This window comes from Podarcis raffonei, chromosome 5 (genome assembly GCF_027172205.1).
Source record: "Podarcis raffonei isolate rPodRaf1 chromosome 5, rPodRaf1.pri, whole genome shotgun sequence".
NCBI lineage: Eukaryota > Metazoa > Chordata > Lepidosauria > Squamata > Lacertidae > Podarcis > Podarcis raffonei.
The window spans coordinates 14,442,020-14,502,847 of NC_070606.1; the positions used below are offsets into that span (position 1 = coordinate 14,442,020).

The following is a 60,828-nucleotide window of genomic DNA, read 5'->3' on the forward strand; positions in this document are numbered from 1 at the left end:
CACCTCCTATAGTCATCCAATGCCTAAGCCAATACCTTTTCACTGCTGTAATCAATAAAGTTGTGGCCTTTTCTTGCCCATTAACCTTATATCACGTGTCCTTGTGTGTTTATTTCACATAGCGGGGGTCGGGCCCTCGATCCACAACACTGGTGTCAGGAAGGCGGCTGTGAGATTCGGCTGGCAAAGTTATTTAGAAAGGGGGGGGTGATCATTCCTAGGTGCTGGGTGGTTTGGGGTTGCCAGCTTGCAGAAATGTAACCCAGTACAACTGGAGCCATTAAGAATTTCCATTGTTCTGTGAAATTATAGTGGGTGCTAGCAATGCCGGATTTACGTATAAGCTAAACAAGCTATAACTTAGGGCTCCACTCTCTTGGGGGGGGGGGAATTTAAAGGAAAAAAACCTGGATGTACATTTCCAAAATATAAGATAAAAAACAAATAAAATAAAACCTACATTCAGCAACAGTGTTTTGTGTTGTGTAGGTAGTGGGCCCTGCCTGCTAGCCTGCTCCCTAAAATATCACTGGTTTGCTCATTTCTATATATAGGGTGCCTACATTCTGCATGTGCAAATGGCTTTAGATACCTATTAGGTCCATAAATTACCATATAGCATATATTCAACACACAAAACAGTGAAAATTTGTTGTTGACAAAGGACAGCTGGACATATAAAGGGCCCCATTACCTTCAGTAGTTTAGGGCCTCAAGTTTAGGGCCTCTGAGACAATATAGTCTCCAATTTATTCACTGAATGATACATTTCTTTTTTAAAAATAAAGTTTTATTTTTCACAATACAGTAAAAATAAAAAAACAATCTAAATAAAGAATAATTAAAAGAGAGAGTGAGAGAAAGAAAGAAAGAAAGAAAGAAAGAAAGAAAGAGAAAAGAACTACAGTGGTACCTTGGTTCTCAAACTTAATCTGTTCCAGAAGTCCATTCCAAAACCAAAGCGTTCCAAAACCAAGACACGTTTTCCCATAGAAAGTAATGCAAAACGGATTAATCTGTTCTAGACTTTTAAAAACAACCCCTAAAACAGCCATTTAACATTAATTTTACTATCTAACAAGACCATTGATCCATAAAATGAAAGCAATAAACAATGTACTGCAGTCCCACAATCAATCAATCGATCAGTAGCTGAACTGGGTTCCACACAGTCACCAAAACAAAATGAAAAAGCCACAAAAACGCAAAATAAATAGCAAAAACAGACAGACCTCTGCGTCACACTCAAATCAGAAGTGTAACACTCAAAACGGAGCATGTTCAGCTTCTAATAAAAGTTTGCAAACCTGAACACTTACTTCCGGTTTTGCAGCGTACTGGTTCCAAGTTGTTCAAGTACCAAGGCATTTGAGAACCAAGGTACCACTGTGGAAGAATCCTCTCTCAACGATATATCCTAACTTTTATCCCGTACGGAGAAGGATGCACCCTCCCATCTCTTTCTTTTGCAAGCCGACCTCCTTTCCCTGCCTAGCACACAGCGTCTTTCACCTACTCTTCAATATCTTCACCTGCCTCCAATCTTACCATAATACAGTAAGAGAGAATATTAAAGAGAGAGAGAGAATATTAAAGGAAATAATCATAGAATAAAAAGATAAAGAGAAGAAAAAGGGATAGCTCAAGATCAGATAAAAGTTACTTCCAGCTACCCACCTGCCAGTTGGACGTACAATAATTATTCGAACGATAAGTTTCTTTAGGTGGAATTCAGCACAGCGCTAAGGAGATCATTCTGTCAGCATGAGTGCCGTATTTTTTGCTCTATAAGACTCACTTTTTCCCTCCTAAAAAGTAAGGGGAAATGTGTGTGCGTCTTATGGAGCGAATGCAGGCTGCGCAGCTATCCCAGAAGCCAGAACAGCAAGAGGGATTGCTGCTTTCACTGCGCAGCGATCCCTCTTGCTGTTCTGGCTTCTGAGATTCAGAATATATTTTTTTTCTTGTTTTCCTCCTCCAAAAACTAGGTGTGTCTTGTGGTCTGGTGTGTCTTATAGAGCGAAAAATACAGGTATTTCTGCTGGAACCGTCTTCCCTTTGCTCCGTCTGTGTTCTGCTCGGGGGGGGTGTTCCTCATGACCCTCCTAAGCAGATTGATGGTGTGCATGAGGGGAGCGAGGAAGCCCCATTGCACAAGCAGGAGTCTTCCCACAAGCAGAACAGGGTGCTTGAATCTTGCCCTTCACCTTTTGGGAGATCACTTTCCACAGCGCTCCTGAGGAAGGCAGGTTACACTTGAAACACACTAGGACTTTCAACTGGGAGTGCTTTCTCAAATAAAAACAAACTTTTTCTTAAGCACCGTTTTAGGTTCACCTCCTTTATTGATTTTCCCTTGCCCTCTGTTTTCTTTAGATTTAACTGCTGCTGCCCCTTTTACCCAGGTGGAATCTAGACACATATTAAAAAAAAAAACGCTGCGAAAATGCTTTTTAAAAAACCACACATTTTGAAAAATATACAGATTTTGCCATAGCTCACGATCGCCATCTAGTGTCACCTTTGCATAATGCACTTTACAACACACTTAAAACGTTTTCATTGCAGCTGAGTCCCCAGACTCGGTTTACAAAGTGCTCTCCCTTCCCCAAAGAAAACTAATTACAGATCTAAACAAATTTCCTGAGAAATATACAAGGCTAATCTCAACGTCAAAGTGAATGACAGAATTCTATATAAAAAATGAATCAGTTAAAACAAATTGCTTCCTTTACAAAAAAGATTAAATATCAGCAATGTAAAAAAATGTGGTTGGTGCAGTATGGTCCTCCCAGTTAATTGAAACAATGACTTTTTCCGGTTGGACCCAGGAAGACTTAAATGTCCGTCTTGTAGGTCATCTTTTCTGCATTAGGTGAACTTCTTCATGAACCGCAGTTTGGCATATGCGATCAGGAGGAAGATGATTGTCATACAGCTAAGAGCCACAATGTTCTCCCACATTGCCCAGTTGGTAGCCTCTATTCCCTGTCCGCAGAGGTATTGTTCGCCATAGCACCTGTCAAAAAGGATAGTACAAACATTCAGAATGTTATTCATTAACTGAAGCAATGCTGCAGCGCTAGAAAGACAACCCTTTCACTATTCTCAAGCACGGAAAACAAAGGCTTGCTGACCCAAGGCTACCAAGGTTGGCCATTGTGAATACACACAATTTCCCCCAAAGGCCAACTCTTGCTGCATTCTTCATTTCATTTTTACTGGGTATTTTCCTACCCCTTTATGCAGCTCTGACAATGCCCTCTGCAAATAATTTGTGGGAAATGAGCACCGAGAGACGAGTTAGACCCTTTTTCATTGAATTCATAGAAACATAGTGTTATGTATTAAGATTAGCTGCAGTTCTGTATTGTTATGTATTAAGATTAACTGCTTCTGGCGAACCAGAGCAGCGCACAGAAACGCCATTTACCTTCCTGCCAGAGCAATACCTATTTATCTACTTGCACTCTGACGTGCTTTCGAACTGCTAGGTTGGCAGGAGCTGGGACCGAACAATGGGAGCTCACTCCGTCGCGGGGATTCGAACTGCCGACCTTCTGATCGGCAAGCCCTAGGCTCTGTGGTTTAGACCATAGCGCCACCCGCAGGTTGAATGTTGAGGAGCTTTCTGTAGCCAAAATGTAGTAATCGACACACAAGGATGTGGCTTAGGGGAACTGAGATATTTTTTACAAGCACACAATGGCTTTAGGAGGGAAATTCTTGAGTGGGGCACAGTCCAGGGGGTAGATATGGATGGGTATTTCCCAGAAACCCAAGGCTTTTGACTCAAACAGATGGCAACCTCCATCTTCCAAGGGGTTTAACTGATCCATTAATCCTATGAGTTTTAAACAATTTAATGTCTTCTCAAAAATAAGTCCAGTTCAACACAATAGATCTTACTCCCTGGTAAGTGATATAGGGCTGCGGCCTTAATCAAGTACTATTTCTTTAAATCAGCAGACAGTCTTTATCAATACTCTTTGTGAGTTTGGTTTCTGGGTTCTTTATATGGGACCTTGATGAGAGGGAGTGTTCTTCCATTACTGGAAATAAATGACTAGTTTTCAATAGAATTGTGAAGAACACACCATGACATGCATATCCTCAAACTGACGAGGATAGTAATTCTTCTGGAAGAGAATGTATGTGCTCCACCCACCTCCAGCTGGGATACTCACATTTCTCTGGTCTGAGGAGAACTTGGGGGACAGCTTTGCAATGGAAAGGGATCTGTGGTGTTTGCACAGAAACGCAGGTCTCTAAACTCATTGACTTCAAGGGCCTGTGTAGGAAGCCAGAGGGCAAAATAGAGTCACAATAATACCAAAAAGAGAATCTCCAAACCAGGCTGCTGTATCAACTGAATATTTGCTGATTTTAATGCAGCCATGGTCAATCTGTGCAACTTTGTCAACAGCAGATATGCCTACACAGAGTTTCATGACTTCACCAGCTTGCAAGTATCAATATTTTATTTATTGTTCCTGTTGCTCCATTGGAAACAGCTTTAAAAACAGCCGTGACCTTATTTTGTGGGGGGGGGGGGAATGTTTTAATCAAGGGCTGTAACAATCACGATTCTCTTCTGAAAATCCTGCTTAAGAAGGAGTGGCTTTCTCAACAACTGTTTATATTTAAGTGCACCTGATATTTAACTTGAGGCTCATCTGATGCATAGAAGCTGTCCAATGTAGCCACGCATCCCTAGAATCTAAGGCATCTCTCCCAGTGTGATGGCCTGGGATTTGGATTTGGATGCTGAACCTGAGGAATTCCAGCCTGCACAGGATTCCCCGCCTCCAGAACCAGCTGAGCTGGGGCTTGAGCCTGAAGGGTCCTCACCTGTGCTGGATCCTCAGGTGCAGGCACCAGCTGAGTCTGCTCTGGTTCCTGAGGGGGTGGAGAACCCATTCCCTGCAGGTGCTCCACTCTCAGCCCCGTCAGGGGAAGATGAGGTTGCCTTTGGGTCCGGTAATCCTCCAACCTCTCCTGAGCTGCAGAGGCTCAGGGCAGAGAGGCAGAGGGAACTAAGTTCCCGCAGGAGGAGTGCTCGCCTCCAGGGCAGGAGAGGTGAGTCACCTGTGGACCGGGGCCGCCCTATGCCTCGGGGCAGATAAAAGCCAGCCAGCCCCAGCCCCAGGTTGCGGGAGCAACATTGTTGGTTGTCAGTTCCTGCCTGAACCCTGTCCTGCTATCCTGCCAGAGCTCCTGACCTCACCCGACTACTTGCCCTGCATCCAGCTTCAACTTTTACGGACTGCCTCCATACTGCACCTTCGACCTTGGACTGGACTCGGACCTCGCCTCTTGGTTAGCCCATGGGACCAGCACACCCAGCCAGCCTTCAGCCAGCCTGCCCAAGATGGATCCCAGTCTTCCTTCTTCCTTCTTCTTCTTTCCAGAACCCCTTGCTAAAAACTCTCTCTTCCTGTCACTTCAAACACACACTCCATCACCTTGCCAACATCTGTCTCCCCATCAACCCCTTTTGTCATGTTAACAGAAGACAAGCCAGGCTGCTTTGTATAAGCCAGCCCAAGGATTCCTTGTCTGGCGCAGTCTTGCAGCTTGTACTTCCATCAATATCCCAACCAATCAAAATCTTACCATTTATTAATTTCTAGGGTTTAGAGGGGTCCTCCCCAATCTATGTTAACTGTAGCATACTCACCGTGAGGCCGTATCTGGGAATGCTGAAGTATTTCAGCCAGTTCAGCCAATCCATGACGGTGGGAAGGTTCACCAGTAAGCCAGAAAATATCTGGAATGTGGAGTGAGAGAAACGGTATGAATAAATTCACGTTTTAAAGAATTAGGCCCCGAGGCAACTACCCATCGTAACACCTCCGCCCATTCAGCAACAACTCCTTTTATTGCATGAACTGCGGCGGGATTGCGGGAGGTCAGGATTTGGGATTGAATTTTCCAAAATATGGAACTGCAGAAAAGGCAGCCATGGTTGTAGTAGAGCTGATCTAATTGGAGCAAGAGGTCACCAACTCCAGGAACACACTCTGGCACTGTTCCCGGACTAGGTCTGTGCGTGTTTGTGGTCAGGATATAAGATAAGGCACAGACGTGTCTTCCCTGTTCTACTGGTACAGTCAAGGCCATCCTTGCCGTCACAAACTGATAAAGGAGAGGGCTCTGAGCAGTTGTTTATACAGCTGGGTTTTGGCTCAAGAGCTCAAGTTAAAGCATTTTAGCTAAGGAAAAATAGGGATTTTGGTGCAGTTTCAAACTGCCTGCACAGTCAGTTTTGGGTTTGGGAAACCCATTCCTTCAGCGTGACACATGCAAGACTCACCAGCATGAAGACAAAGCAGATGGTGATAAGTAAGTTGGCAATAGCTACTACGTCCATCCCTGCGGAGATTGCGAGGGCCATTGAGGTGGATGTGTAGCACAACAGCACAAGAGTCAGCATGAAGAAGAAGAATCGGCCCGCATCAGCCTGGTAGCCTGAAGACAGGAAGAGGATAGGTGCAATGAACAATCAAATCACGAAGTAGAAGACTGGAAAGGACATTTCTAAAAACAAACAAACCCAGAAGCTTTCATTTTGGGAATTATAGGCACAGAACTACCCAAACTGTACAGAAACTTATTAATGTATGCTACTACAGCGGCCAGTGGGATGTGGGTGGCGCTGTGGGTTAAACCACAGAGCCTCGGACTTGCCGATCAGAAGATCGGCGGTTCGAATCCCGGCGACGGGGTGAGCACCCATTGCTCGGTCCCTGCTCCTGCCAACCTAGCAGTTCAAAAGCACGTCAAAGTGCAAGTAGATAAATAGGTACTGCTCTGGTGGGAAGGTAAAAAGCGTTTCCGTGTGCTGCTCTGGTTCGCCAGAAGTGGCTTAATCATGCTGGCCACATGACCTGGAAGCTGTACACCCGCTCCCTCGGCCAATAAAGTGAGATGAGTGCCGCAACCCCAGAGTCGGCCATGATTGGACCTAATGGTCAGGGGTCCCTTTACCTTTTTTACTACAGCGGCAAGAATGTAACTTGTCCAAAAATGGAAAGAAGAAGAAGAAGTCCCAGCAAAAGAAGAATGAATAAAAAAACTGATGGAATTTGGGGAAATGGCGAAAGTTACTGGAAAAATAAGAAATCAAGATAACAAACTTTTTATAAAAGAATGGAAATGGTTAACAGCGCAGGCCTGAGGTAAGGCCTCTGAGGCATATGAAGAGCCCCACCAAGGAAGGATGAGGTTGACATGTTTGTTGGTATGACAGCGTACAAAAATACAGATTATTACTTACCAATCATCCAGTAGCTTATACATGAAAATATGATTGCAGGCATGGTCCTCATGGGTAGCAAGTCTCCAAGCATCAGGGCAAGGAAATATGCAGAGACTCTGTAATAACCGCTGGTATACTGATGGCTGTGAGGACAGGAAAGAACATGGCTTACTGGAAAGGTACACACATGATAAGAGAAATTTAAGGACTTGCTAATTAGGAAAATACTTTGGCCACCTCATGAGAAGAGAAGACTCCCTGGAAAAGACTCTGATGTTGGGAAAGATTGAGGGCACAAGGAGAAGGGGACGACAGAGGACAAGATGGTTGGATAGTGTTCTTGAAGCTACGAACATGAGTTTGACCAAACTGCGGGAGGCAGTGGAAGACAGAAGTGCCTGGCTTGCTCTGGTCCATGGGGTCACGAAGAGTCGGACATGACTAAACCACTAAACAACAGCAAAATGAGAAGAGAAAGGAACCATTTCATAGAAGTTGGAACAGAGTTCCAACAGAGTTGGATCATTGAGTCCAAGCGCCTGCAATGCAGGAATCTCAACTAAAGCCTCAGCTAAAGATGGACGTCCAACATTTACTTAAAAACCTCCAATGAAGGGAGTCTGTTCCACTGTCAAAATTTTATCAGACTCAGAGTTTCACATCTGCCACTGATGCTCTCTCTTGCTTAACAACAACAACAACAATAATAATAAAAAATTTATTTATACCCCGCCCTCCCCAGCCAAGGCCGGGTTCAGGGTGGCTAACAAGCAATAATAAAAACATTATTAATGAAATATTAATGAAATATATCTCCGGCTCACTTCTAAGAAAAAAACGATTCTCTTCTCTTCAGCTGGAGTTGCAATCCCTCTAGCAATATTAATTACAAAATGTGCATGTTTATAAATACACGGTCAGGACTCGATCACTTCTAAGGTTTCATTCCTGACTTGGAGCTCAGGGAGACATTCTCAGCATTCCCAAGCAATCTCCCTCATTGAAACATCACCACTAGACCGGCTCAGCTTTGGTAAGTTTGTGTTCTGATCTTCCAGATAGTTTCCTCAAACTCACGCTAGTGTTGAAATACTGCCCAGAGCTACAGAAATTCCATTTTCATGAGCTAATGGGATTTGCTTCCAAGAAGTCAAGGACCAATTATCACATCAGGCTTTACCAGACTCGGCAAGGCTCTTTGACGGATTTCCATGCTTTATCAGTGAAGGGTATTCTACTTGCACTGTTCTCACACTGCAGTGGTCCACATGGGATGTGAACTGACAGTATGTAGTTCACATACTTAGAACTGTTCACTGCTCCCATATGTCTCCAGCTGCAATACAGTGGTACCTTGATTGTTGAACGGCTTGGCTCCTGAACAAATCTGTTCCTGAATGCCACAAACCCAAAAGTGAGTGTTCCGGTTTGCGAGCGTTCTTTTTGGAAGCCGAACATCTGACGCAGCTTCTGATTGAGTGCAGGAAGCTCCTGCAGCCAATCGGAAGCCGCGCCTTGGTTTTCAAACTGTTCTGGGAGTTGAACAACTCCTGGAATGCACTAAGTTTGACAACCAAGGTACCACTGTACAGTGGTACCTCGGGTTACAGACGCTTCAGGTTACAGACTCCGCTAACCCAGAAATAGCACCTCGGGTTAAGAACTTTGCTTCAGGATGACAACAGAAATTGCGTGGCGGCAGTGGGAGGCCCCATTAGCTAAAGTGGTACCTCAGGTTAAGAACAGTTTCAGGTTAAGAACAGACCTCCGGAATGAATTAAGTTCTTAACCCGAGGTACCACTATACTGTACTCCCAAAAGGTTGGTTTTTTTACACCCCCTTTTTTATATAAAAAAATGGTCATGCCTGCTTATAAACTTCAACCACACCCCATTTGATATGCAATTTCTGGAGGATTGGCCATGGGTGAGTGCAGCCCTCAGCCCAAATAAGGTTAGCCACTCCTGTGCTTTGAAACTTCCTACTAACGCATAGAATCATAGAGTATAGAGTTGGGAGGAAATGAATGAATGAACGAATGAATCTTTATTTGCGTCAGCCATCGGCCATAGCAAAAAAACAACAATACAATATACAAAGAATAGAAATAAAAAGTCAATTATATAAAATACATGTTAGGGTTTTGAATCAATAGTCAAATAGCGGATCGTACTCTGATTGCCCCAGCTAAAAACCTTGCAACCTTTGCTGTCACCTGCTCATCTTGATCTGCTAAGAGAAAGGACACTGTGGCAGTGGTTGGGCGACCCGGAATGGACAATAAAAGAAGGGTGATAATCTCATTCCTCAAGTCTTTATAAAGAGGGCAAGCCGGAAGGGCAAGCGCCACCGATTCGGTGCTGCCATCTCCACAGGGACATGAGTGTTTATTGGGTGGAATCGTCCCTCAAATACAGCCGAGGGCAATACAAAGTGGCTGGGGAAGCCCAGCGAGATGGGCGGGGTATAAATAATAAATTATTATTATTATATTATTACATTCAATCTTGTGAGAGTAAAAGAGAGTTGAAAGGGACCCTGAGAGTCATCTCATTCAAGCCCCTGCAAAGTCAGGCATCTCAACATAAAGCATTAGATGTCAGGGAAAGGGGTGAATCATCAGTTCTGTTGAATAGCACGGTGAATTGTCACTTCCGTTGCTACCCTCAACGGAAGCCTTGTTTCCTGTCCTGGTGTTTCCTGAGTCTCAGACGAAATGAGAGTACAGTCATACCTCGGGTTACAGCTGCTTCAGGTTGCGTTTTTTCGAGTTATGGGCCGCTGAAACCTCGAAATACCAGAATGGGTTACTTCCGGGTTTCGGGGGTCACGCATGCATCTGTGATAGATGGCTATCCAGCCTCTGCTTCTGAACCTCCAAGGAAGGAGAGTTCACAACCTCTCAAGGGAGACCGTTCCACTATTGAACAACTCTTATTGTCAGGAAGTTCTTCCTGATGTTTAGTTGGGATCTCCTTTCTTGTAACTTGAAGCCATGGGTTCTGGTCCCACTCTCCAGAGCAGGAGAAAACAAGCTTGTTCCCTCCTCCATGTGACAGCCCTTCAGATACTTGAAGATGTCTATCATATCTCTGCTCATTCTCCATCACCCTCATCTTCTCCCCTGCCCTCCAAAGGTGCCATCTCTAGGGGGCCCTGGGTGCTCAAGCACCCACCAAAGTTTTTTGGTGGCTGCCCAGCACCCACACCGCATGGTCCCCAACACAACTTCTGGTGCCTCGTGAAATACCAGAAGTCACGTCCGAGGCACATGGCAGAGCGGAAATACAGGGCAAACGACATGCTGTATTGAATGAATACAGAGTGTACTACAGTGGTACCTCGGGTTAAGTACTTAATTCGTTCCAGAGGTCCGTACTTAACCTGAAACTGTTCTTAACCTGAAGCACCACTTTAGCTAACGGGGCCTCCTCCTGCTGCCGCGCCGCCGGAGCACAATTTCTGTTCTCATCCTGAAGCAAAGTTCTTAACCTGAAGCACTATTTCTGGGTTAGCGGAGTCTGTAACCTGAAGCGTATGCAAGCTGAAGTGTATGTAACCTGAGGTACCACTGTACAGTCATACCTTGGGTTACAGCTGCTTCAGGTTGCGTTTTTTTGGGTTATGGACCGCCAAAACCTGGCGCAGAAGTGCTAAATCACGCTTTGCGCATGCGCAGAAGCGACGAATCGCAACCCACGCGTGCGCAAATGCGCCACGGGGAGTTAGAATCATAGAATCATAGAATCATAGAGTTGGAAGAGACCACAAGGGCCATCGAGTCCAACCCCCTGCCAAGCAGGAAACACCATCAGAGCACTCCTGACATATGGTTGTCAAGCCTCTGCTTAAAGACCTCCAAAGAAGGAGACTCCACCACACTCCTTGGCAGCAAATTCCACTGTCAAACAGCTCTTACTGTCAGGAAGTTCTTCCTAATGTTTAGGTGGAATCTTCTTTCTTGTAGTTTGGATCCATTGCTCCGTGTCCGCTTCTCTGGAGCAGCAGAAAACAACCTTTCTCCCTCCTCTATGTGACATCCTTTTATATATTTGAACATGGCTATCATATCACCCCTTAACCTCCTCTTCTCCAGGCTAAACATGCCCAGCTCCTTTAGCCGTTCCTCATAAGGCATCGTTTCCAGGCCTTTGACCATTTTGGTTGCCCTCCTCTGGACACGTTCCAGTTTGTCAATGTCCTTCTTGAACTGTGGTGCCCAGAACTGGACACAGTACTCCAGGTGAGGTCTGACCAGAGCAGAATACAGTGGCACTATTACTTCCCTTGATCTAGATGCTATACTCCTATTGATGCAGCCCAGAATTGCATTGGCTTTTTTAGCTGCCGCGTCACACTGTTGGCTCATGTCAAGTTTGTGGTCAACCAAGACTCCTAGATCCTTTTCACATGTAGTGCTCTCAAGCCAGGTGTCACCCATCTTGTATTTGTGCCTCTCATTTTTTTTGCCCAAGTGCAATACTTTACATTTTTCCCTGTTAAAATTCATCTTGTTTGTTTTGGCCCAGTTCTCTAATCTGTCAAGGTCGTTTTGAAGTGTGATCCTGTCCTCTGGGGTGTTAGCCACCCCTCCCAGTTTGGTGTCATCTGCAAATTTGATCAGGATGCCCTTGAGTCCATCATCCAAGTCGTTGATAAAGATGTTGAATAAGACCGGGCCCAAGACAGAACCCTGTGGCACCCCACTAGTCACTCTTCTCCAGGATGAAGAGGAACCATTGATGAGCACCCTTTGGGTTCGGTCAGTCAGCCAGTTACAAATCCACTGAGTGGTAGCATAGTCAAGACCGCATTTTACCAGCTTCTTTACAAGAATATCATGGGGCACCTTGTCAAATGCCTTGCTGAAATCAAGGTAGGCTACATCCACTGCGTTCCCTTCATCTACCAGGCTTGTAATTCTGTCAAAAAACGAGATCAGGTTAGTCTGACATGACTTATTTTTCAGAAATCCATGCTGACTATTGGTGATCACAGCATTCCTTTCCAGGTGCTCACAGACTGTTTGCTTAATGATCTGCTCCAGAATCTTCCCTGGTATTGATGTCAGACTGACTGGGCGGTAATTATTTGGGTCCTCTCTTTTCCCCTTTTTGAAAATAGGGACAACATTTGCCCTCCTCCAGTCTGCCGGGACTTCGCCTGTTCTCCAGGAATTCTCAAAGATGACTGCCAGTGGTTCTGAAATCACATCTGCCAGTTCTTTTAATACTCTTGGATGCAGTTCATCTGGCCCTGGAGACTTGAATACATCTAGACTAGCCAAGTATTCTTGTACTATCTCCTTAGTTATTCTGGGCTGTGTTTCCTCTGCTGAATCATTTGCTCCAAATTCTTCAGGTCAGGCATTGTTTTCTTTATCGGAGAAGACTGAGGCAAAGAAGGCATTGAGGAGCTCAGCCCTTTCTGTGTCCCCTGTTTGCATTTCACCATCTTCTCCTCTGAGTGACCCCACTGTTTCTTTGTTCTTCCTTTTGCTACGAACATACCCATAAAAGCCTTTTTTGTTGCTTTTAACCTCTCTAGCAAGCCTGAGTTCATTCTGTGCTTTAGCTTTTCTGACTTTGTGTCTACACGTGCTGGCTATTTGTTTGAATTCCTCTTTGGTGGTTTCCCCCCTTTTCCATTTTTTGTACACATCCTTTTTTAATCTTAACTCAGTTAAAAGTTCTTTAGATAGCCACCCTGGCTTCTTTAGGCACCTTCCATGTTTCCGTCTCATTGGTATTGCCTGAAGTTGTGCTTTTACTATCTCCCTCTTAACAAACTCCCAGCCATCATGAACTCCCTTTCCTTTTAGTATTACTGTCCATGGGATCTCACCCAGCACTTCCCTAAGTTTTATGAAGTCGGCTTTCTTAAAGTCGAGAAATTGAGTCCTAGTATGCTTGGCTGCTCCTTTCCGCTGTATAGTAAACTTCAGAAGAGCATGATCACTCGCGCCTAATGATCCTTCCACTTCTACCCCACTAACCAGGTCATCAACATTGGTTAGGACCAGATCTAAAATGGCTGTTCCTCTTGTAGCTTCTCCCACTTTCTGGACAATGAAGTTGTCTGCAAGGCCAGTGAGGAATCTGTTTGACCTTATGCTCTTGGCTGAGTTTGACATCCAACAAATATCCGGGTAATTGAAGTCCCCCATTACTACTATCTCCCTTCCTTTTGCATGCTTGGCCATCTGTTCCAGGAAGGCATCATCTATGTCCTCCGTTTGGCTTGGGGATCTATAGTAAACTCCCACAATGAGGTCACTGTTATTCTTCTCTCCCTTAATTTTGACCCAAATGCTCTCACTTTGGCTTTGAGGTTCTAAATCTTGGATCTCTTCACAGGTATACACATCCCTGACATATAACGCCACTCCTCCTCCTTTCTTGTCTGGTCTGTTTCTCTGAAATAGATTGTATCCCTCCATTATTACATTCCAATCGTGGGACTTATCCCACCAGGTTTCAGTGATGCCTATTATGTCATATTTAGTTTGCTGTACCAAGAGCTCAAGCTCATCTTGTTTATTTCCCATACTTTGCGCATTAGTGTACAGACATTGAAGTCCATTAATCATTCCCCCGTGTCTCTTATTTAAGGATTTTTTCCTCCCACCACTAGGTCTGCGTGCTGTTTGCTCCATTCGGTCTATGACATTTGGATGATCATCTTCATCAATTGATAGACTCCTACCTTCAGGAGCACTGTCTCCCTCCCCCACATTAGTCAGTTTAAAGCCCTCCTGATGAGGTTTCTGAGATTTTTTGCAAAAACATTCCTACCAACCGTTGTGAGGTGCAGCCCATCGCTTGCCAGAAGTCCATCTTCAAGAAACTGCATTCCGTGATCTAAGAATCCAAACCGTTCCTGTTTACACCATTTGCGAAGCCAGTTGTTCACTTCCACTATTTTTCCCTCTCTCCCTGGGCCACGTCGTTCAACTGGGAGGACAGATGAGATGACAATTTGTGCATTTAATTGCTTCAATTTCCTGCCCAGAGCCTCGTAATCTCTTTTGATCTTCTGGAGGCTATTGCTTGCAGTGTCATTGGTTCCCACATGAACCAAGAGGAAGGGGTATTTGTCAGTGGGTTTTATGATTCCTTGCAGTCGTTCAGTTACATCTTGGATCTTAGCCCCGGGGAGACAGCACACTTCCCGAGACATCTTGTCAGGCCCACAGATCACTGCTTCTGTTCCCCTCAGTAGGGAATCCCCTATCACCACTACACGCCTCCTCTTAGGTCTGGTCGGGGTTCTTCCGTGAGCTGTCCGTTCCAAGGTCGCCTGCACATTCCCTGAAGACTGCCTTTGCTGCTCGTCTTCATATACCTGATCGACTGTAATGAGGGAGAGATCCTCAAATGGAGTCTGCTCTTCGTCTTCCATGCTAGGGGAAAGGACCTCAAAGCGATTGCGTATTTCTAAACAATCAGAGCGAACCCTGGGCCTCCTACTTCTTTGAGTCACGTTTCTCCATATATCTGGCTCCTGTGTTGGTGAACTAGCCTCCTTCTCAGGGGAGTCCCCTGTCTCCTCCTTGGTGGAGACGGTGTGCTCTGTTGCTTCCAAGAAGAGCTCCAGCTCTCTAATTCTTTGGAGCGTAGCTACACGTTCCTCCAGTTGCTGGACTTTGTCTTTTAAGAGGGCAATCAACATGCAATTGCTGCAGGTAAAGCTGCCTGCAACCTTTGGCAAGATGGCAAACATTGCGCAGGAACCACAGGCGACTGCAGCTGTTCCCTCACCCTCCATCTTGAGAAGGTGTCGTTGGGGGTGACTACAGCGGTCCTCCATCATAAAAAGCGTGAAGACAGGACAAATAAATCCCCCCAAATAAACCTATATCTCCCCCAACAAACGTTTGAGACTAGCTCCCCTAAATCTAAAAAGCTCCCTCAGCCAATGGGAAGCTGCGCACGCCTCCTCTGTGCTGGAAGGAGCGCCAGAAATAGCGTTTGCGCACTCACACACACACTACTGCCCACAGCGGCATCTGCGGGACCATGAACAGCCCCAAGCCACAAAAACTTTGCCGAGCCCTGGCCTAGGGTTTTGCATTATCCCGGACGCCAGAAATAAAAAAAGGAACTTATTTCAAGGAAACGGGATAGCTCAGTTGGTTAGAGCACGGTGCTGATAGTGCCAAAGCTGCAGGTTTAATCCCCATATGGGACAGCTGGATTCAGGGGGTCAGACTAGAAGATCCTCAGAGTCCCTTCCAACGTTACAATTCTATCAAATCTAGGCTTCCAGGTGTCATAAGAAAGCTGCAGAAATAGTGCAGGATAGTAGGCACCCCAGAAATGATCTATTTCAGCTTCTGCCTTCTGGAAGAAGGTACAGGTTTATAAAGACTAGGACTAGCCGCCTGAGAAACAGTTTTTATCCAAATGTGATTTTGGTTTTAAGCGCAGTGTAAGGTAGTCTCTGTGGGAGTATATTGTATTTAATTATGGGGTATCAGAGTTTTTAGGGGGTTAACCAGGCTGGGATAGTTGGGATAGCAGGCTTGTGGGTTTTTGAATGTCTGATGTAGATTTTTTTCCATTTTGTTGTTCTGTATGGGACAACGACAATAAAGATTATCGTATCGTATCAACCAGCCCCTCTTTTCCACTAACAAATCCATCTGCCCTTCCGTACCTCCCCATTTCCTTAGAGGAGGTTTGATACTTACACAAACAACTTCTTATCCCTGATAAACAGCTCGATGGCAGACACACTGGAGAAGCACTGGTTTGTGGTTACGAAAAACAAAGATCCAACTCTGAAAGAAGGAACCAAAAGTCAGGCAACTACCTTCATTAACTGCTTCGGAAGCTTTCTGTAGGATCACTGAACCCTGTCTATGGTAGGAACACATATTGTTTCTTAGGCAGGCAAGTCACCGTGGTTTTTTGCTGTTAAACTGAGATGGCTCTTGACCTTAGAGTAGGGTACGTTAGAGCATCTTTTCAAGAACTGCTCATAGGTCATATGGCTGCGTTTGTTTCAACTCCAAAAATAATTTTAAAAAGGAAATTAATTTTGCAAACCATTAGCCGGGAGGGAGGGAACGACTTCCCTCTCTCCTGGCTAAAGGTTTACAAAATTAATTTTTGCATCTTTGCATTTAACTTCCTTTCATATTCTTGTTATGCCATTACCTAAATGGCTCAGTTGAGCCAAAGTGATTATATATGAGCCAATTATATATGAGCCAATTACCGTATTTTTCTCTCTATAAGACGCACCAGACCACAAGACGCACCTAGTTTTTGGAGGAGGAAAACAAGAAAAAAATATTCTGAATCTCAGAAGCCAGAACAGCAAGAGGGATCGCTGTGCATGAAAGCAGCAATCCCTCTTGATGTTCTGGCTTCTGGGATAGCTGCGCAGCCTGCATTCGCTCCATAAGACGCATGCACATTTCCCCTTACTTTTTAGGAGGGAAAAAAGTGAGTCTTACAGAGCAAAAAATACGGTATATATGAGCCAATGTGATTATATGTAAAACTAACAAAAGTTATTTAAAAAATAATGATGATATGATGGAAAATAAACCTCGAGAAAAGCATCAGGGATTACCGGTTTTGAATGCCGCTTTGATCAAGTTTTACACCAAAGAAAATGGCCCCCACGATCAGTGCCAGGACAACTGTCACAAGGACCTGGAATGTGGGAAAGGAAAAAGAAAGAGATTAATTCTGTACCCGTCCACTGGCACAGCAACAGAATGCAATGGTCAAAGGGTATCTGACCATCCTGAACAAAACAAACAAGGAAGGCAAAGATATCCACAGGCTCGGAATTAGTTCAGGGTGCTTTCAGATAACACATTTACAGGGGTGAACGAAGGTGTCGTGACACTGGGGGCGAGGCGTCGCTACGTAGGGATCATGTGAGGCGTCGCTACGTACGACACATGCATTATTATTATTATTATTATTATTATTATTATTATTATTATTTACCCTGCCTATCTGGCTGGCTTGCCCCAGCGACTCTGAGCAGCTTCCAACATACTGTATATAAAAACATAATAGTGTTTTTATATATGTGAAGAAGTGTGCATGCACACGAAAGCTCATACCAATAACAAACTTAGTTGGTCTCTTAAGGTGCTACTGGAAGGAATTTTTTATAATAAAACATTAAACATTAAAAAACTTCTCTCTACAGGGCTGCCTTCAGATGTCTTCTAACGGCTGTAGAGTTACTTATCTCATTGGCTCGGGGGTCGTATAACTCCATACCCTCCAATAAAAATAAGAACGTCCTACCATACCCTCCAACATTCCTCTGATGAAAATAGGGACGTCCTAAGGAAAAGCGGGACATTCTGGGATCAAATCAGAAACGGGGAGGGCTTCTGCAAATCCGGGACTGTCCCAGGAAGATAAGGACACTTGGAGGGACTGTGAAACCAGCTGACCCCAGTGAAGGTTTCTGGATGCACCAGACGTTCTCACTGGAGAGTCCACAATAGCAGACGGTTCTGCTCCTTACTTGTGCCACAGAAGCTTGGGGGTTTCGGATGAGGTTTTTGAGGGAGCGCTGGGACACCCAGTAGAGCTGAGTGAGGAAGCCGTTGGCATAGGTCACTTGATTCATGAGCCTCGGCTTCTTCTGAGGAATTCCGTGGAGATTTTCATATTTCTTCAGCTGCTCCATCATGCTCTCGTACTGGGAGGAGCTGAGGTATTTCTCGTGCAAGGAGTCCACCAGTGTCTTCTCCACGCCTTCCTCTTCCATGCCATTTTCATTACTGGTTTCTGGGGGAAAACAAAAAAGGGACCCCACGACCCGTTTTTTAAAGGTAAAGGTAAAGGGACCGCTGACCGTTAGGTCCAGTCACGGACGACTCTGGGGCTGTGCACTCATCTCTCTCTATAGGCCGAGGGAGCCGGTGTTTGTCCACAAACAGCTTCTGGGTCATATGGCCAGCATGACTAAGCCGCTTCTGGTGAAGCAGAGCAGTGCACAGAAACGCCGTTTACCTCCCCGCCAGAGTGGTACCTATTTATCTACTTGCACTTTGATGTGCTTTCGAACTGCTAGGTTGGCAAGAGCAGGGACTGAACAACGGGAGCTCACCCCGTCGCGGGGATTCGAACCTCTGACCTTCTGTTCGGCAAGCCCTAGGCTTTGTGGTTTAAACCACAGCGCCACCCGCGACTCCCTCGTTTTTTAGGACTACAGTGGTACCTCGGGTTAAGTACTTAATTCATTCTGGAGATCCGTTCTTAACCTGAAGCACCACTTTAGCTAATGGGGCCTCCTGCTGCTGCCGTGCCACCAGAGCACAATTTCTGTTCTTATCCTGAAGCAAAGTTCTTAACCTGAAGCACTATTTCTGGGGTTAGCAGAGTCTGTAACCTGAAGTGTATGTAACCTAAAGCTTATGTAACCTGAGGTACCACTGTATACTATTTGCTCATTGTTTTAAAACAGTTTTCTCTTGTTGCCGTTTTTAAACAAAATCTGTATGTGCTTTTACAAAATATATATATATATATATCCCCAGATATCCACTGGGACGTTGTCCTGAGCCCTTTCTCACCATTTATTACATTCCTTAACTTGTTCTGACTCTGTATCATATTTACAAATTAGTGCGTAGATTTTATTTTTCTTTATTTACGGCTAATACATGCCTTTTGCTCTTGGCTTTTGCCTCTCTTATCTCACACACAAAGAGAGATACCTTGATGACAACAGAGAGAGGTGCAGCTGATTCTCAAAGGGCTCTCACATTCCAGGAGAGCCCTTCCACAAAGAGGCATCTCCTTCAGAGACGCAAACTCCTTGGCCACTCAGCCAGAGCCATCAAGATAATCTCCAGATGCCCTGCTTCTTTCATTAACCTTCTCCTGGCCAAACCTCAGGCTTACAACCAAGAATTTTTAGCAATTCAGGAATTGCTAAAAATTGGAAAAAAGAAATTGCGCCAACAAAAAAGGAATGGCAAGACAAACTGATAGAGTATATTGAACTGGCTAGATTGACAGAGGCAGTTAGACAAGAGTTTCAAAAAGCATGGGGGAAATGCAGAGAATACATGTTCACGTTTAATGAGGGTGGATTTCTGTATTGGGGGGGGGTTATGTTATGTTGTAAATAAAATTTCCAATAAATAAAAAAATAAAAAAAATAAGAATTGCACGGCTGTAAGGGAACCATCTTAAAAAGTAGACAGCATCTTAAATAGTAGAGACATCACCTTGCCTTTCAGAAATATAGTACAGTGGACCCTCTGCTTACGTCAGCCTCAGGTAACGTAAACTTCGGCTTGCGAAAGTGGCAAACTCAGAAGTATTTTTCCGGGTTTCGCCGCTCGGGCATGCACAGAAGCGCTCTATGCGCCGCACGCATGCGCATGTCCTCCGGTTGCGAATTTCTCATGATGTGGCTGGACCTCTGGAACGGATCTCGTTCAGAACCGGAGGTACCACTGTACTAGATCACCAGTGGTGATCAAGAACCTTCCCCAATGTCAGCTTCTTACCCATGTGCTCCTGATCGTCGGTCTTCTTCAGTTTCTGACCACATTTGCTTGCAGCTACAGCCGTGGAGTCACCATTGATCACGTCCAGAAAGAAGTCAGCTGGGTTATTGAAAGGCTCGCACTCATACCCTGTAAAGAGAGAAAGAGAGTAAGCGTTGGCGATGTCATGAGACTGAAGGTACATTCTTTCATATGTGGTGGACCTGTAAAAGGGTAAAAGAGTACAGTCATACCTCGCAAGTCGAACGGAATCCGTTCCGGAAGTCCGTTCGACTTCCAAAACATTTGGAAACCAAAGCGCGGCTTCTGATTGGCTGTAGGAAGCTCCTGTAGCCAATCGGAAGCCACGGAAGGCCCGTCGGACGTTCGGCTTCCAAAAACAGTTTGCAAACCGGGACAGTGACTTCCGGGTTTGCGGCTATCGGGAGCCAGAACGTTCGAGAACTAAGCTGTTTGAAAACCAAGGTAAGACTATATTGGGAAATAATTCATAATGAATGGGGGGAAATGGTTTAAAGTACTTTAAAAAACAAACAAACCAGAGTTCTTTTTGTTGGGAATAACTCAGATGGAAAGAATAACTCAGATGGAAATTCCCATGTGTCAGAAAAGGTAGTTTATGTATGCCACTATCACGGCTCGTGTTTTGTTAGCCCTGAAATGGAAAACGAGCGAAGTCCCAGCTAAGGAAGATTGGCAACTTAAACTGATGGAATATGCGCAGCTTGCGGACCTAACATATAGAATAAGAGAACAAGAACAACTTACGTTTAAAGGAAAATGTTTAGTGAATAGAGGGAGGAAAATTGTGTTCATTTGCTAATTATTTTATATGATTTATCCTGCATTTGTGACCATGGAATCATAGAATGATAGAGTTGGAAGGGACTACAAGGATCATCTAGTCCATGGGTAGGCAAACTAAGGCCCGGGGGCTGGATCTGGCCCAATCGCCTTCTAAATCCGGCCCGCGGATGGTCTGGGAATCAGCGTGTTTTTACGAGAGTAGAATGTGTCCTTTTATTTAAAATGCGTCTCTGGGTTATTTGTGGGGCCTGCCTGGTGTTTTTCCATGAGTAGAAGGTGTGCTTTTATTTAAAATGCATCTCTGGGTTATTTGTGGGGCATAGGAATTTGTTCATTTTCTTCTTCTTCAAAATATAGTCCAGCCCCCCACATGGTCTGAGGGACAGCGAAGGTTTGCTGACCCCTGATCTAGTCCAACCCTCTGTAATGCAGGAATCCTTCACCCAACATGGGATTCGAACCCAGGATCCTGAGATTAAGAGTCTCATGCTCTACCTATTATATAGTTATTGTTGGTAAGCTGCTTTGAGATTCATTTGAAGGAAAAGCAGCAGTGAAAAACAAGAAATCAATCAATCAATCAATCAATCAATCAAGTAAGTTATGTCAAATAAAAACTTTTGTGGAAGTTGTACTTCCCCACTGCTAGCACCTACCGTATTTTTGCTCTATAAGACTCACTTTTCCCCTCCTAAAAAGTAAGGGGAAATGTGTGTGCGTCTTATGGAGCGAATGTAGGCTGCGCAGCTATCCCAGAAGCCAGAACAGCAAGAGGGATTTCTGCTTTCACTGTGCAGCGATCCCTCCTGCTGTTCTGGCTTCTGAGATTCAGAATATTTTTTTTCTTGTTTTCCTCCTCCAAAGACTAGGTGCGACTTGTGGTCTGGTGCGTCTTATAGAGCGAAAAAATACGGTATTTTACCTCAATGGGAGTGGTCTTTCCCCAACAACACAGGTGACGATGTCACCACAGCTGCGTTCCAGAGCACATTTATGTAACAAATGAGACGTCTAAGCAAATTGGTTTTAAACACAGGTATGAACGAGACTAACACCATATGTTTCCCTTGTTACCTGCCCCGGAACCTTGGAGTAAACAACAGGTAATAAATTGTAGTTCTAATAATGAATAAATAAATAAAAACTGTTACTCAGAGCTGAGAAACAATGCCACAACTCTTAAGCCCCAGACTTGTATCCTGGAAACCCAACTTCTTTACTTAAGAATGGAATAGGGAGTTGTCTTCAACCCATATAAACCACACCTTAACACACAAGTGAGGCTCAATATCTAAGTGTGCTATGGAAGCTGACGTGTGCGTGCCTCTTTTTCTATGATTATTTATCCTGTGATAGGAATTTTGAGGTCTTAGATATATGTTAAATGTTCATAAGTGCAGGGAGAAGAATTGATGGAAGAGGATTGGAGAAAGTTTAAGAACTATCTACAAAAATATTGTAAAATGTTTGAGTGTTAAAATGATGTGGGATGTGAAGGTAACATGGCATTTGGGATATGGTTAAAAGAGTTATGAAAAGAGGAATTTTAATAAGGAGGGGGTATGACTAGAATAATATTATGTCAAAGTATATAAGGTGGTGCAAGGGTTCAAGATAAGGGAAATTAGAGACATAATAACTGGAAATATATAATTATAAACGAGTTTGGAAAAAGGGTTAGAATTTGCTGAATTTGACGGAATAAAGAGGAATACAAAAAAGGGGGATGTGAGGAGGTCAGGAAAGAGGGATATGGATTTTTGAAATTTAAAAAGTGGAATTCTTCTTTTTTTTTCCCTTCTTTTCTTTTTCTTGTTAAGTGTGTATTTTTTGTTTGTTGTTGATGTTCTCGTTTGGTTATATGTGATATATGTTTTGTAAAATCTTAATAAATATTTTCAAAAATAAAAAAAAAATAAATGTTCATAAGTGTACCAACAAAGCAGGTACATAGATCAGCACAGGAAGACCGACCTGAAACCATTTTTGATTCCCAAACTGACCAGATGTTTTCTATGCAAAGTCAAAGGAAAATGGAAAAGCCTCCCCATTGTCTTTTCCTTCACAAATCCTGTCTCAAGGGCACATTTAAGATATGAATAGGGTGTGAACCTGTGACCTGGCTCAGGAACTAAGTATTTATCATTACAAAAGACTGGCCAGGCTCCCCAGGCAATCTAATCAAGTGACCATTAAACAGGTAACCTGTCAGACGAGATAAACAGATTTCTGCTGTAGATAAACAGCTTTCTTTCTGTGATGTAGGTATGATGTATGGAGCTCCAGGGCAGGGAATTAAAAATGTCTATATAAGGGTTGATGGAGGAGGCTCTTGAGAGTCCCATGGACTGCAAGAAGATCAAACCAATCCATTCTGAAGGAAATCAGCCCTGAGTGCTCACTGGAAGGACAGATCCTGAAGCTGAGACTCCAATACTTTGGCAGGAGCAGGGACCGAGCAACAGGAGCTCACCCCATCGCGGGGATTCAAACCGCCGACCTTCTGATCGGCAAGTCCTAGGCTCTGTGGTTTAGACCACAGCACCACCCGCGTCCCTCTAATTGTTGGGTTAAAAGGTAAAGGTACCCCTGCCCGTACGGGCCAGTCTTGACAGACTCTGGGGTTGTGCGCCCATCTCACTTAAGAGGCCAGGGGCCAGCGCTGTCCGGAGACACTTCCGGGTCACGTGGCCAGCGTGACAAAGCTGCATCTGGCGAGCCAGAGCCGCACACAGAAACGCCGTTTACCTTCCCGCCAGTAAGCGGTCCCTATTTATCTACTTGCACCCGGGGGTGCTTTCGAACTGCTAGGTTGGCAGGCGCTGGGACCGAGCAACGGGAGCGCACCCTGCCGTGGGGATTCGAACCGCCGACCTTTCGATTGGCAAGCCCTAGGCGCTGAGGCTTTTACCCACAGCGCCACCCGCGTCCCAGAATTGTTGGGTTAATGAACGGCAAAAAGATCTATATGCATCTTCTCTTTCAATGCAGAGAGCTTGCCTAGACTTCACACAAATTCCCCAGATACAATGCAATATGTTAACCAGGTCCTTCTTTCTTAGGGGCTAAATAGGAGCCAGAGAAGTGGAAGCTACTGCAGATTATGCCCCAATTCAGGTGAAATTGGCACTTTGCAATAAATAAGTGGGTTTTGGGTTGCAACTTGGGCACTCAGTCTCTAAAAGGTTCGCCATCACTGCCCTAGGGGTCCCTTCCAACGCTACAACTCTATGATTCTATGCTTAATTTTGACACCAGAGGAACAAAAGCAAGGTGAAACAATCCTGTACATTTGGATTCAAATTTTGTGTGTGTGTGTTCAGCGCTAAAGTGGATGCTTGGGTTGTGAACGTGATCCGTGTGGGATGCATGTTCGCAACCCACAGTGTTCACAACCCACAGCCGCACGTCTGCGCACATGTGGGTTGTGATTCGGCATGTCTGCGCATGCACAAAGCGCGATTTAGCGCTTCTGCACATGCGCAGCCACAGTAAACCATTCCAGTACTTCCGGTTTTCGGCGGTCCGTAACTCAAAAAAGCGCAACCTGAAGCATCTGTAACCCGAGGTATGACTGTACAGTGGTACCTCAGGTCACATACGCTTCAGGTTACAGACTCCGCTAACCCAGAAATAGTGCTTCAGGTTAAGAACTTTGCTTCAGGATAAGAACAGAAATTGTGCTCTGGCGGCACGGCGGCAGCAGCAGGAGGCCCCATTAGCTAAAGTGGTGCTTCAGGTTAAGAACAGTTTCATGTTAAGAACAGACCTCCGGAACGAATTAAGTACTTAACCTGAGGTACCACTGTACTAACAACAGAGAGGGCAATCCCCAACACGACAGCCTCCTTCCCTGGGGGCAACTCTCACTATGCCTTCATCATAATTTATCCTGTTCACACCTGCAAAGAGATGGAACTGCTATCATGCTCTTTCCCTCCTTCAGGGTTTTTTCGTGGCAAGAAGAAAGACGGAGGAAGCAGTGGCGGGAAGGGAGAGAATGGAAGAATTCCAATTGGCTCGTGCTATTTCCTGGAATCCCCATACAATTATGTAAAGGAGACATGGCAATTGGCCATTAAAAGGCTTGTCTGGAAGCGTCCACTGTCAGCCCAAGCAGCTGAGACAGAGACAGTCCCTGATATATAATGAGATGGAAAAAAATGTTGAAATATACCTTTATAAAGAAACCAGAAGCATTTTTACTGGGCATTGTGGGGAGTGATATAAATAGAAAGGAATGTAAGCTCTTTTTATATGCAATAACAGCAGCAAGAATATTACTGGCCCAAAAATGGAAGCAAGAAGAATTACCGTTGATTGAAGAATGGAGGATGAAGTTAATGGACTATGCAGAACTAGATAAACTAACAGGAAGGATTTGAAACCGTCGGAACCAGAAATTCACGGAAGACTGGAGTAAATTGACGGACTATTTGAAAAGTATTTGCGAAGATCAGACGACGTTTGTAGGTTTGCAAGAAGTTTTGTTTGGAGTATTATTGGGAGTATTGCAAAAATGGAGAAGGGGGAGGATGATTTGTTAAGAGATGTAAAGGCAATATAAAGCTAAGAAATGCATAAGAAGTGGTTAAAACGGTGGATCATCAGAGGTGCTGATGGAAGTCTAAAAAGATTGTATTAGTGATAAGTTTTGTGGTACATTTTATAATTTATATGTTAAAATCAATAAAAATTATTTAAAATAAAAAAGAGAGACAGAGACAGTCCCAGAAGTCTCTCTGCTAGGGTCTCTGAGGCGAATCTTGATCTTGACATGAAATCTGTGTGCCATTGGCATCTCTCAGTTGTCTACAAAAGCTTCAGGGAACCCTTTGAGTTTTGTAATCCCTGCTCTGGTGAGTTTTGCTGACATTCCCGCGCCTACAAACTCCTATAATAACTGTCGGAATCTCCACTCGGCCAAGCCGATAAGGCCTCATCTTCCTCCGAGCTGAGCCTTTGAAATCGCCTCCGACATGTTTAATGGCCTGAGCCTTTGATAAGGCCTCAAATCCCCAAATTTCACGTGGGGTGGCAATCTTTATAGTGCAGGCTTTGAAACTCAGGGCTACACTGACTGGGTAGTGTGTCCCAGACCTGGACCTGTTTTAATTCTTTGTACTACCTTTTTAACCTAATGTGCCGAGCCTATTTTGGGGCCATTATATGTTTTATATACATACGCATTTTAGATTCCCGGCGCTGGCAACTAAATTTTTACATTATTGTTTTAGGGTAATTTAAATGTCACAATGCCAGTAATATCGTTTTGAATTTTGTTAGGTTGCTTCTCTCTAGCATTTTTGTCTTATCCTGCTATGGCTGTATGCTAATGCAATAAAGGTTTGATGATGATGATGATGATGATGATGATAAGGCCTCAAGCACATTCTATCCAGCAGGGTTCCCAGCACAGGGAAGAGGCGAGAGGTTTGGCTACATTGTATAGAGTTTTATTTCTTACTATGCAGACAGCTAAGAAATATACATCCTCTCTCTTTGAAAGCAGAGAGCAACTGAACAAAGGAACAAAGGAAACAGGAAGCCACTAACGTCACATCCCGTCTCCCTTTCCCGTGAGACTGCAAGGTCTCTGGAATGTAAACAGAGTCCTGTGACTCCCATCAGTTGCCCAGTGAGAAACAGAAACTAACAATAATAAGAGTTAACTTACCAATAGACTGGAAATACCCCAGGGCTTCCTTTGCGGGTCCATGATAGAGTACCTTCCCCAAAGCCAGTAACGTCAAGCTATCGAACAGCTTGAAGATGGAATAGCGAGGTTGGTGGATGGAGAAAATGATGGTTCTACCTCTTCTGGAGAGCCTAGGATGAAAAGCCGCACCTTTTAAGTTTTAGCTCTCTTGATGAGGTAGGACGATGGCAAAAATGCAAAAACCGCGCAAGTCTGCCCCCAGGCCTTAAATTTACAAACAGGATGCTGCCGCCTTTCTAAAGCTAAGCAAGGTTGGGTTTCTCAATGCCTGGATGGCCGACCACCTAGGGCAACATCCCCAAACTCGGCCCTCCAGATGTTTTGGGACTACAACTCCCATCATCCCTAGATACCCAGCTCTACCTCTCTTTTAAATCAGAACCAGTGAAGGCGGTGAAGGTCCTGTGTGAGTGCCTGGAGGCGGTTGGTGGATGGATGGCGGCTAACAGATTGAGGTTGAATCCTGACAAGACTGAAGTACTATTTTGGGGGGACAGGGGGCGGGCGGATGTGGGGGATTCCCTGGTCCTGAATGAGGTAACTGTGCCCCTGAAGGACCAGGTGCGCAGCCTGGGAGTCGTTTTGGACTCACAGCTGTCCATGGAGGCGCAGGTAAATTCTGTGTCCAGGGCGGCTGTCCACCAGCTCCACCTGGTACGCAGGCTGAGACCCTACCTGCCTGTGGACTGTCCCACCAGAGTGGTGCATGCTCTAGTTATCTCCCGCTTGGACTACTGCAATGCGCTCTACGTGGGGCTACCTTTGAAGGTGACCCGGAAACTGCAATTAATCCAGAATGCGGCAGCTAGACTGGTGACTGGGAGTGGCCGCCGAGACCACATAACACCGGTCCTGAGAGATCTGCATTGGCTCCCAGTACGTTTCCGAGCACAATTCAAAGTGTTGGTGCTGACCTTTAAAGTCGTAAACGGCCTCAGCCCTCTATACCTGAAGGAGCGTCTCCACCCCCATCGTTCAGCCTGGACACTGAGATCCGGCACCGAGGGGCCTTCTGGCGGTTCCCTCATTGCGAGAAGTGAGGTTACAGGGAACCAGACAGAGGGCCTTCTCGGTGGTGGTGCCCGCCCTGTGGAACGCCCTCCCTTCAGATGTGAAGGAAATAAGCAGCTATCTTTTTTTAAAAAGACACCTGAAGGCAGCCCTGTTTAGGGAAGTTTTTAATATTTGGTGCTGTATTGTTTTTAACACTTGATTGGAAGCCGCCCAGAGTGGCTGGGGAAACTCAGCCAGATAGGCAGGGTATAAATTATAAATTATTATTATTATTATTATAACAGGGCCAGTGGTCAGGGATGGTGGGAATTGTAGTCACAAAACATTTTGAAGGCTGAGTTTGGGGGTGCCTAACCTAGAGGACCCGATGTACAGCCCCTTAAGATCACAAGGAAATCACTGCTGCATGAGACCAGACACCCATTCGGTTCAGAATCATGTTCTTACAGTGGCCAACCAGGTGTCTATGGGGAGTCCATGACCAGGACCTGAGCACAATCTCTTTCTCCTCTCCAGCAGCTGGTATTCTGACAGTGGAGGGTAGAAAATATGCATCATGCTTGGTGCCACAGATGGCCTTTATCCTCTGTGAATCTGAGGACAATGATGGCAGAAAGGCAGGGTAGAAATAAATATATTGGTCCATCACTGCAGACCCTGCAGGTGTCCCTATTTCCCTATTTCCCAGGGACAGTCACAGATTTGCAGAAGCCGTCCCGGTGTCCGATTTGATCCTGGAATTTGATCCTGGAATAGGATGTTCCTATTTTCATTGGAGAAATGATTTCCCGAGGGATTTTTTTCCCAGTCGGGACTCGCCGGAACACAGTTCCGGCACCTCTCAGGTGAGCGCCATTGCCACTCTAAGAGAACAAAAGAGGCGTTCATAGTGAGTTCTGGCACCTCTTTGTCTAGAAAAACAGCACTGGGAGTCCCTATTTTCATTGGAGAAATTTTGGAGGGTATGGTAGGATATATATATATATATATATATATATATATATATATATATGTGGCATTGCTATTATTATTATTATTATTATTATTATTATTATTATTATTATTACACACACATTATTATGGCCCAAAGACCCGCAAAAACAATTCTGAAAAATTGTTTCATAATCAAAACTACGGTGGACGCTCAGGTTGCAAATGTGATCTGTGCGGGAGGCACGTTTGCAACCTGCAGCACCACATCTGTGCACGCGCAGGTTGCACTTCTGCGCAAGTGTGACTGCCAAAACCCGGAAGTAACCCGTTTCGGTACTTCTGGGTTTCGGCGGGTCTGTAACCCGAAAAAACACAACCTGAAGCATCTGTAACCTGAGGTATGACTGTATTATTATTACAGTGGTACCTCGGGTTACATACGCTTCAGGTTACAGACTCTGCTAACCCAGAATAGTGCTTCAGGTTAAGAACTTTGCTTCAGGATGAGAACAGAAATCGTGCTCTGGCGGCACGGCGGCAGCAGCAGGAGGCCCCATTAGCTAAAGTGGTGCTTCAGGTTAAGAACAGTTTCAGGTTAAGAACGGACCTCCAGAACGAATTAAGTACTTAACCCGAGGTACCACTGTATTCACACATTATTTATTATGGCCCAAAGACCTGAAAAAACAATTTTGAAAAATTGTTTCATAATGAAAACTATTATTATTATTATTATTATTATTATTATTATTATTATTATTATCCTCAAGCACTTTCAAGGGTTTCCAGAAGGGATAGCGCTTCTTACCTCTTTAGCAGGAGGAGAACAGCATTGGCAGTGCTGGCATCGAGGCCTGTAGTGGGTTCATCAAGGAACAGCACTGGTGGTTCGGTGATCAGTTCCATTGCTATATTAGTCCTTTTCCGTTCTCCCCCAGACACGCCTCGAATCAATTCAGTTCCTACCTGCAAAAAAATTAATTTAGGCATACCAAGCGTGCATCAGACACCGGAAAAACACCTCTCAGCTTGGTATTCAAGCTGAGAAGTTAGAAAGCTATACAGTTACTGACTGACACCTGTGTGCATGAAAGCAGCTTCTGTCCCAACCCCTTTTTCTTTGTGCTTCCTGGAACAAGCAAGAAGCCCTGTGGAATGGTTCCCAGCTCAAGTGTATAAAATCTCTCTAAAAGGGAGATTTTACAGCCTGCATCTTTTCCAACCCAAAGATTGCACGATCCTTTTTGTAAGGAAACCAAATCATTTTCTTTTTAAGTTATTTGTTCATCTTTGTTTCGCTACCAGCAGATAGAGACTTGTTTGCTGTAACTTCTGCAAAAACTCTGTGAATAGATAGCTTCACTTATATGGAAAGCTAAGTGTCTGTGATTTATTCTAACCTAAGTATTTTGTGGGTAACAGTTGTTTAAAGGTGGATGAAGGCATAAGTAAATCTAACCAAGTTTTAAGGTGCATTGAGCAATCACCACTGTGCTAACTCTGCTACAAGGGAGTAAAGATATTTCTTCCAAACCTCTCTCTCTAACATGGGGTGGGTAAAGGTAAAGGGACCCCTGACCATTAGGTCCAGTCGTGACCGACTCTGGGGTTGCAGCGCTCATCTTGCTTTATTGGCCGTGGGAGCCGGCGTACAGCTTCCGGGTCATGTGGCCGGCATGACTAAGCCGCTTCTGGCGAACCAGAGCAGCGCACGGAAACACCGTTTACCTTTCCTTCGGAGCGGTACCTATTTATCTACTTGCACTTTGACGTGCTTTCGAACTGCTAGGTTGGCAGGAGCAGGGACCGAGCGACGGGAGCTCACCCCATTGCGCGGATTCGAACTGCCAACCTTCTGATCGGCAAGTCCTAGGCTCTGTGGTTTAACCCGCAGTGCCACCCGTGTCCCAGGGGGTGGCCACACTATTAACACTAGGTTTGTGCTAACAGCTATGGGAATATCAGCAAAACCTTTTAAATTACCCCCAAGATGTGCTCACCTTAGTATCAGCCACTTTGCTCAGCCCCAGCTCATTGATAATCTGGACCACACGCTCTTCCTTCTCCTGAAAGCTGATAGTGTTCGGAAGCCGCAAGGCTGCTGAAAAGAGCAGATTCTCCCTCACTGTCATTGTTCCCATGACAACATCATCCTGAAAGCAGAATATTTTGACTGTAAGAAAGCACATGCAAAGGAATATCCTTCCCTCCGCCCTGCCATTCCAGGTGCAGAAACTGAATGGACTAGCAGCTGACTCTTACTTCAAGAAAGCCCCTTAATTTTAATGGGTCTACTCTCTGTTTAGGCCCCATCTGCCCTATAAATTCAAAGCAGCACCATACCATGTTAAACAGCCATGGCTTCCCCCTCAGAATCCTGGGAGCTGTTGTTTGTTAAGGTTGCTATTGACGGACAGAGTCTTGCAGTAAATAAAAAAAGACCACGCAGAGTCAAAGGTCCAAAAGAAAAAACTTTTACAGTGGTACCTTGGCTCTCAAATGCCTTGGTACTCAAACAACTTGGAACCCAAACACTGCAAACCCGGAAGTAAGTGTTCCGGTTTGCAAACTTTTTCCGAAAGCTGAACATGCTCTGTTTTGAGTGCCACACTTCCGTTTTCAGTGTTACGCTGAGGTCTGTCTGTTTTTGCTATTTATTTTGTGTTTTTGCGACTCGTTTTGTTTTGTTTTGTTTTGGTGACTGTGTGGGACCCAGTTCAGCTACTGATTGATTGATTGTGTGACTGCAGTACATTGTTTATTGCTTTCATTTTATGGATCAATGGTCTCGTTAGATAGTAAAATCCATCTTAAATTGCTGTTTTAGGGGTGGTTTTTAAAAGTCTGGAACAGATTAATCCATTTTGCATTACTTTCTATGGGAAAGCATGCCTTGGTTTTGGAACGCTTTGGTTTTGGAACAGACTTCCGGAACGGATAAAGCTTGAGAACCAAGGTACCACTGCCCTAAAAGGCAAAAGCTTGTTACAAAAAACTTCAGACACACAAGGTACAAATGAAAGTTAGAGAGAGTGATAGAGAGCAGTTCGCTGAGTGCAGGAATTTCTCTCTCCTGGCTCAGTGTGACCTTGAGATAGTCAAAACAATATTTGCATCAGAAATGAACCTTCTAGAATCTTCCAGAATTTTCTAGCACTTTCCAGTTTCTGCCCACAAAAACTTTAGTCATAACAGTTAGGAGGCCCTTATTCCCCTCACAGACCTACAGTTCTCAAAGTGGTTTAACAGTCAGTCCTTCTTCCAAGGGAACTCTGGGAATTGTAGTTCTGTGAGTAGGAAGAAGAGTCTCAAAACTCTCAGCAACTCTAGTTCCCAGGATTCTTTGGGGGGAAGCCACGGCTATCTGAAGTGGTATGATAGTGCTTTGACTGTGTCGTGCGGATGCGTGCTTATCACCCCAAGAACTGGGGTGGCGGGGGAAACAGATATAGCAGAATCAAAATTCAAAAGGCTGAGACACTCACCTGAACTACATATCCTGAGATGCACTTGAAATTGGGAGGTTGTGGGACACCATCTATGAGAACATCCCCTGACAAGCCGGCAGGATCTTTTCGGGCAGCCAAAACATCTAGGAGGCTAAAAGTAAAGGATGCAACAGTTGTTCAGTTGCAGACGACTCTGGGGTTGCGACGCTCACCTCACTTTACAGGCCAAGGGAGCCGGCGTTTGTCTACAGACAGTTTTTCCAGGTCATGTGGCCAGTATGACTAAGCCGCTTCTGGCGAACCAGAGCAATGCACGGAAACGCCATTTACCTTCCCGCCACAGTGGTACCTATTTATCTACTTGCACTGGCGTGCTTTTGAACTGCTAGGTTGGCAGGAGCTGGGACTGAGCAACGGGAGCTCACCCCGTTGCGGGGATTCGAACCGCCAACCTTCTGATCGGGAAGCCCAAGAGGCTCAGTGGTTTAGACCACAGCGCCACCCGTGTCTCTAGGTGGCTAGAGATGGTAAAATGTTCTGTCAAGTCCTCCTGCTTTTGAGACTACGATTTCCAACAGGGATAATACAGTGGTGCCTCGCAAGACGAAATTAATCCATTCCACGAGTCTCTTCGTCTTGCGGTTTTTTCGTCTTGCGAAGCACGGCTATTAGCGGCTTAGCGGCTATTAGCGGCTTAGCAGCTATTAACGGCTTAGCGGCTTTAAGAAAAAGGAAACAAACTCGCAAGAACTCGCAAGATGTTTCGTCTTACGAAGCAAGCCCATAGGGAAATTCGTCTTGCGGAACGACTCAAAAAACGGAAAACTCTTTCGTCTTGCACGTTTTTCGTCTTGCGAGGCATTCGTCTTGCGAGGTACCACTGTAATGAACAACACAGCGAGGTCTTTTTCTGGACCCAAACTCTGAGGACTGTGTTATTACTAACCAGCTCTAGAAGAGACATTCTCACTCTAAAAACACTGAGAAGCAAAAAAAAAAATTTCATATAAAACGAACTAATGAGGAATTCAAATCTTGTACTAAGGAAGCCCATTGGAAAGCAAGCAAATGATGCTCTTAAATGGAACATTGGAGAAACAGGTTATTACAATAGTACCTTGGTTTGCATACGTCTTGGTTTGCATACGTTTTGGATTACAAACACGTCAAACCCGGAAGCGCATGCCCCGGTTTGCAACCTTTTCTTGCATTACAACCCATTTTTTCTGATTACGAACAATCTTTTTTTGGAGGCCCCACTGGAGAAAGCGTGCCTTGGGTTGCAACCTGTTTTGGTTTACAAACAGACTTCCTGGACGCATTATGGTTGTAAACCAAGGTACCACTGTAGTGGATTATTGCTATGAATGGTGCCAATACTTTGGTCTGGCAGGGCTCCTTTTGCGCCATTACTGCACGATAAGAAGAAATTCAGCAGCTGTGTTGGTGCTGCCATCACTGTATCTGCAGGCTGAGAAAAGCCTCATTTTCTTTTTTGTCCACTGTCCCTATTTTTCAGGGACAGTCCTGGATTTACAGATGCCGTCCCAGTTTCTGATTTGATCCTGGAATGTCCAGCTTTTCCTTAAAGGTAAAGGGACCCCTGACCATTAGGTCCAGTTGTGACCGACTCTGGGGTTGAGGCACTCATCTCGCTTTATTGGCCGAGGGAGCCGGCGTACAGATTCTGGGTCATGTGGCCAGCATGACTAAGCTGCTTCTGGCAAACCAGAGCAGTGCACGGAAACGCCGTTTACCTTCCCGCCGGAGTGATACCTATTTATCTACTTGCACTTTGATGTGCTTTCGAACTGCTAGGTGGGCAGGAGCAGGGACCGAGCAACGGGAGCTCACCCCATCGCGGGGATTCGAACCGCCAACCTTCTGATCGGCAAGTCCTAGGCTCTGGACGCCCCTATTTTCATCGGAGAAATGTTGGAGGGTATGGAGTTATCCAACCCCCGAGCCATTTGAAGGCAGCGTTGTATAGGGAAGCTTTTTTTAATGTTAAATGTTTTATTATGTTTTTATATATGTTGGAAGCTGCCCAGAGAGGTTGGGGAAACCCAGTCAGATGGGTGGGGTGTAAGTAATAATGATGATGATGATGATGGAATAGGGCACCCCTTTTTTCACTTTAGAAATGTTGCAGGGTATGCAGTTGTTTAAAGCAGAGGCACCCTTTCAAATGGCAGCCCCAATTACATGTGACTTCAAATAGCATTCTTCAAGCACAATTTATACGCAATTTGGATTTTAAAGCCAATTCACAGCTTCACAGGCTTGCTTTGAAACCTGAGGAAGTGGATCTGGAAGGGAGATTTGTAATCCTTTCTTTCCTGGACCTTTCTTCTTTCTTAATCCTCTTCCCCCAAACTGCTCTCCATTCCATAAGTAGGGGATGGGGACAGGCTTCTGGGCAAGCGGTTTCGACAGAGAAAGGAAAATCCTCACCCATCTTCAAAGCATGTGCCAGTAGCTTCTAATTAAATAACAATAGTCCAAAAATCAAAGCTTTCTGATAACAGATTTGCCACACCACTTGGCATTTGGCCTTAAGATATACTCACGAAGATTTGCCGCTTCCTGTTGGTCCCAGGATAGCATTCATGCCTGGTTTCATGATGCCACTAGAAGTAAAAATGAATAAAAAGGAGGTTCAGTTTATCAATTGTTTTCTGCGTGATCTATGTGGCATAATGACATCAGATCCTTTCCCCATGTCTTCTGCCACACCAACATTTTGTTACAGAAATTTCCGTTCTGGAATTGTTGGTGATATAAATGGTTCACCTGCTATTATTCTGCTCATAATTTTATTCCTCCACCGGCCCACAGGTGTTTGTGAAATCCTATATTTGGTGTTGAATCTGGATTCCTTAATACCTCCTCTTCCATTTTAAAATACCAAGTTTCTGGCCCGTATGTATGGAAATATACAAAGAAACCTATGCCCCGCCCACAGCCGGATTTACCGGATTTTTTGCTCCATAAGACGCACCTAATTTTTAGAGGAGGAAAACAAGAAAAAAAATATTCTGAACGAAACTGTGGATGTATGATTTTTGTGGTTCATGCTGTGGCCACATACATGATATGTGATTTGACGGTGAGTTTGGGGTAGCCCAATGCAAAAATCCTGAGGATCCATGTGGATCCGTGCTTTGTAACCAAGTTTTTGCGCCATTGCGGCCCCACGAAACAGTGGATGTGTGATTTTTTTGGTGCAGGCTGTGGCCATGGACATGCTATGCAATCTGATGGTAAATTTGGGGTGACTCAATTCAAAAATCCTGAGGATCCATAGGCTTTTACCTCCCCCCTCCCAGGCAGCCTCCTTTATTGCTAGCGTCCCTTATCTCCCTCCTGATCGCTTGACGATCAGCTGCTTCCTTTCAACACCCCCTTCCCTCTTGTTTACCTTAGTGTCCTTTGCTTAGCTGGAGCAGTTTTTTGCTCCTCTTCTTCTTCTAATTTCTCTCCTCATTGCTTTAATCTTCCTGTCTCCTCTCCTTGCAAGTTCACTGTCTTTACCTCCCCCCTCCCAGGCAGCCTCCTTTATTGCTAGAGTCCCTTATCTCCCCTCCCGATCGCTTGCTGATCAGCTGATCAGTGGCTTCGTTTCAACACCTCCTTCCCTCTTTCTAAAAAAATAAAAAAGCATGATCTGCTTTTCGCCCCTGGGCAATTCGGCTCCAGGGACCACGCATTCGCTCCATAAGACGTACAGACAAAAAAAAAAAAAGACATTTCCTCTTAATTTTTAGGAGGAAAAAACTGTGTCTTATGGAGCGAAAAATACGGTATCTGACTTTTAGAAGACATCTGAAGGCAGCTCTGTTTAGGGAAGTTTTTAATGTTTGATGTTTTATTGTGTTTTTAATACTCTGTTGGGAGCTGCCCAGAGTGGCTGGGAAAACCTGGCCAGATGGGTGGGGTATAAGTAATAAAATATTATTATTATTATTGGTTTCCAATCTTCTCACTTTAAAAAGGAAGTCAAATGAAAGGAAAGCTATCCCCCTAGAATTTCTCAAGGCTTGAGGAAGTTTGTGCACATAACACTCTATTGTTTTCCAAATTTGGATGCTTTTCATGTGCCTGCCCCTATAATTGTTTGAGCTATCAGATTGGCACTTGCATAATGTGGACCTTGCAGAGTAATTTAGTGGCTCTGGGCAGCAGCAGCAGTAGCAGCAGCAGCAGCATTGTGATGGCTTGGGATTCGGACTCGGAGGCTGAACCTGAGGAATCCCAGCCTGCACAGGAATCCCCACCTCCAGAACCAGCTGAGCCGGGGCTGGGGCTTGAGCCTGAAGGGTCCTCACCTGTGCTGGATCCTCAGGTGCAGGCACCAGCTGAGTCTGCTCTGGCTCCTGAGGTGATGGAGGACCCATTGCCTGCAGGTGCTCCACTCTCAGCCCCGTCAGGGGAAGCTGAGGTTGCCTCTGGGTCCGGTAACCCTCCAGCCTCTCCTGAGCTGCAGAGGCTCAGGGCAGAGAGGCGGAGGGAACTAAGTTCCTGCAGGAGGAGTGCTCACCTCCAGGCCAGGAGAGGCAAATCACCTGTGGACCGGGGCTGCCCTGTGCCTCAGGGCAGATAAAAGCCAGTCAGCCCCAGCCCCAGGTTGCGGGAGCAACATTGTTGGTAGCCTGTTCCTGCCTGCACCCTGTCCTGCTCTCCTGCCAGAGTTCCTGCCCTCACCCGACTCCCTGTCTTGGACCCAGCTTCAGCTTTGATGGACAGCCTCCATACCGCACCATTGACCTCGGACTGGACTCGGACCTCGCCTCTCGGTTAGCCCCCAGGACCAGCACAAGCATCCTGAAGGGAGAAACCCATTCTCTTGATGGGAAGCTCAAGTCTCCCCAAGGGAAATGTCACATCTAACATGTGGTACATTCCTCCAGCAAATAAAACAACAGAATTAAATCACAGCAGGTTTATAGGCAGAGGCCGAGCTGAAGAATGGGATTGGATGCTCCTTTTTGACCTATTAAAGGTGCCTGTTTCTGTCACACATGAGGGTCCTGCTTCAGTAATGTATTCTCCCCATCTTTATGTCATATTTTCTCTTCACCCTGCTTCCCAGCTGGCTTGCTGTAGACGTGAGACTCCCAAAGGCACATCCAGCACTTTAAGGCTGGGCTTTTTTCTCCGCACACAAAATCTCGGCAAAGATAGTGATCCTTTCAGAATTGTGCCATTAACTAAACAATTGATATTGGGAACCCCTCCCCAAAACAAACGGCACCTAAAACTTCAGCTCACCCATTCCACTTACTATCTGAATACATTTATTGTCTTGAGCTCTCAATGAAGTACCGTATTTTTTGCTCTATAAGACACACCAGACCATAAGATGCACCTAGTTTTTGGAGGAGGAAAACAAGAAAAAAAATATTCTGAATCCCAGAAGCCAGAACAGCAAGAGGGATCGCTGCACAGTGAAAGCAGCAATCCCTCTTGCTGTTCTGGCTTCTGGGATAGCTGCGCAGCCTGCATTCGCTCCATAAGACACACACACATTTCCCCTTACTTTTTAGGAGGGAAAAAGTGAGTCTTATAGAGCAAAAAATACGGTACTGTTTGATACATTACTGTATTTTAATATTGTGTTGGAAGCCGCCCAGAGTAGCTGGGGAAACAGCCAGATGGGCGAGGTATACATAAAAAATTATTATTAGTAGTAGTATTAGTATTAGTATTAGTATTATGACTTCTCCCAAAATTCTCTGTTAAGACGCATATTGCATGCACTTACTAGACGTTATGAAGGATTTTCTTCTCCACCACTTTCCGTTTGCACAGGGGTCCCCGGGACTGCTTGATGGAATACTGGATGCTGTGGAAACTCACCACTGATCCCCGAGGGGATCGGAGAGATTCTCTGGTTGGGACTGAACGCAGGAACGGACCCCCTCGTTCTGGTTCATTCCCAGCAGATGCATTCCTAGGGTTGGACACAGCTGTTGTTCCTGGACCGTTGCTGCATGTGTCAAACTCTATCGGCCCAACGCTGACAGAGTCTTCGATTTTCTCCAAGGTTCCCATCTGTCACTGCCTGAAATATTAAAATGCATTGAATTCGCTTTTGAACACTTTACAGCGGATTTGAAGCACTCCCTTTGAGGATTCCGAGAAATGTTAAGAATCCCGTCATTTCTACAGCACTTTCAAGGCACAAATTATCGTCATCCCCAAAATAACATGCCTAAAATCTACCAGGCTTTACGGAAAGATTACATAAGGGTTTTCTGCAGGCTTGCAAATATAACAGACACAACACAAAAGGAAAAAGGGATTGGGAGGGAAGAAGAAAATAAACAAGCACAGGCACAATTTCTTAAGGTGACATAGTTATTATAATTTTCACTTGGATGGAGACCATTCAGGGAGCAGAGGAGTCAAATGGCAGCTGGGCTCTTTCTCTGCTGGTGGATTGGGCCCCGTTATCCCACTGAGATACAGGCAGCTCTCAACCTACGAAGGGGTTACGCTCTGGATAAAGCATGTAAAGCCAAAATTGCGTATAGTCAAAATACATTGGGTTCAATGTCGGGGGCGATTGCCAAAGTCTTTCCCCCCAGATGCCTTCCTTCCTTTTTTAAATCCTTTTTTTTTTTTTTTTGCTAAGCACGTAAAACCAGTGGCATAGCATGGGTTGACAGTGCCCAGGGCAAGGCATGTATTCTTAGTACCACTTGCCGATAGGCTGGAATGAAGGGGCAATAGCTCAGCGACCTACCCAAGTGGCAGCTGCCATGCCCCATGAGCGTTGAGCATGGCGGAAAGCTGAATGTGCTCAAGTTAGATGTGCTTGAGTTACCTGTACTCTCTTACAGCAGTTTTGTAACTGAGATTACACTTCCTGTTTCACAGACCAGGGATCACGAAGATAAGATCTAATTCTTTGCCCTAGACAACTGGACCTGAGCCATCTATATTTTATGATATGGTTGTATAGATATAAATTTATGAATAATTCTAATCAAGCTTCATTCCACTGTATAAGCAAACCAGCTGACCTCATTTTTGCTCAGTATGTAGTATTCTAATAGGAGCTAGGTGTTCACTTAGCAATTCGAGAGCTTGTTAAAAGTACTGAAACAGGAATGAAACAACGGGCACAGTCCTCTGTGCAGTTCCCATTCATTGCACAACAGACAATAGAAAATGGAAGAAATACAGTGTTTACATTTCTGATACTGCAATCCTATAAGATAAATACAAGAGTCCCATCAGTATTGGCATTCTGCGGGCTCCTGAAGACATACCTGTTAAAACACGGATTCCAGTGAACTGAACTTTATTATTTCAGCTGTTTTTCACTCTTTTAACTGTTACACATTTTTAATTGTCTATTTAACTAGGGATGTTTTAATGCTCAATAGATTTGTTATGTAATAATAATAATAATAATAAACATATATGTCTATCCAGAAGCCCCACTGAATTCAGAATAAGGTTTGCGGAACTCAATGAGACTTTCCTTTGAGCAGACAATTTTACTGCAAGCCAGAACATCCCCAGATCAACTCATTCTTCCAATACGAATTCACACAAGCCACTATCCACCTCAGATCCTGCCACTGTGGCCACAATCCCACACCGCAGTCTAGCAATAATATCAGCCTACTTTACTGGAAGCTGCCTGATACTGAGTTGGCTCATTGGTCCACCTACCTGAATATTGCCCCCAGCAGCCTTTCTCAACCTTGCCCCATCCCATGTTCTTGAACTAAAACTCCCACCACCCCTGACCACTAGGCATGCTGGCTTGGAACGATGGGAGTTGTAGTACAACAACACCTGGGGACCAAAGGCTGGTCTACACACTAGAACTGGCCGGAGCTCTCCAGAATTTTAGGCAGGAGTTCTTTCTGTCCTGGCTCTACCTGGAAACAGCAGGGATCGAACCTGGACGCTCACGTATTGAAAGAAGATGTTCTAGCACTGAGCCATGGCCCTGGCCCTAAAATACAGGTGAACTATATTCTTATTATTATTACCTGCCTTTCACCCTGAGGTCCCAGGGCAGGTTACAGCGTTAAAACACAATACCGAAAACTTACAATCACAAAATTAAGGTGAGTCCTAAAACAAAAGCCAGGGTAATAAGGAGCATCTTAAGTATTTTCTGGAAGCTGCCCGACGCAACTCTTTGGGGAATTATAGAATTGTAGAGTTGGAAGGGACCAAAAAGATTATCTCGTCCAAACCAGGAATCTTTTGCTCAAACCCACGACCCTGAGATTAAGTGTCTCCTGCTCTACTGACTGAGCTAATGGAACAACAAATCTGCAAATTGTTATTAATTCTGAATATTATCTTGCCCTCGTTCTGTTTCTTTACTTATGAAGAAAACTCACAGAGCAGAGAGGAGCACAGACAGGCTTTCAGAAGTCAAGATGATTAAAAGGAGACCTTTAACTGGATCATCCTCTACAAACTGATGCGAGTGCAAATTCAAGTTACAAACAAAGAACTCATGATCAGCCGTGTCTTCTGCATTAGGCCAATCCAAGGGGGGGGTGTCAAAAAGGACTTTTAAAAACCATTAAAGATTTTCTTGGTTTGCAAAAGCACATGCCTTGTCTTTTTTTCAGGTTGTACAGTCTTTCTTACATTTGTTGTGAGACATTAGTGTTGAGTACCGCCTTCTCCGTAGAGCAGCCCGGCAGACTCCCAGTCCTCTGAAAACTTAGCCCCAAGTAAGTAACACAAATTGCAGATAGCAGTGAGGCGAAAAGAGTGACAGGCAAACTAGCCATTACATAGCATCCTCTCTACTTCCAAATGCCCAAGCGGTTCAGTACCTCTTTGGTTCTGCTTGCTGCCCAAAAGCTCCCGGTCCGATTCAGCTCAGCTGCCTACAGGTCTCTCCCCAGCAGAACTGAAGGTGAAAACCGCTACTCCCTGGTTGCTGCTGACTCAGTTCAAGGCAACTTACATAAACTTTTGTTTGAGGAACTCTCATTAGCAGCTTCTGATGCTGATGGGAGTGTCAAATTACTGCTGTCACGCAATCTCCCCTGAGGTCACTGGAGGAGAAGTCACAAGCGAAGAGTCAGCGTTGCCTTTGTAAAGAGAATTTTAGCTGTATTTTTGTTGTGGTTGGCTTTTTTTCTTTTTCTTTTGGCAGATAGGGGGGTTTCGGAAGATCGTCAGAGATGTAGGAAAAAGAATCTTCCGGTTTTGAATTCGGAGACCTCCCCTTTGTCCCACTGATGATTGCACGTTTATCCCTGAAAAGCCGTGTAAGAAACTGCATGCAGGTTGCGAACATGACTGCCGGAATTCCTCCTGCTTCTTCAGGTTGCCGTTTGAACCTGAGCCCTGTTCTTGCCTCAATTTATAAATTGGACAGAAATAAAAAATCCTTTCCCCTTGCAATCTCTTTTTGCGTTGCTTCACAATGTAAACCAGTGGTGAAGTACAAGTAGGTTTTTACACACTCTCCCTAGAATAATATACCCTCCTCTCTGGATGACCTATTGCATAATAGGCCGTAAGGTTACCAGATTTTTTTTCCAATGAATCCAGGGACACTTTTCAGCTTCAATGGATTTTGTATGGGGACTGATCTGTAAATCCGGGGGCTGTCCCCAGAAAACAGGGACGTCTGGTAACCTTATAATACGGACATCAAACAAACAAAGAAAAACAAACTTTCCCACCCTAAATGTATTTTATACTATATGTATCTCACTGTCCTTTATTTGCTGTTGTGCATGTGGTTCCAGAATACTGTCCTGCAGTTTAAGTATAGTCGTATCTCGGAAGTCGAATGGAATCCATTCCGGAAGTCCGTTCGACTTCCAAAACGTTTGGAAACCAAAGCTCCTGCAGCCAATCAGAAGCCACGAAAGCAGCGTCAGACGTTTGGGTTCCAAAGAACGTTCGCAAACTGGGACACTCACTTCCAGGTTTGCGGAGTTCAGGAGCCAAAACGTTTGACTCGCAAGGTGTTTGACTTCTGAGGTATGGCTGTACAACACAGCCCCCTTTCTGCATCGCCTGCCTGGAAACGGCTTACTTCTGAGTAGACAGTGTCAAGCTCCATTTACAATAAAGGAATAAACACTCCATATGTTTCCTAAGAAATGGCTGGCTGAGGAAGCACTGCAATGAAATAATTTAAAGCGCATTGGTGACCTTTTCCATCGAAAATATAGGAAGTGCTTTGTATGCCAGCTTCAGTGGTACCTCGGGTTAAGTACTTAATTCGTTCCGGAGGTCTGTCCTTAACCTGAAACTGTTCTTAACCTGAAGCACCACTTTAGCTAATGGGGCCTCCTGCTGCCACCGTGCCGCCGCCGTGCGATTTCTGTTCTCATCCTGAAGCAAAGTTCTTAACCTGAGGTACTATTTCTGGGTTAGTGGAGTCTGTAATGTGAAGTGTATGTAACCTGAAGCGTATGTAACCTGAGGTACCACCGTATTTGGTGCAGGGATTTTATTTTAGGATAAACAGGTTTTTGCACCCACCCAGTGGCGTAGCGTGGGGGGTGCAGGGGGGGGCCGGCCGCACCGGGTGCAACATCTGGGGGGGGCGCGCTCGCACTCTTCCACTAATCTAGTGGAAGAGACTCGAGTGCTAAAATTCATGGGTTAGGGGGCGCAAATTACTTGCCTTGCCCCGGGTGCTGACAACCCACGCTACGCCACTGCACCCACCCACACCACTTTAAATTGTTCTCTGACACGTGGAAAGGAGGAAAAATGAAAACCAGGACATTTCAGGATCAAATCAGAAACGGGGACGGCTTCTGTAATTCTGTGTTACGGAAAGGGGGGGGCATGTCTTCTTCACCTTCTTCTTCGCTACAATATATCCATTTATTCCCAATTGTCAATGTCAAAAGGGACTAAAATCTATAAAATCCATTGAAAATCAACGTGCCAATTTGCTCAATTTCTCTAGGACTCTATGACACCTCCCCTGTCCTCCATAATCCCTCAAGTAAGGTGCTCTGCCAAGCCTTTCCTCCGGGCAATGCCAGGTGGCAGACTATGCATACATGGACCATTGTCTTCCCATCACCGGCACTCAGGAAGCGCTTATCTGCGCATATCTCCAGCTCTGCATATTCCCCCCTCCCTCCTCCATATGTTAATCCGGTGTAACCCAACCTCTCCTTAATGTATTCATGATGTAACTGGGATGTATTTTGCACTGTATTCTGGGACATGGGGGGAGTTTCAAAAGTTCATGTCACCCCTTTCTCGCTGTTCAATCTTGCCTTGAACCTGTTGCGCAATAAACTTGGATCTTCTGCAGTTTGCTCCTGTCCGGCTGAGCTCATTTTCTTCCGCAGGGACCCACGGACTTAGTCCGATGAGCTGGGTGGCAGAGTAGCCCCGCACCCAGATTTTAGCCGTAACATCTGGGACTGTCCCTGGAAAACAGGGGCCCTTGGAGGGTAAGCTATGAAATAAGCTAAGCAGCTCTGTTGCCCTCTAGAGCAGGAGTCAGCAAGGTTTGCCTTGCCTGGGCCGGTTCACTCCAGCGAAGATCTCTCCATGGGCCGGATTGTGTGTGTGTGTGAGTGTGTGCGCCTGTGATTTCTGGTGTGTCTGCGCAGACGCTATTTTCGGTGCCCACATCTGCGCAGATGCAATTTTCAGTGTCTGCACATGCGCAGATGCGATTTCTGGATTTTTGGAAGCGAGTCCCCGTGCCACACTGTGCCGGTTTAGCGCAGCGCATGGGGGCTTGCTGAGCGGGTGGCTCAGTTTGGGGGCAGCTTGTGGGCTGGTTAAATGACCCTCGTGGGCTGCTTCTGGCCCATGGGCCTTAGGTTGCCTACCCCGCTCTAGCGCACTGAGTCCTCTTTTAAAACAGCTGGCCTTCTTGCAGTGGGGAATTCACTGAAAAGTGTTGGGTGAACAAATGATTAACAGGAGATGAGCAGAGTAAATTAGGGGGAATTCCTCGATGTCCTATAACCACCTTGTCAACAAATCAGAATGAACGCTCAATAAAGACTGGACATTGTCTGACCTCCATGTGAGCATTGTTCAAACAGAATAGGACGAAAGCTCACTGCACTGTCACTTCCCCTAGCGGTAACATTTATTGGAATGGTGATTTCCCACAAAACTGTGTGTCCGCTATAGGCCCACCACATATTTTAGCTTTATTCTTCACATATGGTAAGGATTCAACCTCTTTTTTTGGTGATGTGGCGCAAGGACTAATCAGAACTGCTGCAGATGTTGTCTTCTTCCATCTGGAAGGAGCCAGAGCATCAGTAAACAGCCAATCGTCTCCCCCCAAACAGGCTCCCCCCTCCCTTTGGCATACGGCTTTTGCACTGTAAAGTCAACTCCGCGCAAACAGATGAAAAAACAGGAGACGAGCAGAAATTGCTTCCCTGTGTGTTTGCAAAAATGGAGCAGATGGGATGACACTATGGACTCGAATTTATGGTGTGTGTGTGTTGCAAGAGGGCAAGGAAATTTCCACATGCCCCTTTGTCATATATCTGATGTACTTTCAAGGTCCACATTTTTTAACAACGCAGCTAAGATTGGTGGTTTGGAAGGAGTATGAAACCCTCCAACTGACAAAAGTTATCCCCCCCCCCATTCCATAATGCACTAAACATGCGGCAGTAAATGTGTCATTATTTATTATTATGAGAAAACTCTACTGCTGTCAGGGGCTGGACTGAAGAGGAATGGTGGGAACCGCCCCACCATTTATGTACCTTCCTGAGAAGAGGAGGACAGTATAGATTTAGAACACTGGTTTGTAGAAGGTCATAGTTCAGAGGCTGCAGAGCGGAGAAGCTGGGAAATATTGGGAGAGCAGCAGGAAGAAGAAACACCACCAGGGGAGAGACAACTAACAGACTGTGTCCCTAGAAAGCCTTCCTGACCCCCCTCTCCCAGGACCAGGAGTGCCTTGAGAGCAGTAGAACAGAAAGCTCAGAGGCAGAAGGCAGAGATCAGCCAGCGCAGGGATATTATAGAACAGGAGGGACGGAGGGGGTGGGACTTTACTTGCAGCAATGCCATTATCTGAGAGAGACCACATTTCTTCATCTCTCTGTGTGTATATTGAAGAAACTGCTTGGTAAGAACTCTTCTTCTTTATCTGCTTCTTGGCATCCCACCCTGGGTGGGATAGGATTCCCTGAAGCCTTGACAACTGCTCTTGCTTGTAACGCAACACAGTTGTAGCTGAACTCTTCAATTCTCATCCAGACTGACAAGACAATTTCCTGTAGACAACACAGCTGTAGTGGGTGATTTGGCTTCCTGACTTTGAGCCAAGTCTTTGCTCTCCAGAGATCCTTAAAGTGGAATTGCATATGGCTTGCTTTGTTCACTAACTTTTCACAGGATGCCCAGACGATGCCATCTTGCAGTTGTCATCATTCTATGTTTTCTTTGTGGTTCTTCTGTCTTTTCTTAGATAGCAGTCCAACTTTCTCAGAAGAGCAGAAGACATGTGCTGTCTCTTGGCAATCCAAATTCTGTGCCAAGAAAAGCTGAAATGTCCCCTGTATGGGGATCAAGCCTGTGAGCTTTGCATTATCAACACCACGCTCTAAGCAACTGAGATGCCCATTCTCTATAACTCATCTTTGTTGCTGTTTAGTCATTTAGTCATGTCCGACTCTTCATGACCCCATGGACCAGAGCACCCCAGGCACTCCTGTCTTCCAGTGCCCTAACCCTAACCCTAACCCTAACCCTGCTAGCCTGCTCCCTAAAATATCACTGGTTTGCTCAATTCTATATATAGGGTGCCAACATTCTGCACGTGCAAATGACTTTACATACCTATTAGGTCCATAAATTACCACATAGCATATATTCAACACAAAAAACAGCAACAATTTGTTGTTGACAAAGGACAGTTGGATATATGTTGTTGTTGTTGTTTAGTCGTTTAGTCGTGTCCAACTCTTCGTGACCCCATGGACCAGAGCACACCAGGCACTCCTGTCTTCCACTGCCTCCCGCAGTTTGGTCAAACTCACGTTGGTAGCTTCGAGAACACTGTCCAACCATCTCGTCCTCTGTCGTCCCCTTCTCCTTGTGCCCTCCATCTTTCCCAACATCAGGGTCTTTTCCAGGGAGTCTTCTCTTCTCATGAGGTAGCCAAAGTATTGAAGCCTCAGCTTCACGATCTGTCCTTCCAGTGAGCACTCAGGGCTGATTTCCTTCAGAATGGAGAGGTTTGATCTTCTTGCAGTCCATGGGACTCTCAAGAGTCTCCTCCAGCACCATAATTCAAAAGCATCAATTCTTCGGCAATCAGCCTTCTTTATCGTCAAGCTTTCACTTCCATACATCACTACTGGGAAAACCATAGCTTTTATCATACGGACCTTTGTTGGCAAAGTGATGTCTCTACTTTTTAAGATGCTGTCTAGGTTTGTCATTGCTTTTCTCCCAAGAAGCAGGCGTCTTTTAATTTCATGGCTGCTGTCACCATCTGCAGTGATCATGGAGCCCAAGAAAGTAAAATCTCTCACTGCCTCCATTTCTTCCCCTTCTATTTGCCAGGAGGTGATGGGCCCAGTGGCCATGATCTTCGTTTTTTTGATGTTGAGTTTCAGACCATATTTTGCGCTCTCCTCTTTCACCCTCAATAAAAGGTTCTTTAATTCCTCCTCACTTTCTGCTATCACTCATCTACTCCCTAGATTTTACAATTTCAACTCTGTCTTAACAAATCTAAAAGCTATAAACTTGGTTTTGCAAAAAGGAAAACTGAGATGTTTGGGATGTTGGTTTCTGTGACCAGGACCAACTTCTGTGCCTGTGTTTGCCATTTTACGTTTGGGCAGCTTCTTCAAACCCTTTTATGGAAGTCGCTTTATCAAACTTTCCAACACCAGAAGCATGAGGATGGAAAAGTGTAATCTGTTGTTATTTCACAGGGTTAAAAAAGTAAATCAGTCCATTTTTTTCATAGCAAAAAATAGCCATACACTCAAATCTCAAATACAGTCTACTCCGGAAAGTTACCTCCAAATACTGAAATTATATTAAAAAACATAATGGGTAAATGTATTTTTTATTGTAAAAAACCCCTCATTCCTAACACTGTTAGCAAACATTCTAGTATCTACCGGTTTAAATTTTGCATTTTAATATTTCATGGTAAAACAGCTATTTTACTCTACAATTCTAATTCAACCCTTTGACTTACAGTTCCCTGCCCCTGTCGAAAATACTAATAAACAGAATGTGTGACCAGTAAAAAGAAGAACACGGCACTTTTTTTGCTGAGTTGTGTGACTCAGCAGAAGTCTATAAATGCAGATGTTTAATGCTGTTACACAAGGCAGGAAATGCACAGACTTTGGAGAAATACTGAGCAGGGTGCTGATGTTGCAGAGACCAGGTTTTCCATCTATCTGCATCTTAACATTCTCGTTTCACCGAAACTGGTTCGCTCAGGAGTTCGTTGCTCCGATGTCGCCGAAGGAACGGTCAGAGCGACCTCCTGGATGTTTCTAGCCACTCCTGCCTGCACCCTTTTATAACAACATGACTCAACAACATTGAAACCTTGTCAGCACTCTCATGAACAGCACAGGACTGGAGCAAAACCACCAAAAGCAGCCACACGGTGAAACGTCCTGCAGAACCCTCAAGTATGACACTGCTGGACAGTGCCAGATTTACGTATAAGCTAAACAAGCTATAGCTTAGGGCCCCGATCTCTTGGGGCCCCCAAAAAAATTAAAGGGAAAAACTGGATGTACATTTCCAAAATATAAGATAAAAAACAAATTAAACCTACATGCAGCAGGTATTGGTGTTGTGTAGGCTCCTATGATGTAAGTCATGGTCCCCGCCTGCTAGCTTGCTCCCTAAAATATCACTGGTTTGCTCATTTCTATATATAGGGTGCCTACATTCTGCACGGATTGGTTGCATGGCAACATGTGCAAATGGCTTTAGATACCTATTAGGTCCATAAATTACCATATAGCATACAGTGGTACCTCAGGTTAAGTACTTAATTCGTTCCGGAGGTCTGTACTTAACCTGAAACTGTTCTTAACCTGAAGCACCACTTTAGCTAATGGTGCCTCCTGCTGCTGCCGCGCCACAGGAGCACAATTTCTGTTCTCATCCTGAAGCAAAGTTCTTAACCCGAGGTACTATTTCTGGGTTAGCGGAGTCTGTAACCTGAAGCGTATGTAACCTGAAGCGTATGTAATCCGAGGTACCACTGTATATTCAACAACAACAACAAAAACAACAGCGCTAATTTGTTGTTGACAAAGGGCAGCTGGACTTATAAAGGGCCCCATTACCTTCAGTAGCTTAGGGCCTAAATCCGGTCCTTAATGCGGCCATGTCTTCTGGTCTTACAGTTCACTGAGACTGTAGCCAGAGCCGTCTTTCCCATTGGTCTTAGTGGTTCGTTGCACCAGGGCGCCGGCCTCTCAGGGGCACCCTAGCAAGTGGGGGAGCTGTGCGGCTTTGCTATTTTCTGGCGTAAAAAAAGTATAAAGATAGAGGAAATCTATATTAGACACGACAATTTAGAAAGAGTAAAATTTTTGAGGTCTTAGAACAAAGGAAGGAAGTCAATATATGTATATGTATGTAATGACTAGATTAGAATGAAGATACGGTTTTATTTGTAGATGTGTGCTTTTTCTTTTCTTTTTTCCTTTTCTTTTTTGTGTGTTCTGTTTTTTCTTTCTTGTTCGTATAGTATTAATTTGGATTCAATGTTTGTAATTTTTGTTGTAATTCTGCATTGAAAATAAAATTTATTTATTTATTTATTTATTTTTTAAAAAAGAACTGCTATTTTCCCATCCCCTTTAGTGGACTTTTTCTATCTCAATCCTTAGAATCTCTGTATAATTTTAGAATCATAGAACTGCAGAGTTGGAAGGGACCATAAAGATCATTGAGGCAAACCTCTTCAGTGCAGGAATCTTTTGCCCAACATGGGGCTTGAACTCACAAGCCTGAGATTAAGGGTCTGCTGACGGAGTTATCCCAGCCCTCGTTTGCCCTTCTTTTATTCCTAGCAACCAGGATCACTCAGGTGAGATTCCTTAAGCGTTATTTTCTACAACTACTCCAGCAGGTATGGGCGGATGTTAAAGAATTTCCCCTCTCCCACAAATGGCACATACAAAATGTGAAAACTGATGGATCTTCGGCATGTGTATTGTGCGGGAGCCAAAAGAACACAACAAGAAAGCAAGATTAAGATTGGTTGCCCCCTCGGAGCTGTATTAATTTGGCTGGGGGCAAAAAGCTGGTTATTTATAAGTTAAAGGAAGTTTGGGCTGCCATATGTCCGGAATTTCCTGAAAATAGCCGGGATTCTGTTGAAAATGGCGTCCGTGTGAAATTTTCAAAAATCGGAGAACCTGGACGTATGGCAGCCCATCTCGGACGTGTTGATTTTGGCGAATTCCCCACAAATTAGCTAAAAAATATAATTTACTTAACAATAATTTACTTTTTTTAAAAAAAGCTCAACAACTTTGAAATTGAAATATGGGAACCCTAAAGGAAATCCTCCTCTTTGCAGCCATATTGCACATCCTTCTGTATCTGAGGTGGCCTTGCCCCATCTCTGAGATGGATTAGGATGAGAGTTGGTGACTGGCTTAAAAGCAGGAAGTGAGCAAATATGATGAGCTAAGTGAGTTCAAAACGTGAAACAGAATCTGCTCAGAGTATTTTTTTGTAGCCCATGACAGATTACGCCATTGTATGTACTGAGTTGAATAGGATCCAAAATGCAGCAGTCTGATTGGTCCTAGAACAGTAGGATCCAAAATGCAGCAGTCTGATTGATCCTAGAACAATGCAGCAGTCTGATTGGTCCTAGAACAATAGGATTCAGAATGCAGCAGTCTGATTGATCCTAGAACAATGCAGCAGTCTGATTGGTCTGCAGGAGCCACCCAATCCAGCTCCAGGTGGAAGTGAACCCACAACCTGATTGGCCTACAGGAGAATCCTGTGCAGCCCATTGTGTAAATAATGTATATAAAGCAGATATTGTGGGGGGAACTTCCATTCCTCCTCACCACTATGAGCTGAATAAAGAGCATGAAATCCACTCTCGACTCCAAGTATATTTCAGCCATAATAAATTGGTTAGTCTTAAACATGTGGCATGGCTCGTTTTGTGGTATCTTATTTTATGTGTTGCTTAATTCACTCCCTTGATCCAGCCTTGCAAGAGAGTCAGAAAAGGGGCAACGGACAATTGAAAGTAGATGGAATAATAAAGGATTTTTCCGTGAGAAGGCTGGGATTCTTGGAGGTGGGGAGGAAAGCAGTGACTTTCCATGGGGTGGCTAGTGATGGCGGGGGCAAGAATATCCTTGCTGATCTTGGGCCAGCATGTCTCGGTAGCCTGCGGAGATCAGTGACCATTTCCACCCCACCCAAGCTCTCTAACAATGGAGGAGAAACCCTTTGAGATCAAGGAGCAAAGATTATTTTCACAGGTGCGGTAAACAAGCTCGCTTGCTCTGTAATGTGTAAGGAGGCCGGGAGCGACCTCTGCCACCCCTTCCTTCCTGAGGAAATAGCTGCAGGAAGCTCCTGCAGATTTTTCCTGCTGAGAGGGGGAAAGGACGTGATGGTAACCACTGATGAACTTCTTTAACCCTTATCACATAGAATGGCTAGAGGCCCACTGGGAACCAATGGTTATGTAGGCAAATGGATTGTTGACGTGCCAAAGGAAAGTCACCATGTTTTGCTGGCTGAAATGTCATTTTCTTCAACCATTCATGGGTTCGTTGATGGTCCCAGCCAGCCTCTGCACCAGCCTTTCCCAACTTTGGGTCCTCCGATGTGGTTGGACTACAACTCCCATCGACCCTAGTGAAAAGGGGGGGCAGCAGTCAGGGATGATAGGAGTTGTAGTCCAACCACATCTAGGGGGACCCAAGGTTGAGAAAGGCTGCCCTACATAACCAGGCGCTCTCTGTCTTTGAAGGGTCCATTTGATTGCAAAAGCTTGTTGACCTCTTGGTGAGAGACACAGTATTGCTATCCAACCGTACGTCTAATGGACGTGGCTGATTTGCGACTGGCCCAGGGACACGGGTGGCGCTGTGGGTTAAACCACAGAGCCTAGGACTTGCCGATCAGAAGGTCGGCGGTTCAAATCCCCGGAACTGGGTGAGCTTCCGTTGCTTGGTCCCTGCTCCTGCCAACCTAGCAGTTCAAAAGTACATCAAAGTGCAAGTAGATAAATAGGTACCGCTCCAGCGGGAAGGTAAACGGTCTTTCCGTTCCCTGCTCTGGTTCGCCAGAAGCAGCTCAGTCATGCTGGCCACATGACCCGGAAGCTGTACGCCGGCTACCTCGGCCAATAAAGCTAGATGAGCGCCGCAACCCCAGAGTCGGTCACGACTGGACCTAATGGTCTTGGGTCCTTTATCTTACAGCTGGGTCTAAATTCTTAAAAGCAGATTGTTCCCTCATAGTTCATCAATGTTGCTCAAGTGACAATTCAAAGTCTTGGTGCTGACCTTTAAAGTCCTAAACGGCCTCACCCCTGTATACCTGAAGGAGCGTCTCCACCCCCATCGTTCAGCCCAGACACTGAGATCCAGCACCAAGGGCCTTCGGGCAGTTTCCTCACTGCGAGAAGTGAGGTTACAGGGAACCAGGCAGAGGGCCTTCTTGGTAGTGGCGCCCGCCCTGTGGAACACCCCCCCATCAGATGTCAAGGAAACAAACAACTATCTGACTTTGAGAAGACATCTGAAGGCAGCCCTGTTTAGGGAAGTTTATAATGTTTGATGTTTTATTGTGTTTTTAATATTCTGTTGGAAGCCACCCAGAGTTTAATTGGTTGTTTTGATGGATGTTTTATCTGCTTTCTTATTATTTCATTGCTGTATTTTTGCGATTTATTGTATTTTACTGTGTTATTTCTGTTGGCACCATTTAGTGGGAAAGTGGGCTCTAAGTTAAAAAACACCCAAAGGCCATTGCATTGTTTTAGATATTTGTGGGGTAGGTTGTGCTGAGAGAAAATGACTTGCCCAAAGCCATGGGGGGAGCTTTGTGGCCGAGCAAGGATTTCAACTGGGTTCAGGCATCCAAGCCTAACATTAAACGAGCTGTAGCTCAAAATCTGCTCCACTTCTCAGTGGGGAGGAATTGCGGTGGACTGCATGGCCACCCATGGCTCACCGGGGGCGGGGGACTTTGTCCCCCATTGCCCAGGGGATCCTGGCCAGGTCAGAGCCCGGCCGGCCAATCCGCTGGCTGGGGAGCGGGGCGGGGCCAGGGCAGTTTAAAAGGTTTTTCGCCTACCTCGTAGCAATCATCACAACTTTGTTAGGGTTGCGGTTAGGCATTGTTTGACCTTGTGGGGGGGAGGGGAGGTATGGCCATCATCTGCCCCTCCATGCTTAAGGGTATTCCGTTAAAGGAATCCGGGGGTGTTGATCCGGTTGGGGGCTAGGGCCTTGACATGACCCCGATGGGAACACCAGGGGGAGCTTGAGTTGGTTTGCATTGACAACGCTCTCCCTACCAGTGGTTTACCCTTACTGGACTTCCTGCGCAGAGGGCAGGAATCAGATATAGTCGGGTCCAATCAATGCCTAAGCCAATACCACTCACATTCTGTAATTCAATAAAGCTGTGGCCCAATTTGCCCAATAGTAAAGGTAAAGGGACCCCTGACCATTAGGTCCAGTTGTGACCGACTCTGGGGTTGCGGCGCTCATCTCGCTTTATTGGCCGAGGGAGTCGGCGTACAGCTTCCGGGTCATGTGGCCAGCATGACTAAGCTGCTTCTGGCAAACCAGAGCAGCACACGGAAACGCCGTTTACCTTCCCGCCGGAGCGGTACCTATTTATCTACTTGCACTTTGATATGCTTTCAAACTGCTAGGTTGGCAGGAGCAGGGACCTAGCAACGGGAGCTCACCCCGTCGCAGGGATTAACCCACAGCGCCACCCACGTACCTTTGCCCAATAACATAAACTTAATATCTGTGTCCTGGTGTGAGTTATTTCCCAACGAGGGAGTGGTTGAAGGGTCTCGACACGCAAAGGATCAGACCTGCACATCCGGTTAAAATCAGTAATACTTCATTAGGTTGCATATGGACAGTTGTATTAGGGTGCTTCCAGACGGTTGCTATTTTGCGGGTGAGATTCAGTCGCATTCTGGCAGTGAATGCGGATTTGGTGCTCTTACATGACAAACTACTTCGGACTTTTTGCAGGAAGGAAAGTGGTGAGGAAATGTGGGGTGACAAGTCCTTCACGAATAGCTTAAGAATGCTTAATAACATCAAACATTAAAAAAGCACTTCCCTACAGAGGGCTGCCTTCAGATGTCTTCTAATGGCCGTAGACTTACTTATCTCTTTGGCTCAATTGTCACATAACTCCATACCCTCCAACATTTCTCTGATGAAAATTGGGACGTCCTAAGGGATGCGGGTGGCACTGTGGGTTAAACCACAGAGCCTAGGACTTGCCAATCAGAAGGTCAGCGGTTCGAATCCCCGTGACAGGGTGAGCTCCCATAGCTCGGTCCCTGTTCCTGCCAACCTAGCAGTTCAAAAGCACACAGTGCAAGTAGATAAATAGGTACCACTCCAGCGGGAAGGTAAACGGCGTTTCCGTGCCCTGCTCTGGTTTGCCAGAAGTGGCTTAGTCATGCTGGCCACATGACCCGGAAGCTGTACGCCGGCTCCCTTGGCCAATAAAGTGAGATGAGTGCCGCAACCCCAGAGTCGGTCACGACTGGACCTAATGGTCAGGGGTCCCTTTACCTTTACTAAGGAAGAGTGGTTCGTTCCAGGATCAGAACAGAAACCAGGACGGCTTCTGCAAATCCGGGACTGTCCCTGGAAAATAGGGATACTTGGAGGGTCTATGAAGGCTCGACAAACAGGTATCCTGGAAGCTACTGCAAACACTGCTAACTTGCCCCATTGATTTCAACAAGATTTCAGCATCATTAATTGTCTTTAAATGAGGGGTTTCCCCCTCATGATTTATACAGAAAATGAGCAATGTATAAGATGCAATAATCACGAGTGCTCCCTTTCAGGGCTAGAATCCTGGAAAATTTTCACCAAAAAGCTTTCTTTGAAGAGGAATCAACCTGATGGCTCTTATTTATCTGGGAATTGAATTTCATAACAAAGACTTGCCTCCTTTTTCTGTGTTTAAATATGTTATCTTTTCCACTGAGCCTCTCCCAGAAAGATGTGAGTTGGCACAACATGCGAGATTATATAGTGGCAGCTGCCATAATCTTCAGGAGCAAAGTTCGGCCTGCTCCACACTCGCCCTGAATCCATGCGCAGGTCACCATAACCTGGTCTTTCATAACTATATTTGATTTCTCATTTTTACATAACATGCTGCCAGAGGCTTTGGAGGCCAAAGTTCCTGTGGGAGCTGCTCATAATCTGAACTCTTCCTGCTTGAAAAGGTATGCCTCATATTGAGTCAACCCCAGACCTGTTCGTTTCCCTCCCTTGTCTTAATTTTGAAAGATCTGGAGTAGGGGAAAATATTGAGGGTTCAAACCTTCCAGTGGCTTGCTCAAGAGCACACATGTTTTTTGTGTGTAGGGAGGCCAAGCAGAGTGAAATATACTCAGAGTTGAGTGTGGATTTCATGCTCTCTATTCAGTTCATAGTAGTGAGGAATGGAAGTTCCCCCAAAATGTCTGCTTTATATACATTATTTACACAATGGGACACAAGTGATTGGCTAATTTTGGGATTCTCCTGTCGGCCAATCAGGTTGCGGATTCACTTCCACCTGGAGTTGGATTGGGTGGCTCCTGCGGACCAATCAGACTGCTGCAATCTGGATCCTATTGTTCTAGGACCAATCAGACTGCTGCATTTTGGATCCTATTCAACTCAGTACATAACACCGAGCCTCCAAGTGTTCCTATTTTCTAAGGACAGTCCAGGGAATTACAGAAGCCGCCCCAGTTTGTGTGTTCAGACCCAGAAACCTCCCCCTTAAATAAATTCACACTTGACTCAAATTTTTTAGTTTGGTTTTTGGTAGAATTTAGGCCACAACTTTATTGAAAGTGAGTGGTTGCATAGGCTCTGGTTCGACTAGTTCCCTGCCTTGCAGGTAGCGCTGACCCAGGGCACCAGCATAGGTCAGCCAAGGGTGAACACCTGGATAAGTGGAAAGCTGGGCACAGGCTATCTCCGCCACCCAAATGTCCCCCTGGACTCAGGCACGGGCACAACCCCCTCTCAGGGGTTGACCAAACCATTGAGTCCCTGGATTCCTTTAACGGAACACCCTTCACATAGGGATGGCGAGAGCGTTCTCCCATCCCTGTCACCTGAACCAAAGCCTATCCGCAACCTTACAAGTTGTGACGATTTGCTACGCGGCAGGCGAAACCCAAATGGCACCAGCCAATCAGCCAAGTGGGGGAAATTCCTGCCGTGCCCCTGTCCCAATGACAGACGACACACGACGGCATAGCAAGCTCAAGCGCAACAAACCCTGAAAGTAGGGAGAGGTGGGCGGGTGTTCCGAATGCACGCGCCGAAAGAGGAAGCTCTGGGTCATGTGCATGGGCATAAATAGGTTCCTCAAACTGTTTGGACTGCATTCCATTGGCCAGATTGTACCCAGCTTCGAGGGACCTACCAATCGGGTGTTGTGGCTGACCAAATGTACCCACCCACAACACAGGGTGTTAAGTTGTGGGTGAACATATCAGACGACACAGCGATTCTTCAGACAGCTCTTGTTTATTCACAGGCCAGAACAGAACTGAACTGAAGGGTTCTGCCAACCTGCTTATACAGAGCTCAACTACAAAGCAACAGTAACAACTTTCTGTAACTATCCAATCACTGAACATCACTTTCAATTCCTTATTTGCATATGTGGACCTGAGTGAAAACTATCTACAGCATCCCCCTGCTGGCCCAGGGTGAGAACTTCAGTACATAACACTGGGTGTCAGTTGTCCAGGTCTCACCGCAATACATGCCCTCTTTAAGGGAGGACCCGATTTTTGATTTGATCTCAGAACGTCCCGGTTTTCCTTTCTGCTCCCCTCCATGTCTCAGAGAACAATTAAAAGTGGTTTGTGCGTTTAGGTGCAAAAACTGAGTCCTGTTTATGCTGAAAATAAAATTCCTGCACCAAATGAAGGAAATAGTGAAGCTGGCCTATGAAGTTCTTCTTATGATTTTGAAGGAAAATGTCACCCATCCACTTTAAAATTTAAATTATTTAATTGCAGGCAGCCATTTTTTTTTAGGAAATACATTTATTGCTTATTCCTTTATTGTAAATGGAGCCTTACACTGTCTACTGAAAAGTTAAGTCCCACTGAATTCAATGGAGCTTACTCATAGGTAACTGGGTAAAGACTGGGCAGCCTTTCACTGCAATCCTAAGCATTTTTACTCAGAACTAAAATCTCACTGAGTTCAATAGGATTTACTCTCTGCAATGTTACTGATCATCCTCACAGTTTCCGTTATTATTATTATTATTACCCACATTTTCCGTGACAGAGACTTAAGGCAGCTCACATTTTATTTCTTTCCATTCATCTGTTGAAGGTGTTGTACATTATCTCTTCCTCCGCACGTTTTTTTCCTTTACAACACTCCTGCGAGGTAGGCTAGGCTGAGAGGTTGCACTTGGTTCAAGGCGGCAGTTGTGCATATGATGTCTCTCTGTGTGGCGAGATCAAATGCGGGAGAAGCTTCCTGATTCAGAAAAGGCTGTCCTAATTTTCATCAGACAAATGTTGGGTGGGGTATGCAACCCCCCACGCCACGCTAGACTTCATCACGCACATGCGCAGAGGTGTACGGCAATGTGCAATGCCTTGCAACACCTAATTGAAGTATCTGTGAGAAATATCCCAGTGTGCAACCTTCTGGGCATGAAGTTCGTATTGAGGAAAGAAGTTTTTGAGGGCAGTTCCTTTGCTTCAGTAATGTCTCAACACATGGTTTCACTGGCATGGAAATGCTTCATGTCGTATATGTCAACAATCTAAAGCAAATTATGCTGTCCAGCCCTAAGCACTTTATTTAGAAATAAGTCCCACAGAGTCCAACAGGCTTGCTCTAAAACATGTTTGCATAAGGCTGACACCAATGTTTCCGAACCTTGCCCTTGTCTGCTCCACAAAACGTGTAGAGCTACAGGTGACCTGAGAAGATCAGGTTGGATTGAACAGCTCAGCTCTTAAGAAGCACTTGCTGATGTTCCTTCTCTTGTTTTTCTTCATAGCCAATAGCATTGTTTAGAAAACTTTGAAAGGAGAAATGCTTTAGAAAGTGTGATAGGAATTTTGAGGTCTTAGATATATGTTAAATGTTCATAAGTGTACCAACCAAGCACATACATAGATCAGCACAGGAAGACCGACCTGGAACCATTTTGATTCCTAAACTGACCAAATGTTTTCTCTGCAAGGTCAAAAGAAAATGGAAAAGTCTCCCCATTGTCTTTTCCTTCACAAATCCTGTCTTAAGGGTATGTCTGTGTTTGAATAGGGTGTGAGCCTGTGACCTGGCCCAGGAACTAAGTATTTATCACTACAAAAGACTGGCAATCCAATCAAGTAACCTGCCAGCCAGGAGATAAACAAGGACAGGAGAAAAACAACATTCTTATTTCTGTTTTAAGATCGCCTTTTCTGTGATGTAGGTATGATGTATCTGAGGGGTGGTCTTAGGTTACACCCCTTCTGTGATGTATGCACGATGTTTCTGGGGGTGGTCTTGATCCACAGGGTGGCAATTTCAAAAGTCTTTATAAGGCCTTGCACACCATTTTTTTTGGATTCCTCCTCTCCTGCGAGTGAGGGGAGCACCCTGTTGCAACAGATCCATAAAGATCAAGCTTACTAGCAGCTTTGCTTCTCAATATTCTCTGGTTGACCAAACTGCAGGAGGCAGTGGAACAGGAGTGCCTGGCGTGCTCTGGTCCATGGGGTCACGAAGAATCGGACACGACTAAACAACAACAACAACATATAAGGGCAGGCACACCTTTGTCCAGGGTTCCTCCTGCCTCCTGCATGTGGTGAGTGAGGACCCTGTTGCAACCGATCAATAAAGATCAAGCTTACTAGCAGCTTTGCTTCTCAATATTCTCTGGTTGGCCTCTGTTATTTTCTCCTACCAATAGGGAACCTATGTAAGGACTCTATATGGGCTCTTGGATACCCCATAAGGGAAAAGGACAATTTTTGTTTACAACAAAAGCAAAAACCATTCTGGAAAGAAAGCAAATGAGAAGGCGGTGGTGGGGGCCCGGCCTTGCATTGGCCCCCAAATCCAAAATGTATGAAAGCTGTCCCAGTGTTGTGAAAACTTTAGATCTCATCTGCCCCATTACTTGTAGGTCACTTACTCCTTTCTTTCTTTTTTATTTCTCCCCTTTTTTTGGGGGGGGGGAGAACGGTTCCTGCTGAAAAGGTCACATACTGATTTTTCTTAAGTGAAATTCCGCCTTTCCACTAACGGGGAGAAGAAACATAAGAAGCTAATCAAAACCTATTACTTGGCGCTTTTGTGGGTCAATATGCAGCCATGTATTCCATTTTTTTTTGGGGGGGTGTTATGTCTTAATTCCTCCTCTGTGCCACTCACCACGCAGCCAAAATAGTAAAGGGTCAATGACCCACAGCATGCCCTGATGACTACATCCCTTTTACTGTTTTCCATCAATGGAGTGCTGGGATAAGGTTCAGGGAAGGACTGAATGGAAAACAGAGGCCGCAGTGCCTTGTCCTTCTTTCCACTAATACACAAGTCCAGGGCTGGATTTAGGTTTGATTAGGCCCTAAGCTACTGAAGGTTATGGGGCCCTTTATATGTCCGTATAGTTAAAGCTATGATTTTCCCAGTAGTGACGTATGGGAGTGAGAGCTGGACCATAAATAAGACTGATTGCCGAAGAATTGATGCTTTTGAATTATGGTGCTGGAGGAGACTCTTGAGAGTCCCATGGACTGCAAGAAGATCAAACCTCTCCATTCTGAAGGAAATCAGCCCTGAGTGCTCACTGGAAGGACAGATCGTGAAGCTGAGGCTTCAATACTTTGGCCACCTCATGAGAAGAGAAGACTCCCTGGAAAAGACCCTGGTGTTGGGAAAGATGGAGGGCACAAGGAGAAGGGGACGACAGAGGACGAGATGGTTGGACAGTGTTCTCGAAGCTACCAACATGAGTTTGACCAAACTGCGGGAGGCAGTGGAAGACAGGAGTGCCTGGTGTGCTCTGGTCCATGGGGTCACGAAGAGTCGGACACGACTAAACGACTAAACAACAACAACAACATATATCCAACTGTCCTTTGTCAACAACAAATTGTCGCTGTTTTTTGTGTTGAATATATGCTATGTGGTAATTTATGGACCTAATAGGTATCTAAAGCCATTTGCATGTGCAGAATGTTGGCACCCTATATATAGAATTGAGCAAACCAGTGATATTTTAGGGAGCAGGCTAGCAGGCGGGGCCCATGACTTACACCATAGGAACCTGCACAACACAAAACACTGTTGCTGTATGTAGGTTTATTTTATTTGTTTTTTATCTTATAATTTGGAAATGTACATCCAGTTTTTTTTTACTTTAATTTTTTTTTTTTTAGCTTATACCAAAATCTGGCACTGAATACAAGTGTGTCAGAAAGTGTGCAAGGGCGGGTAAGTTCAGGGGTGGTCCACAGGCAGCCCACAGGGGCACGGGTGACACTGTGGGTTAAGCCACAGAACCTAGGACTTGCCGATCAGAAGGTCGGCGGTTCGAACCCTCACGACGGGGTGAGCTCCCGTTGCTCGGTCCCAGTTCCTGCCAACCTAGCAGTTCAAAAGCACGTCAAAGTGCAAGTAGATAAATAGGTACCACTCTGGCGGGAAGGTAAGCGGTGTTTCCATGCGCTGCTCTGGTTCGCCAGAAGCGGCTTAGTCATGCTGGCCACATGTCCCGGAAGCTGTACGCCGGCTCCCTCGGCCAATAAAGCGAGATGAGCGCCGCAACCCCAGAGTCGGTCACAACTGGACCTAATGGTCAGGGATCCCTTTACCTTTACCTTTACAGGCAGCCCACAGGTGGGCTAAGCAAAATGTGCTACATGAAACAAAATGTGTCATATAAAAGAAGGTGTGGTCCTTGCATCTATCCACGCAGAGCCGTGTGGGTTTTCAGGTGCAGTGCAGATGGGCTCACATATTGTAACTGTCTTGTACGCTTGGCTTATGAAGGGCGCTGTTTCACTGATTTGGCAAAGGGCAAGATATAAAGAAATAAGCAATGCAGTTGCCTGCTAGATTGTGCGCTAGAGACATCTAGTGTTCTGCTGGAGAAGTGCCTGATAAACTTAACAAAAGGGTACAAAAGGGGTGGAACAATTTTTGTGTGATGGCACCCGTGCGGAAGCTGAGGAAAACCACTTCCCCAGAGTGGGGCTCTGTGTAGGATAGATCTGTTTTTAAATCCCTTCATTTGGAGATTATCAGCAGCATTTCCACATCTGTGGCACTCCCTAGGGTTGGCATGGAGGCACCAAATATGCCCAAACTCATGGAGCACAAAGATTGCATCTTCCATGTGCAATGCCGCTACAGGAAAGTATGTTTGGCTGCCTCCACATTGAGACAATAACATTAAAACCCAGGGCTTTTTTTCAGCTGGAAATCGCTCCCATTGCTCTGTCCCAGCTCCTGCCAACCTAGCAGTTCAAAAGCACACCAGTGCAAGTAGATAAATAGGTACCACAGTGGTGGGAAGGTAAACGGCATTTCTGTGCGCTCTGGCTTCCGTCACGGTGTCCTGTTGCACCAGAAGTGGTTTAGTCATGCTGGCCACATGAACCGGGAAGCTGTCTGTGGACGAACGCGGCTCCCTCCATGGGGTCACGAAGAGTCGGACACAACTAAATGACTAAACAACAACAACAACAACATTGGGTATTTATTCAGCCAGGACTGTGGTAAGAAACTTGTTCCTTTCAAACATTCAGACGGGGTGTGTGGGTGTGTGGAGGAGGGGAGGAAAAGAAAGGCACCCACATTGTGTACATATTGTTCACTGAAAAATCCTTTACTCCTTTTGAGTTACATTAGAACTTTTAACCAGAAGCGCCATATTATTATTTTTTACAAGAAT

At 45.2% G+C, this 60,828-nt stretch overlaps 1 protein-coding gene and 1 long non-coding RNA gene across 3 annotated transcripts; one reads left to right on the plus strand and one right to left on the minus strand.

The window, feature by feature from the left end:
* Positions 1-2,320: 2,320 nt before the first annotated feature.
* LOC128413665 (broad substrate specificity ATP-binding cassette transporter ABCG2-like) lies at positions 2,321-40,748 on the minus strand. 2 transcript variants are annotated; one of them, XM_053387930.1, is made up of 16 exons: positions 40,640-40,748; positions 37,451-37,750; positions 34,257-34,316; positions 31,723-31,837; positions 30,238-30,390; positions 29,046-29,203; positions 26,249-26,400; positions 19,765-19,893; positions 17,766-18,031; positions 16,845-16,927; positions 15,955-16,044; positions 7,280-7,404; positions 6,317-6,471; positions 5,681-5,770; positions 4,188-4,291; positions 2,321-3,019 (listed from the first exon to the last, which is right to left on the minus strand). In XM_053387930.1, exons 2-16 carry the CDS (start codon positions 37,738-37,740, stop codon positions 2,872-2,874), a joined length of 2,118 nt encoding a protein of 705 aa, XP_053243905.1. In that variant the 5' UTR covers positions 37,741-37,750; positions 40,640-40,748; the 3' UTR covers positions 2,321-2,871. The 2 variants fall into 2 exon arrangements, with proteins under 2 accessions (XP_053243905.1, XP_053243904.1); XM_053387929.1 differs by lacking the exon at positions 40,640-40,748 and adding an exon at positions 40,506-40,633.
* LOC128413667 (uncharacterized) lies at positions 40,342-41,082 on the plus strand. Its single transcript, XR_008330395.1, has 2 exons — positions 40,342-40,400; positions 40,832-41,082. It is a non-coding gene; the product is annotated as an uncharacterized LOC128413667 (long non-coding RNA).
* The last annotated feature ends 19,746 nt before the right edge of the window (positions 41,083-60,828 follow it).

Bases quoted from the DNA above. Each gene is read 5' to 3' on its own strand.
- LOC128413665 (XM_053387930.1), bottom strand. From the start codon at position 37,740: ATGGGAACCTTGGAGAAAATCGAAGACTCTGTCAGCGTTGGGCCGATA. The intron at 34,317-37,450 runs GTAAGTGCATGC...TTTTACTTCTAG, and splicing joins AAAATCCTTCATAACGTCTA to TGGCATCATGAAACCAGGCA. The intron at 5,771-6,316 runs GTGAGTCTTGCA...TCCACATTCCAG, and splicing joins TCTGCTTTGTCTTCATGCTG to ATATTTTCTGGCTTACTGGT.